This window comes from Dasypus novemcinctus, chromosome 11 (assembly GCF_030445035.2).
Source record: "Dasypus novemcinctus isolate mDasNov1 chromosome 11, mDasNov1.1.hap2, whole genome shotgun sequence".
NCBI classification, from domain to species: domain Eukaryota; kingdom Metazoa; phylum Chordata; class Mammalia; order Cingulata; family Dasypodidae; genus Dasypus; species Dasypus novemcinctus.
This window is the reverse complement of record NC_080683.1, coordinates 112,030,068-112,102,156: the sequence shown is the minus strand read 5'-3', so window position 1 is coordinate 112,102,156 and position 72,089 is coordinate 112,030,068. Positions and strand designations below refer to the sequence as shown.

Here is a 72,089-nt window from a genome sequence, read left to right as displayed (position 1 = left end):
TGCCTATAACTTCAAAATTATTTCATAGAACCTGTCCTCTGAACACTGGTTTTTAAAAATTCACCTATCTTGCACAAATCATAGAGCCTCAGCTTTGTGACTTTCTTTGCTGTCATATCTGTAGGAACAGTTACAAGAGCTCACTCATGTTATAAGAGAGTTGCTCATAGTCGAGAGTAATACAAAACTCGATGCCTCCAAGTGGACTACAGATTGGAGGAAGTAACCTCACATACATGCCACTGCAGGATTACAAGTTCTAGTTAACAAGGGATGAGAAATATTGTCAGAGTGAGGGACACAAGGTAGGGACAGAAGGAACATATTACTGTGTCAAGCTTCCTTTGACTGCCTTCAGCCCTGATCGGGGCACGTGGCTGCCAGTGCCATTCACTGACTATGGAAATATTCCAAAATAGTTTCTTCATCAGCAAGAGGTAGTAGATAGATGTGTTAAAAGTAAAAGGAACCAAATGACCCATGATTTACTCTTCTCCCCACCCCACCCCCCGCCCCAGGCCTCAAGAATCAGTATATGCAAATGAGAGAAGAATGAACTGTAACCTGATTTGGAATTGGGAGAAAGATTCCCCAGCACACAAAGGGAAGAATAACCTGGTGAATGCACCTCAGGAATGATGTCCTTTTGCCACAGTATCATTAACATTTCCTGTGTGAAAAGCAGCTGGTCCAATGAGCTCCGTGCTTCTCTCTACAGTTTGATGGTGCTAGTAATTCTGACCACGCTGGCTGGAAATCTGATCGTTATCATTTCCATATCACACTTCAAGCAACTCCATACCCCAACAAACTGGCTCATTCATTCCATGGCCACCGTGGACTTCCTGCTGGGGTGCCTGGTCATGCCTTACAGCATGGTGAGGTCTGTTGAGCACTGCTGGTATTTCGGAGAAGTCTTCTGTAAAATTCACACCAGCACTGATATTATGCTGAGCTCAGCATCCATCCTCCACTTGTCCTTCATTTCCATCGACCGCTACTGCGCGGTGTGTGATCCATTGAGATACAAAGCCAGGATCAGCGTCTTGGTCATCTTCGTGATGATCTTCATCAGCTGGAGCGTCCCTGCTCTTTTTGCCTTTGGCATGATCTTTCTGGAGCTCAACCTCAAAGGAGCTGAAGAGATGTACTACAAACACGTTCACTGCCTAGGGGGCTGCTCTGTCTTCTTTAGCAAAACATCCGGGGTGTTGGCCTTCATGACTTCTTTCTATGTGCCTGGATCTATTATGTTGTGTATCTATTTTAGAATATATCTCATAGCGCAAGGGCAGGCGAGGTCAATTCGTGATGCAAATCAGAACCCTCAGATCGGCTTGGAAGAGAAAAGCGGAATATCAGGAAGCAAGGAAAGGAAAGCTGCAAAGACGTTGGGGATTGTGATGGGGGTTTTCCTGGTCTGCTGGTGCCCTTTCTTCATCTGCACGGTCCTGGATCCTTTCTTGGACTACACAATCTCGCCTGCTTTGAGCGATGCGCTCATTTGGTTTGGCTACTTGAACTCTACTTTTAATCCAATGGTTTATGCTTTTTTCTATCCCTGGTTCAGAAGGGCACTGAAATTGATTCTATTTGGTAAAATTTTCCAAAAGGATTCATCCAGGTGCAATTTATTTTTAGAGTCAAATCCATAGAATTTTGTATTTAACTCTTTTGCAAAATGGTTGGTGAATATGAAGATGAAGACAACCTCACCAATCACGTCTACCCACAGTGAGGATCTTTGATCAGTTATTTGAGTCCAAGAATGGCTGGTGATTAAATTAGGATCTTTAGTTTGGACGTGTGATTTTTGCTAGTTGTACTATACAGGCTGAAGATTTGCAGATCCAGCATTTCAGGGCCTAAATTTTAAAGAACTTCTCTTGTCCTAGATGAACAGCCATGAGATGATAGTGGTCCCTTAGTTGTTTGGTGATAGAAATGACAGGCTATTATATTATTTAAGGATGAAAATTAGAACTACAAATGAGTCATTCATCCCCTTATAAATATTTTTAAATGAAAACATATGATTTTTGTAAAATCATCTGAAAGTATACATTAAATAGTATTACTACATGGTTGTCTACACGTAACTTATCACTAGTCCTTATTAATATATATGCCAATTCTTAAATAGTGTCCTATCTTTAATTTAATTTAATTCTTATTTTTAAGCTTTTAAAAATAGGTTTTCTGATTTTTATACTTGTAAGAGATATGGAAAATGAAGGGAAAAATATAAGAATAAAGTTAATATGAAACTAAAGTGAAAATAACATATCACTTATGGTTCACTTCCTCATAAGAATGTTATTAAAATTCTCAAAAACATTAGTTTTAGTGACTGTGTAATATTACATTTCCCTATTGTTGACACTTAAGTGGCTTCCTTTTTTTCACCTATGATGAAATTAAATGAAATTTTGTCTGTTACTATAGCCTGCTACTGCAGTTCATGAAAATGTTTGGAAGGATTTACCATATTTCTGGCACAGTAGAACCCAAAATATAGGCTCTGTGGAATCTAAAAAATTTACTTTGTTAACCTCCAGGGGACACTGAAAAAGACAGTCATCCATTACACCGGTTAAACATTAGGGATAACAAGAGGGACTGCCAGGGCAGACCAGCCATGCCATAAAGTTGGCATATGTAAAAAGGAAAAAGAGGAACAAATACTTGTTATAAATAAGAGCCCCTAGTGCGAAGTGAGAAAACATTTTAAATTATGAGCAGTAATTTGCAACTGAACTGTTTCTCATACAGACTCTTCCATAAAAATCTGTTCCACATTGAGTAGGACCGGGGATTTGCATTTTTTAAATCTAATTATCGGAACTTGTTTTCATCAATATGCTAGGGTAAGGCAGCTATTAAAATTATAATGTGTATTCCTACATTTAAATCTCTGTTCACAAATCTCATTATCTCCTGAAGATATGTTAAATTCTTTCATCTATTATAGCCTGTTTTAGGACTAAATATTTTCTTATTGATCTGTAAACTTATGTTCAAGTACATTAAAAATATTCTGGGTTACTTTTAAATTAATTTAGGCTATGCTAGGAAAAATTGCCCCCAATTTTCCAAAACTACAATGACTTTTTTCACCTGTGAGAACCATTTTGTCAAAAAGGCAATAAAAGCATTTAAAGAGCTATGCTTTGAAGTGAGTTTCTGTGATTTTCTTCATTTGTTTCCATACAGTCCTATTTTTTATATACTTTTAAATTTTTTAAAAAGATACCTAAATTATATAAGTGTTACATAAAAAATATAGGGGATTCCCATATGCCCCGATCCTGACCCCTCCCACATTTTCCACATTAACAACATTCTTCATTAGTTAGGTATATTTGTTACAATTGATGAACACATTTTGCCACTAAGTGTGGTGACTTTTCTGTAGACTAAAACTTCTTTGAAGACAAAATGAAAAAAATAAGACACTGGGAGAATAAATGGAAGAAAATGTCACTGTACATACAAGACAACAGATCTTACAGTGATGATGATGAAAAACAATGTCAAAAAATTTTTAAAAAGTACTTTGTCATTATTTTTTATTATTCCTATATCTTAAAATTTTTCATATTTTATTTCTTATTTTTAAAACTATCGTTATTTCATTTTCTTAATAATTGCATTTGTTTATTTTGTTGGCTTCATTTTTGAAGATTTGGATCACAGAAGGGTTACAACTATGACAGGGAAGCATCATTGGTGCAGGTGCCAGTGATGGGTGATGGATAGGAAGAGGTTCATCTGGAGCATACCTATAAGGCATATAAATGTGTTTAAATATTCAAGGGGCATTGTCACAGTGGGTGGAGATTTACATAAGTGAAAGAATATCTAATATCCTGGGGAGCTCTGCCACATTCTCTAATGGGACAGCAAGAATCCCTTGAGTACAGGGGCAATGACTAGTGAAGGAGAATTGTCTATTGATGGGCCCTTGATATTGATTACTGTACTTATGAACCTTTACTTTTATATATATATATTCATTTTTAAAATATATTACATTCAAAAAATATGAGGTCCCCATTCACCCCCACCGCCCCCACCCCACCACTCCCCCCACAGCAACACTCTCCCCCATCATCATGACACATCCATTGCATTTGGTGAGTACATCTCTGGGCACCGCTGTACCTCATGGTCAATGGTCCACATCATAGCCCATACTCTCCCACGTTCCATCCAGTGGGCCGTGGGAGGATCTACAATGTCCAGTAATTGTCCCTGCAGCACCACCCAGGACAACTCCAAGTCCCGAAAATGCCTCCACATCTCATTTCTTCTTCCCATTCCCTGCACCCAGCAGCCACCATGGCCACTTTTTCCACACCAATGTCACATTTTCTCTGTGGACCTTGGATTGGTTGTGTCCATTCCACATCTATGTCAGGAGGGGGCTTAGATTCCACATGGATACTGGATGCAATCCTCCTGCTTTCAGTTGTAGGCACTCTAGGCTCCACGGTGTGGTGGTTGACATTCTTCAAGGCCATGTTAGCTGAGTGGGTAAGTCCAATAAATCAGAGTGTAGGAGCTGAAGTCTGTTGAGGCTCAGGGCCTGGCTATCATATTGTCAGTCCAGAGATTCAAATCCCCTAGATATATCTTAAACCCCATTACCAACTACAATTCCAGTAAAGTAGCATGAAAGGCTTGTGAAAAGAGATCACATCTCAGTCCAGTTCCATCACGCAGAAACACCAGCTCCAAAGAAGGGCCAACTGACATGGCAGTGAACTCCATCTGCCTTGACCATAGAACCTGTGGGTCTCTTTAGCCCTCAAAAGAACCAATACCTGGGGTTGTATCTACTTTATCTCTCTCTGAGACTCTGCTCAGGTGTGCATAAGGGCAATCCTTCTGACAACCTCCAGACTCTTTTTTAGAGACTCATAGCCATATAAACTCATTTGTCCTTTCCATTTCCCCCTTACATTAGGTCAAACAGCATTTTTAACTCCTGTTATTATATGTAGACAGGGATATTCTGCTGAACTTTTAATTCAAGGTCCTTTTCTAGTTACGTCATCAGCTGGTACTTGGTAGTGATCCCTCGGTGCCAGGGAGGCTCAACCCCGGGTGTCATGTCCTACGCTGGGGGGAAGGCAGTGCATTTACATGCTGAGTTTGGCTTCAAGACTGGCCACATTTGAGTAACACAGAGGCTGTCAGGAGGGAACTCTTAGACACAGTGCTGCTGTAGGCCTTGTTCTTATTTCAGGTGTATAGGCTCACAAGCATAGTCATTAGTATCAGGGGCTCACTGTTGGACCCTCATTCCTTCCTGGTCCTTGCCGTTGCACCTGGGGGACTGCTGTTGCTCCCCTAGGGACCACGACAGAGCCCCCTCTCCCCACCCCGGCCAGGAACCCAGTATCCCCCCCCCCAGCTGTTGTTTCAAATTGTTTCCACTATGAGTATATCCAAACATTTCCATGCACCCTGGACACATGCCCTGTATAACTCCCTGTCAACCATATGTCCCCTGTCAATAACATCCCATACCAGTATTCCTCCGCTGCCATTGTTGAACCACTCTGTGATCCAAAACTTCCTGAAAAGTGAAGCCCAATATAATGTCAGGTTCCCTTACTAGTAAAATGGAATATAGTGATGAGTTTAAAGGTTAGATATAGAATACATATTGATTTGGAAAAATTCCACATCCTATCTTTTTCTTTTCTTTTTTCCTAATTATTGAGCTTCTCTTCACAAGAGCCCTAGATCACAGTGATTCATATCTACAATATAGGGTACTCCCACATATCCATTATAAAACCTTTTCCCTTCCACAGCAATAATCTTTTAACTTATTCATATCATATTTACTGAAACTGATGTACAGATATTGAGACAATAGCTTTCAAACAAGGTAACATTTGTGTTTACATTGTGGTTTATACTTTAGGCTATACAGTTTTCTAAATTTTTTAGTTATCCTATGTTTTACATTATGGTTTACATTATTAGTCTGTTGTCCCCTATATGTTCTTGGTGTAATATTACATGTTTTATATCCATCCTTGTGTACTCTTGTGAAACACTTCTTTTGCCCTCACATTTACTTTGGTTCCATCTATTCTATATCTATTTCCTCCTCCCCTTGGGGCCCACAGTGACAGTCAATCTTCATTTCTTGAGGAGCCATGTTCAGAGATACTTACAACAGTATTGAGGGCTTGACTTGCTCAACTGCCCTAATGTCCTGGGAGCCACCCTTTCTCTTGAGAGATACAGTTCCCTCTATTTGGTGGCATTAGGGCATTAGTCCTCCCCAGAATGTGGGTCTACCTTCGCTCTCATTATATGGGTCTCTACCCAATGGTATAACCCACTCTGGCAAAATGAGCATTCAGATATTCCCTAGGAGTCTGTCCTGCATCAGATTATCCCCTTTGAGTATCTTAAACAGGTAACTTTCCTAATTATATTTTGAAAAGGTTTTCTCAGCATTATACTCTCAACCAACACCTGACAATCTCCTATGTTTGTATGTTGCCCCACCCTCCCCCCAATTTTTTGGGCAATATTACCCATCCACCCATCCCTAGCCCCCCTCAAACCCACAAAGCCCCACCCAAAGGTAACCCTATGCCCCCATTTTATCTCTTCCTTGTGCACATACTTACCTCCAGCTTATCATAGATTTCACCCATGTAGATGTCAGCTTACATCCTTCCTCTACCCCCCAATTTCCTGTAAGCCTATCTTCCAGTCTCTAGCTCTCTGAGGCAGCTTGCTTATTTCATATCATTGAGGTCATGTAGTATTTGTCCTTCAATGCCTGGGTTGCTTCACTCAGCATAAGGTTCTCAAGATTCATCCATGTTATCACGTGTGTTTGTAGTGTATTTGTTCTTAAAGCCAAGTAGTATTCCATTGTATGTATATACCACATTTTATTGATCCATTCATCTGTTGATGGGCATTTGGGTTGATTCCAACTTTTGGCGACTGAACCTTTACTTTTGAAATTGAAACTTAGCCTCGTATTATAGATTGCCTAAGATTTACCTCCTGAGAGCCTCTTTGTTATTCAAATTTGGTCTCTCTCTAAGTTGAACTCGGCAAATAAATGGATTACCTTTCCCCCAGTGTGGAACATGACTCCCAGAGATTAGCCTCCCTGGCACCAAGGGATTACACAAAGTACCAACTAGAAATGCAACTAGAAAAAGATCTTGACCAAAAGGGGGAAAAGGCAAAGACAAATGAGTTTACATGGCTAAGAGATTTCAAAGTGGGTCGGAAGGTCATTCCAGAGGTTACACTTATTCATGTCTCAGCAGGATCTCACTGACTGCCCAAGTAAATATTACCTCAAATAACACAGTTCCTGAGTGCCCTGGAGATATCCAGACACTATAGGCAGGGCAGATAGCTCAGGAATTTGGTGCCCAGGCCAGTGGGTCCTACTTGGGAATTTATGCTCTCCAGTGTGACAAAGTTGGACAGTTGTGGTTTCCCTACATGTGGCTTTTCTTCCCCTTATATTTGAACCTATAGTTAGTACCAGAGTTGATAGATGTGTATCCAAGAGATTTAAATCTTGGGCTCCATGTGCCAGTTGGGCCCTGAATCTCAATAGATTTGCAACACCTTCTCTCAAGTTCAATGAACTGACCCAGGACAACTAACAAGGAGGTGATAAGGGACAACGCCCATTCCAAGGAACAGAGTGTCAGAACTTCAAGCAAGCAAAGATAGTCCCATCCATCTGCCCCATGGGATCTAAACCCCCTCTCAATTAGAGGTAGTTTGGGCATCACCATCCCAGAATCTTCAGGATTGGGGAATGAATGACGAACTAGAGTAGACTTACTGACATTCCGGTATAGATTTATTGTGATTCTAGCAACAGAAGAACTCATATTATTGACGTGGAGGCAGTGGCCTCTAGAAGTTTGAGGAGGAGTGTAATATGGGGACATTTTCAGTACTTGAGAATTGTCCTGAGCGACATTGCAATGACAGATACAGGCCATTATATATCTTGCCATAGTTTACAAAATTATGTGGGAATGTAAACTACAGTGTAAACTATACATTCCTCTTAAGGTTATTCCTAGTCATCTTGTATACTGGTGTGTGTTTGTATTTTCCTATTGTGAATACATATTTTTAAACCATTATATTTTCTGTATAGTCCTTATCATTGGCATACAGCAAAGTTTATTTTAGTGTTTCACTTGATTTGCTTGAGTTTTCATTTTACATAATCACACTATCCTCAGACATTGCTGTTTTTATCTCCTTTCCAAGAATTATAATTCCTATCTGTTAACATATTTCTTTCTGTATTTCATTAGTCAGAATTTCTAGAGCAATATTAATAATGGTGATGAGAGTTATCCTTGTTTTACATCTGATTTTTTTAATCTCCCCCCACCTCCATGGCTTTTTGTGTGTGCTGTCTGCTCTCTGTGTCCATTCGCTGCTCTTCTGTGTTTTTACCTGTCTCCCTTTTTTTTGGTTGTGTCATTTTGCTGAGTCGGCACTCCATGGTACTTGCGGTCTGGGCAGCACTCCGTGGCGCCCAGGCTGGTGGCTCTCTGCAGTGTGCGGGCGAGCCTGCCTTCACAAGGAGGCCCTGGTATGCGAACCCAGGTAGACGGAAGCCCAACTGATTGAGCCACACCTGCTTCCTTACATCTGATTTTAAATTACCATTCATGTCTAAATAATAATTATACATTATCTTGGGACATATGCATGACTCAAGTAATTCTACCTTTATCATTTAGTGCTAAAACCTGATAGGTTACCTTTATTTACAGGCACTGTTTTAAATTCCCATAGTAAGAAATAACCAACTGTCTCAGGAAAACTGAAAAAAAAAAAAAAGACTTATTTTGCCTTTCCGCATTTCCAGCTTCATTCTAGCTTTCATTCCCTCCTGCAGAAGGAATTTGTGTCTTTTTGTGGTCCAGAGTTTATTTCCCAACTAGAACTCTAACTTTTGAGAAATTCCCATTTCCCCACTGGATATAGTCGTTGGTACTATAAGGAAGAAACTTATCTCCTGTATCCTTCCTTCTAACTAAGAGATGAGCAGAGGACCCAAGCTAAAATTTCTAGAAGCTCTTTCTCTAGAATCTTTAGTAGAGGAAAGATAATAAAAGCCCTTGGGATTCCATTTCATCTAAGCAGTACGATCATGACCAGGCTGCTTTTGATAACGTAGGGCTTCTTTCTTCCCAGACCCCAGAGCTCTGCAACTATCTGTCCATTACATCACAGAATCCTCCAGCCCGTCATGGATTCTGGGCCCTGGACAGTCTTCTAAGAAACCTCTTTGAGAATAGCTCTTGGATGTATCCATGAAAATAAGTTGAACTTGATTTACAACATTTAAGTAAATACCAAGAAAGAGGTTATGAAGACTTGCCACTTCCGTCTCCAATTCAAGCCTACTTCTCATCAAAACAATATCATTTTCCACTCTTTCTTCTCAAAGAAGAATATAATACAAATTTCCACTCAGGATTAGATTTAAAATATGTGTTAGTAATGAAATTTGTTGCAACTGACTTATTAATAAATTCACAATAATAACACTAATACCACCTTACAGGATAAGTGAAAAGCTTGGTTTTTGTAGTAAATCATCCAATCTTTGGTAGTCATAGGTACTTGATAAAAAAGTAGGGAAAACAGGAAGAACTCCAATCCTTGTGAACTCTAGCTGTAGTTCCTGTTCAGTTGTATATTGTCAATAAGAGCTTGAACATTAACTTAAATGTGTAAAGATCTATGAAGAATGATTTGTGGTTTTTAATATAGCAGACTATATAGCCTATTAATTAAAATAACTGGTCAATAGTTGAGATACATACTCAATAAATAATCTAGATGATATGAGAATCAGATGGAGCTTCTGTTTGTTTTGTATGATGTTACATATGCACTTTCCAAAATGTTTCAACATAGCTCATTGAGTACATGGCCAGCTGTAAAAATTATTCAAAAAGAATTTCTTTTTGACAGGACCCCACTTCCTTTAATAAGTTGTCCTCCCTCCTAAAGCCTCTTTCAGCTTCCAGTGAATTTATGCTGCTCAAATATTCCAACCAGGTCACTCCACTGAGGCTGGTTCCATTGGGAAGTCATGACAACCTCAGCATCTAATTTGTTTCTGTCTTCCATTTTCCCAGGAGGAAGAAAACATTGACTCACACAAATAAAAAGTTCTCAGCGTATTTATAGATTATAGTGATGTAGGAGTTTAAAGTTAAACCCTCACACTAGTTTATCAATGACAATAATTAATTATTATAAATATAAAAGTCAGATAAGTAATTACCAAGATAAGCTCTAAAATTTGTATAGGTCAACATTTTCACAATATGATATATTAATGTAGCATTTCTCAATCCTGGCTGCTTCTGGAGACATTTGAAACAATAAGGAAACTGTAGTCCCAGGTGAAGAAGATGATCTGTGGCTAAGAAGGCAAGCTTGGGAGCCAGACTATGTTGGTTTTAAATTCTGACCCCCAAATATCTTTATCTATTTCTTGGATAAAGTTGCTTAATAAATCTGGGCCTTAGTTTACTCAACTACAAGATGGGGATAATTGTATTACCTCATTACTGATGGTGGATTATTAGATGTGAGATATTGCCAACATGGTGCCTGCACATAAAAAGACTCAATGAACTTAGATGACTAGTACTATTCCTTGTCATTTCCTTGGTATGTGCTATGGTGGTGCCCACCCAGAGGTGCTAAGGTGAAGTTGTCATAGCCAGATATTACAGGTTGATTATTTTTAGAAAAGAGCTAGTACAGAATTATATCATCTGCCTTCCTAATAAAAGGCACAGGTACAAATATGCAAAAGGAGAGTGTCTATGATGGGTCAGTGTTTGGTATATAGCATACTTGAGATGCTGTGGGGAATTTTATTTCTTCTTAAAAATAATTTATATAATATACACACTCATTGTCTCCAGCCCCTGCCCCACGGCCCAATAGCTGATCCATGAATGTTTGTTAAAGGAAGGGAGAGAGGAAAGATAACTGATTAGAATGCAACATTTTAAACCAGCAAGGGGAAAGTTATGTCTTGGAATTTAGACATTCTAATGTCACTCTTCCAATGTAAGGGTGCTGCGACAGTCTAACTTGGGTGTTTCAATAGCCCACGGAACTGAGGATTGGTGTTGACCATGACAAACTTACCATAGGTCAAAGTAAAGTGAGGAAATAAAAACAATGTAGTGAGTTTTTCATATTGTAAAATATACTCAATTTAATGGGTGGTCTTTTGTTTAAGAAAATTTTGTTAAAATTTTGCTAAATTTTCAGAATTTAAATGTTCTTTTCTTTGATGGCCATGTGGTAATAGCAGAAGGTTTTAAAAATGACTACTATACTGTGTTGAATAGTGTTCCCCAATATTTCATTTCCATCTAGAAGCTCAAATGTGACCTTACTTGGAAATAGGGTCTTTGCAGATGTTGTTACTTAAGAGGAGGTCATGATAGAATAGGGTGGGCCCTAAACCCACTGATGGTGTCCTTATAAGAAGGCCATGTGAGGACAAAGGGACACACAGGCACAAAAAGAAGACTATGAGGTGACGGAACCAGAGATGAATGGTGCCACTGCAGGTCAAGGAATGTCAAGGATTGCTGGCAACTACCAGAAGCTTGGAAGAAGCAAGAACGGATTTTTGCTTAGAGCCTTCTGAGAGCATGGCCCTGTTGATATGTTGGTTTGGATGTCTAACCTCCAGAACTGTGTGAGAAAACACTGCTGTTCTTTTATGGCATCCATTTGTGGCAGCCCTGGTAAAACAATATACCACCTTCTCCTTTTTATTTTTATATATGAAATCCAAAAATCTACTATTCTACACTGTTAGTAAGTCTAGTAGCAAGAAAGCCATTTTTGACAACCAGGTCTTATGGTGCCCTTGAAAAATACCAAGGAGGCATCTGATCAGCTGTAATTTTTAAAGAAAATAAACTATTAAGGACTGTTATCTGTGGAAATAGATGACTAAGACAACAACCAAACACAAAATAATTCTTGCTGCTAAGAAAAAGTTGGCGTTGATTTATATTATTCCCCCTTTCTTGAAAGAGAACCTAAATTTATTAACTATATATAATTTGCTTATAGTTTTCTAATTTGAAATTATTTATAAAAGGACAAACAAAATGTATATCTAATTGAAGTTTTCTTATATCATCTAACTAGGGCTGAGGTGTGATGTCAGCTGAATGACTTTCCTGAGACTTCTGAAATCTTCCATATAGGTGACTCCTTGTTTTTAGGCTCATAATGCCAGCTCCGTAGACATGTTTACAGCAAATAAGAAGGTAGACTAAGGCACTGTTTTGCTTCTCTGGCATCAGCTAAAGTTTTCTTTCTCAGACTTACACTTTGCCTTTGGTTAATAGGCTGAGAATTCCCCAAACATTTGGTTCCTCAAAGTTCTGTGCAAATGTTTTCCTATCTCCACTGAGTACAACTACTTCCCCAATGACTTGCAATGTGAAAAAATCATTTCCCATCATGACCAGAGCAGAAGAACAGATGTGCTAATGATGCCCTTTGGTCTCTATTTACTGGAAAGTTAGGTACATGAAAGTTAGAGAAATGCAGCTTTTACTTGTCCTTTCAGGTTATGGGCTCAATTTAACCAAATTACAGCTTCAAGGTGTAAAACTGCAAATGAAGCGTGTTGGGCATTGGTAAATATCCAATCAACACATTTAATTACTGTTATTAGCAGTTCTCTCAAGATTTTACTTTTAACAAACAGAAGCTTTTCCAGTGATATCATGTACTTGAAATGTGTTGATAATTATGTTTTTAAGTGACAAAGTTTTTATCTTGTATTAAATAAATAAAATATTTTCTCCTAAGCACAGAAATTAGAAAGAGTTTTGTCAGGAAAAACAGACTATTAATTGGTTTTCCTTCCATAATTTATATTATTAGATACACACAAAACATAACAAAACAAAACAGTAATATCTATTTTACTACTCTGTTATAGACTACAGATAAACTAACTTAGTGTATTACACAATGTTAAGTTAGAATAGGTGTAAGTATAGCTAAATCGCAACTTAGTTCAATGTAAAAAAAAAAGCAAGGTGAAAAACTGTGGTCATTACCAGGGTACTGAATCATTTAAATTCTCTTCTTCATTACTCTCCTTACCATCATCAAACAAGACCACAAACAAAAGAAGCCAGAATCCTTCCTTGTAATGTACGCTGGAAACATACTGGCCTGAGTTTGCATTCAAACTCTGACAACAATTAGCTATGTGACCTTTGACAATTTATTAAAACTCTTTAAGTTTCAATTTTTTCATTTGTAAAATGGATAATACATACCTTTCAGGGTTGTTGTGAAGATTCATTCGTGTATTAAACCATTTGTTCTTTCACACAAGTATTTACTGTGCATTTATTATATGCTAGTCATTGGGCTAACTAGATGCCAAAGATACATCTGGGAATAAGACCAACATGTTCCCCAGCCCTTGGAAATTTTCAAAAAAATAAAATGATATTTTCCAGAAATAAAATGAGATTATGTGTATATATATATGTAAAGTGTTAGCATGATGTATAGTATATAGTTCATAGTATATTGTAAAAAAATTAGAGTTCTTACTTTTATATATAATTCACTTTAGCATTGTAAACCTGGTCATTATTGCAGGGATAAAATTAAAGTATATGTCTGTTCTGAGCTAAGACCACAAAATTACATGATATCCTTTCTGTTCAACTGGTATAGCAAGCCCTAAAGGACATTGTTGAAATCATACTCTTGCTGCCTTCTCCTAGTTTCTTCTCTCATCTGGCTAACTCCTGTTCAGTACATCAGTATTTTTGTCTATATTTTAGATATCTCTTCTTCAGTAGGCATGTAAAATTCGACATGGGCCAAACTAAACTAAATCATCCCTTACCCAACTTTCTCCTCCTATGTTCTCTAGTGTTGGAAATCTGGAGTAATTCTTGACTTCCCTTTCCATATCCAGTCAAGTTGCGGTTAATGCATCCCAATTCAGGTCCAAGCACCCTGGGAAGATATCCCATACCTGATTTTATTCCTCATGTCTTGACCTCTCCAGTCAATTCTCCACATACAGCCATTGATTCACCTAAAATCCAAATCTGGCCATGTCTTTCTGCTGTTGAACATCCATAAGTATTTTGCCTTACTGACACCTTAAGACTTCATATCCAAATTCCTTGGCCACCATAAAAGGCCTTCTGTGACCTGACCTGTCTACTTTGCTCCTGTATCTCCTGCCCCTGTCTTACAAGCATATTATATTTCACCCATCCCAAGTTTCCCAAAGTCCCTGGAATTTCTGTACCTTTTCACAACTCCCAGGCTTTGAACACTCTACTCATACTTCTCAGACTGTTCATCTTCAAATTGTTTACTTATAAGGTTTTGAAGCCTTACCTCAAGCATAACTCTATTCTGAAGCTTGTCTGATACTGCTATCCCCTCCATTAGGCCGAGGTGGTGTCTCCTTCCCTGCTCTCTGAAAGCAATTCAGGGATTGTTCCATTATGTACATACATTGTACTGGGAGGTCTGTTCTCTCTCTCTCTCACACACACACACACACAAAATCAGTTTTAATAAATGAATATATACAAAAGAATATATACCTGAATACATGTAAGGTACAAATGTTAAATTTTAACATCATAATCAGCATCCTTATAGCCTATACTTGGTTTAGGGCAAAAATTCATAGATTTGAGGGTCTATTTCTTATGTCTCAATTTTACTCTATTGGTTCCTATGTCTCCTTGTGCTACTACCATGTTTTGATTACTGAGGCTTTGTAATGAGTTTTAAAATCAGGACGTATGAGTCCTTTAACTTTGTTCTCCTCTTCCATGATGAATTTGGCTATGCGGGGCCCCTTACCAGTCCATATGAATTTGATGGTTGGCTATTGCATTTCTGCAAAAAGGGCCATTGGAATTTATATTGGGATTGCACTGAATCTGTAAATCACTCTGGACAGAATTGACATGTTAACAATATCGAGTTTTCCAATCCATGAGCATGGAATGCCCTTCCATTTATTTAGGTCTTATTTGATTTCTTTTTGCAATGTTTTGTAGTTTTCATGTGTGAGTCCTTTACAACTGTGGTAAAATTTATTCCTAGATGTTTAACTCTTTTAATTATTTTTCTTGATTTCTTCTTCAGATTATTCATTATTAGTGTTTAAAAACACTACTGATCTTTGGACATTGTTCTTATACCTTGCCATTTTGCCAAATTCATTTATTAGATTTTTTACTTTTGTTATGGATTTTTTCATGATTTTCTGTATGCAGGATCATGTCATCTGTAAATAGTTTCATTTCTTCCTTTCTAATTTGAATTCCTTTTACTTATTTGTTTGTTTGTTTGTTGTTTATTTTTCCCTAATTGCTCTACCTAGAACTTACAGTGCAATGTTGAATAACAGTGGTGACAGTGAGGATCCTTGTATTATACCTGATTTTAGAAGGAAAGCTTTCAATCTTCACAATTATGACGTTTGCTGTGGGTTTTTCATATGTGCCCTTTATCATGTTGAGGAAGTTTTCTTCTATTCCTAGTTTTCCAAGTGTTTTTACCAAGAAGTGTTGCTTGATTTTGTTAAATACCTTTTCTGTGTCAATTGCGATAATAGCATGTTTTTTCCCCTTCATTCTGCTTATATAGCATATTACATTAATTGATTTTCTTATGCTGAACCTCCCTTGCATAATTAGAATAAATCCCACTTGATCATGATGTATAACTCTTATTTAACATGCTGTCGGATTTGGTTTGCTGGTATTTTATTGAGATTTTTGCCTTTATGTTCATTAGAGGTATTGGTCTATAATTTCATTTTCTGGTAGCATCTTTACCTGGGTTTTGTATAAACACGATGTTTGATCTTTTATTGTGATCTTCTATTTCTTCTCGAGTCAGTACAGGTAGCTTGTGTGTTTCTAGGAATTTGTCCATTTTACCTAGGTTATCCAAATTATTTATGTTCAGTTGATCATAGTATCCTCTTGTAATCCTTTTTATTTCTGTGTGTTTAGTAGCAATATCTCTATTTCATTTCTTCCTATTTGCATTTTATATCTTTTTTCTTCATTGTTCTAGCTAGAGTGTTTATTTTTAAAAATTCTTTTCAAATAATCAACTTTTGCTTTCATTGCTTTTCTCTATTGTTTTTTAAATAATTCTCTTTTTCAATCTTTGTTTGCTTTGAGTTTAATTTTCTCTTCTTTCTAGATTCTCCAGTTGTAAGGTTATGTCTCTGATCTGAAATCTTCCTTTTTCTTTAATGCGCGCATTTAGAACTATAGATTCCCTCTCCATATTGCCTTTGTTGCATCCCAGAAGTTTTTCTAATTTGTGTTTTCATTTGCCTCAAGATATTTCTTAACATTCTTTGTGATTTTTTTCTTTGGCCCATTGGTTATTTAAGAGTGCATAGTTTAATTTCCACATATTTGTGAAATTTTCAGCCTTAACCTATTGTGGTCAGAGAAGACATTGTATGATATCGATATTTTAAAATTATTTGGGACTTGTTTTGTAACCTAACCTATGGTTAGGTCTCACCACTTTATAGTCTCCCACTCCAGTTTCTGTTTGTTTCCTTTTTACAATTTCCATCTCTTTACTGATAATCTCTTATTGCTCGTTTGTTGTTTTCCTGATATCCTTTTGTTCTTCCTCTGTGTTTTCCTTTATCTCCTTGAGCATATTGAAGATCTTTTTTTTAAAAAAAAGGTTTGTCCACTATGCTCAAAGTCTGATTTTCTTCATTGCTGGCTTTGGGTTTTTATCGTATTCCACAAGCTAAAGCAAAAATCACTTTTCACTGTATTTACAGATTGGCTTTGCATCGTCTGGTGCTCTCCTTCAGAGTTCGGCCCTTCGGTCAAGAAGATCAGCCTGTGGTGAGTGCAAAGCGTAGGGTTTACTCTTCCCTTCTGAGGCTGGGTCTTGTCCTGGGCGCTAGGAATCCCCCAGGTTACAGGAATTGGAGCACCCCTCAACTCCCAGGAAATAGGCTTTCTCCTCTTCCTGGGTGCTCCATGGTATGCCTTAAAGCAGGTACTTCTTTGCCCCAGGCTGCTTTGACCGAATTGCCTCTTACACGGCTTTAGTTGTACAGCGCTGCTGCTTCCTGCAAGGCAGGTGCTAGGAGGGCAAGCCAGAGATCAGTTTCCTAACTCAGTGTTTCTGGTTGTCACTGGACAGACAGACTGTCATGGACATACGGGCACAGCAGTGTGTGTGTAGGAGTTCCTCTGCTCCCTCTGTATTTTAAATGTATCTTTTAAAACCAGGTTATAGCTGGATTTTTTCTGTCAAGTCTGGGTTTTGGTTTTTCTTTTAAAAAGGAGTCTTGTAGAGACGAGGTCTGATAGGCAGTCGGCCGGACCGTACAGCCCACTTAGGCCAGTAAGGGCGTGGCTCTTCCAGGAGGGAAGCCATCCAGGAGCTCTGAGCAGGGTCACGCTTCCTTCTCCCAGTCCTCTCTCACACCCTCCCTACCTTCTTCATTAATGTCCTGTCTTTTCTTGTTGCTTCTTAAAATCTGCTTAATTAGAGTGTATTTGGGGTTGGGAGGGATCAGTGTAAAAATACAGCATGAAACAGGATAAGTGGTAGAGTAGAAATGAAGAACCGCAACAGGAGCATCTGCTTGGTGAAGAGAGCTGCCACGACCAGGGCTTTCCTAACTAGGAGGAAAACGTCACTATCAGATTGGAGTGCCACTAGCCGCATTGACTTTTTCAGATTAAAATGGCTAATGAACATTGAAAAAGTATCCTTAATGTGGGTTGGATTTTCACATACAGTAAAAAATATTTCAAGCCAAGTCTCAGCAATTATTGGGCAATAAACTGTGGTGATTATTTTTCAAAAAATGGACATAAGCCCTAAATAAAAGGGACTTTTTTGTTTGAATTAAAAGCTGGCAGAAAACAGTTCTCAGAAGTCTTTAAACAAGGATATAATTTCTAAACGACATTTAAAAAAAAGATTTATTTATTTATTTCCCTTCCCTTCCCCCCCACCCTGGTTGTCTGTTCTCTGTGTCTATTTGCTGCATCTTCTTTGTCTGCTTCTGTTGTCGTCAGCGGCATGCTAATCTGTGTTTCTCTTTTTGCTGCGTCATCTTGTTGCATCATTTCTCCGTGGCTGCGGCGACATTCCTGGGCAGGCTGCACTTTCTTTCGCGCTGGGCGGCTCTCCTTACGGGGCGCACTCCTTGCACGTGGGGCTCCCCCACGCGGGGGACACCCCTGCGTGGCACGGCACTCCTTGCGCACATCAGCACTGCGCATGGGCCAGCTGCACACGGGTCAAGGAGGCCCGGGGTTTGAACCGCGGACCTCGCATGTGGTAGACCGACGCCCTAACCACTGGGCCAGGTCCACCGCCTCTAAAAGACTTTTTAACTGTCAAATTGCAGAACACTCATAAAAGATACAGGTGTTTTAAAATTATACCTCAATCAACATTATCCTATAGCATTTAGTAAATTATATTAACAGCAAAAAAATTGAAGGCTTAAGAATTGGAAAGGGGGAAATAAAAAACATAACTTTTTGCAAATGATATTATTGCCTACAAAAAAAACCTAAAAGAATTAAAGAAAAAATTAAAAATAATAGAGGAATTCAGCATGTTGGATGCAAGATGGAGTAACATGATACAAAATTCAGTTGAATGTTTGTAGCAGGACTAAACAAGTAGAAACTTTAATGAAGAGCATTAAAGGAGATGCATATTCATGAATAAGAAGTTTTAGTATTGAAGAGATGCTAATGCCAATCCAACATATGGAAACTGAAAAGCTAATTTATATAGATGCTTAAAAGAACAAAATGAGCCAGGATGCTTCTGAAGAAGTAGTAGACAAAGAAGAGAAAGAAGAGGGAGGAAAAGGAGGAGGAGGAGAAGGAGGGTGAAGAGGAGGAGGATTGGAAGACTTGTTCTATCAAATAGTTTCATTGTGAAATTATGGTAACTAAGGCAATGTGGTATCTGTGCAGCATTAAGCAATATGATGCATTGCAATTGGAGAGCAGAGCACAGAGATGTTTATGGACTTTGATATACGACATGTCTGTCTGACAGACCAATAGGGAAAGGAATGTCTATTCAATAAACAGAGATGGAAAAAAAAAATGGTTTATATGAAAACATTAAACTATATCCCTACCTCACACTACACCCATCCAAATGGACTAAAACCTTAAAGGTCAAAAGCAAAACTAAGTCTTCAATAGAAAATATGGTTGAATTTGCAGGGAAAAATTTCTAGATAAAATCACAATAACACAAAAGACTGATAAATTTAACTATATAAAAGAAATTTTGTCTATGAAAAAAGTTCCTGAAAAGTAAGCCATCTACTTGGAGAGTAAATTTGCTACATATATAACTGTTAAAAGATTATTATTAAGAATATAAAAATAGCTTCTATAGATGAATAAGAAAAGAAGTGATAGGATTTCACAGAAGGAGAAACAAATAAGGACAATAAATATATGTATTAATGCTCTATCTTTGGTAATCAAGAAAATGCAGATCAAAACTATCGTACGACTTTTCACTAAGTTGACAAAAATTTAATCCTGACAATTTGAAGTGTTAGATGTTGATCAATAGAATGTCTCCTTGTGGCAATGCAAATTGGTTCTGCTGTTTGGAATAAAATTTGTCTTGTCTTCTGAGGTTGAATATCTATATTCTTTCTACCTCTGCAATTACTTTCTCTTGTTTATTTCCAAGAAAATCTATTGAATATAAGCACCAGGAGACTTGTACTAGAATGTTCATAAAAGCACTGTTCATTATAGCAAAATAACGAAATAATTCGAGTAGCTGTTGACAGGAGAAAAGATAAACAGTTTATTATATGGCAGTGAAAATAAATAGCTTACAGCTGCATATAATAAAATGGATGAACTTGTAAAGTTGAGTGGAATAAATGAAAGCAAAACAAATTATAGAGATTTCTAAAAACATTAAACCAAACGATATTTTGATTAGTTGTACAAATAACACATAGTAAACTATTACAAGAATACAAAAGAATGATAAACACAAAATTCAAGCCAAGGGCTCCCTGGGGTAACCAGCAGACAGCAATGAAGAGGTCTATGCAAACTGTTGCCAATATAATTCTCAGTTAACAGTGGTCATTATGTTACAACCAAACAAATAAAGCCAACACAGTGTGCATGGCAAGGTTAATTGTGATTAATTCAAATTCTGTGCACCTGTGTTCCTTTAAATGTGATTACTTTATGTTAGTGATATATCGTCTCCAACCTGGAATACAAAATGAGATCCGTCTCTTTCTATCATTTAAATGAACTAGCGGGCATTCTCCTTTCTCTTTGGGGCTTCTGGTTGTAGTCTCTGTGGGCTAGTCCAAAAACCCCGTTCTCCCAAGTTGCCACAAGGTGTCGCTGTTGGAAATAGGTGGTCACCCAGCCCATGCAGCCTTCCAGCTGCAACCAGGTGGAGTCAGGGGGTCAGGAAGGGCTGCTATAGTGTCTACGGCCGTGGAACTAAGAGGATCTCATTACAGTTACATCCACCGACGGCTGTTACTCTCAGAACACTCTCAGGACCATAGAGGCAGGTTCAGAAGAGTTTCCACGGTTCAGCCAGATACTGTTTCCAGGGTCCCCCTGTGCACCTCATGGCGTTCCGCTCAGAAAGCCCTGCTGTCCTCTCCTGGCAGCTGGCCTGAAATGGGATGTTTTCGTTCACCAGAGATATTCTAATAACAGTGAACCTTAAAAGCATTTCCTTTGTCTCCTGTAGGCACCATAGCTCTTTAAAAACAAAATTAAGCCCTAACCTTCTCCCTTACTTGTCTTCTATCTCTACATAATTCAGTGAGAATGCTTGGGCGCTCGTCACAGAACCAAGAAGCTTTGTCCAGAAGGATTTGCCATCTCCTCAAGGAGAGACAGAAGTTGCTGGCAACCTTTAAGCAGGAATATCTTTGTTTATCTGTTTTTTAAGGAGGTACGGCGGGATTGATGTGCGTGGGAAGCAGGCACTCAGCTACTGAGCTTCCCCCGCTCCAAGCAGTCACACCTTTCGGTACCTTAAATTTAAATTCTACCTTCTGGACAAACGACTGTTCTAATATTTATGAAGCTTTCTTTAAAAGTACTTTCATATACATTTTCTCATTATTTCCTAATATAAATATGAATATGCTCTGAAATTAAAACCGATTTTTTGGTTCCTCTTTCTCGTCTTGAAGAACTACTGAGAGAGGTTAAGCCAGGACCAGCTACCTCATTTGCGCTGTCCAGGGCAAATAGAAAATACACTGTTCAAAACTGTTAAAAATTACTAAGAATTTCTAGATGGCAAAAGTGGAATACGAACCAAAGTGCAGGCCCTGCTGAGCATGTGGTCCTGTGCGTGTGAACAGGTAACACGTCCGTGAGGCGGTGCTGAGCTGAGCTGATAGAGAAGGCATAATTTTAGCCTATGTCTTCTAGCAGCCAGCTTTATGGTGCAGGTACATCTGGGGTTTATTGCCTTCTACAACTGTCCCGTTAGGACAAAACGAACTTTAATGTTGTAAAGGAAAACGAACAAAATTAGGCCCTTTGATACTTGATAGATTTAAACCATTAGCATCTGAGAGGATTTTTGAATAATCATATGAGTTCCTTAAAGATGTAATAATTATGCCCCATTTCTCCAGGCCTATGTAAGTTGATGAGCTTTGTTCTTTCAATCCCATTTATCCAAAAGAAAAAGGGGGGAAACTGAGTGTTAAGACATACTCTCGGTGACCGGAATGCCAGAGAAAATATGGACTGTGAGAGCCTCAAACCTTCCTAAAGAGCAGAAGGCACATATCCATTTCCCTACTTGAACTGCAGGCCCCATCCATGGGCGGGTGGGCTTAGGTTCCTTAGGCCCGCCCACTCTTCCCAGGTAGGATTTGCCTTTAGAACGCTTACATAAGAGTGCACTTATAGTACTTCAGAGCCGTAGGGGGTGAAAACCGAGAGACACCCATCACCAAGGATGGAGGAGTGGTTTAGGCTCATTTAGCTGCAAAATGCCAAAATAACAAGGTGTGTGTGTGTGTGTGTGTGTGTGTGTTAATTTTCAGATCCAAACCCCATGAGACTAATTGTTGTTATAAAACCACACAATTCAAATAGTTGGGTCCTGTAGTTCTAAATGAGCATTTGCAGTGGCTAGAAAAGCAACAAGAAAATAAACTTCCTTCCATGGACCTCAGCAATGGCATCTGCTGCAGTGCAGGTGGGTAGAGAGGCGCTAGGGCCAAATCCGCATTATCTTTCTCTGGAGGGGTAAATTGTTTCTCTAACAAGGCAGCAGCATTCTGTGCATTGCTCCTTCCTTTTTTGCATTTTGATTGTGTGCAGACGGACCGGGTAGGAATGTGGAAGACGTAGAAAGTGCAGGACTTAATTTGAACTTGTACTAAAAGGCAGAGGCATTTTCATATGTGAACAGGATTCTGTGCTGCCTCTTGGCTGCTTCCTGGGAACAGGCTTTAGAATCCTGGGAAGGGCTCTCTTTCCACAAGGGGCTGAGTGAATTAGGAATCACAGGTGTTCAGCTACGTGAAGCAGAGGGTTAGGGCAATCACCGGGGCTCATCGTGTGGAATATCTTTCCTTTACTTCCTTAGGAGAAATCTTTTCCAGTCAAATGTGGCTTTCCATGTGGTTTTCCCCCCTAACAAGGGAGGGAGGGAGGAGAGGAAAGGAAGAAAAGAGAGAAGAAGGAAGAAAGGAAAGATGAGAGGAAAGCAGCCTTTAATAGTGCAGACATTCATACATATTATTTCACATGTTAAGATTCATTAATATGAAAGATTTAATAAAAATGGATTAACTAAAAAGAATCAATAGCTTGGATAACTGCAAAATAATTAAAGGAAAAAAGAAAGGATTATTAGTAGGAAGAAGGGCTTTGTAAAATCACTAAGAAGTCTTTAAAAAATGGTTGTAAAGAAGAGGAACTATTTACGGGCAAGGAGCACTAGTCAAATTCAAAGACAAGGTAAAGACTAATGAGAGCACATTGGGAAAAGCAACTTGAGAAAATGTGTTTTCATTGTGGTCAAGGTCCTGCAGTTTAACACATTCTGAGGGAAGGTAGAAAGTGCTGGTACTTTAACAACTTAGCAGAATAAGCAAAGTTTCAGATGTGATGAAGAGGCAACAGATATGTTATGTTTCAAATCTTTAATTCTTATATTTGAGCTTCTTAGAGAAACATAACAGTGATGGAGGAAAGGACAGACTTACCATTTAATGCTGTTTCAATCCATGTATCAACATATGCTTATACTGATAAGGTCTAAACATAGAAAAACAGCACAAAGATTATAGCCCTGAAAATATTATTTTATGCATTTAGCTTTCCACAGGTAATCAGTCTGAAAGAAGTGAAAGAGGGCCATTGACAAGTTTAAACTGTATGATGGATGTCACATGCAAGAAACGTGGAAATACAGCATGTTTTTGCTTAAAGGCAATTTACTGAAAAATTCTGTCTGATGAACTCACTAAATACTAGTGTAATGCACTGATTCAGGTGAATGGTTAATACAAATGTGAACAATGCTAAAAGTGCAGGGATTTGACTTCTGTACCCTATTCATTGAGCCTTAGAAGCATTGAGCATGACTCCTACAAAAGTGGGACTGTAGGAGGATTAATATTAAAGTAACTGAACCAGGAACACAAAGAAATTTGCAGTCAAACCTTCAAATATACTATTGTCATAGAGTTGCCTTTAACACAAAAATAATGTATGTGTGTTTTGCCATTTTCATTTGGGCTTATGGGAATCCCCTATATATTTTAATGTAATCTAAAGCTTCTTTAAAAATTAAAATAAAAAAAATTAATAAGAAACAAAAAATGAAATCATTTATATTTGTCTCAGTATCACATTCTAAGAAGTACATGATTTAAAAATAAACCAACAAAATTTCCTGTGGATCTCCTCTACTTCTTAATGAGCATATGGAAGGCGTTTAGAGTCTTCTTTTCTATTTCATAGTGCTTCATTTTCTCCCCATATTTTCTTCTACAGTGATGCTTAACTGTTCAGCAGGTGGCTAGCAAATAACCAAAAATCTTGGTATCAAGAGAGTAGACAATCCATTTCTCCTCTTTCCCTCTTACCGTTTTTTTCCCCATAAGAATGTTAGAAGGAACCAGAGCAAAATGCCTCTAACAAAATGTCAGAAACCTCTGTATTTACCTGCTAAACAGGTACACAGTTTGAGATTCTGTCAAGCATTTTTAGAAGCTTTTATATGCAAAGTGAACGCATTGGCCTGACCCTCCGGGCTTGTTTTTCTTGAAGTGGAACTGGCTTGCTTTGCTCAAGCTCCTCAAGCTCTGTGTGACCCACACGTGGGAAGTCACTGGGCCGTCTTCATCACCTGTTGCATATGGCTCAGGGATCTGAGGAGAGGCACTGAGGAGGCGACTTGCCCCTCACAAAGAAGTGAGTGAGGGTAATCCAGCTGTGAGCTCTGCCCACCTCTGATTTGGCTGGGGTGGGGGCTCTCATGCTTCATGCTTGGCTGGAGAGGATGACTCTGCCAGATCATTAGGGGTCTTTAAATAATTCTCCCACTTCAATACTCTTAACATGAAAACAAAGCAAGGTGAAAAGAAGAGAACACATGGTTGGAACTATTTTTAGATAAAAACCTCCTGGGCCCACAAGGCAATTGATACCCATAAATTCAAATCTGATTATGTATTCTGAGCTCATGTGAGGAAGAAGTACACTCATTATCTAATAGATATCTGTTCTTTCTGTGGAGGATCCATTATAATTATTCCAATAATAAACTTTCTTCTTCCTTTTTTTATAATTTAAGGCCCTGGGATAGAGCTTACTAAACGTCAGTGGAATAATTTGAATGAACGAAAGTAAAAAATAATAAAATAATTAAAATAAAATTATAAAAATAAGTGATAATCATTTAGTAGTTGGTTAGAATTCTACAAAATTACAAATGAAGGTTAAGATAAATGGGAAGATAATAATATTCAGTAGAAATTAATCATCGTCCTTGAGTCTTCTAGGTCTTCCTTGAGTTTTTCTATGAATGCACATGTAATACAGAATTTGTGCCCATTATCTGACAAAATCCCATATGTTCTTGCTCTCTGAAGGAAACATTCAATTGCTCTGAATATGGAAACGGGTCTTGCCCAGAGAATGAAAGGTCGCCGGGCATCCGTGCCTCCATGTACACCTTCATGACAGGCGCCATATTTGTCACCGTGTTGGGCAATCTCACCATGATCATCTCCATTTCCTACTTTAAGCAGCTTCACACACCCACCAACCTCCTCATCTTCTCCATGGCAGTCACTGACTTCCTCCTGGGGTTCACCATCATGCCATACAGCATGGTCAGGTCGGTGGAGAACTGCTGGTATTTTGGGCTGACATTTTGCAAGATTCATTACAGTTTTGACCTGATGCTTAGCATCACATCCATTTTCCATCTCTGTTCGGTGGCCGTTGATAGGTTCTATGCCATCTGTTGCCCTTTACATTACTCCACCAAAATGACCATCCCCGTCATTAAGCGGTTGCTCCTCCTCTGCTGGTCAGTCCCCGGAGCGTTTGCCTTCGGGGTGGTCTTCTCCGAGGCCTATGCGGATGGAATAGAAGGTTATGACATCTTGGTGGCGTGTTCCAGTTCCTGCCCCGTCATGTTCAACAAGCTCTGGGGGACCACCTTGTTTATGGCCGGTTTCTTCACTCCGGGGTCTGTGATGGTGGGTATCTACAGCAAAATTTTTGCCGTCTCCAGAGAACACGCTCGTGCAATCCATAGCTTGCCAGAAAGTCAAAATCATCAAATGAAAAAAGACAGAAAAGCCGCCAAAACGTTAGGGATAGTGATGGGCGTTTTCCTACTCTGTTGGTTTCCCTGTTTCTTCACAATTTTGCTGGATCCCTATTTGAACTTCTCTACTCCTGTAGTTTTGTTTGATGCCTTGACATGGTTTGGCTATTTGAACTCCACTTGTAATCCCTTAATATATGGTTTCTTCTATTCCTGGTTTCGCAGAGCGCTTAAGTACATTTTGTTAGGCAAAATTTTCAGCTCACATTTCCACAATACTAATTTGTTCACTCAGGAAGAAACTCAGTAGACTTATTCCACGAGTGAATTGAAGCACAAAGACTGAAACTTAGAAGAATTAAATAATTTAAAGAGTGTGTGTATGGGAGATTTTGGTTAGCCGGAAAAGTTCCTAGTTTCTAAGGTGTAAGGAAAGGAGCAATTTTCCCTTTGGACCAAATACCCCTCCAGTTCGTGTCAGAATCCTTTATACATCCACTGCTTCCAGGTAGAAGGAAAAAGAAGAGCACGAGAAAAGTAAAGAGGAGATGGGTAACAATGGGGGAAAAAGCAGGGGGAATGAGGAGGATCCACAAAAACTTTTAGACTGAGCTTGAGGATTGCTCCCCGCTGCACCATCTCATACATTTTTTTGTGATATTTCCATTTACTTTTTATTCCTCAGTGTCCAATTAGTTGCATTTTAAAACACCAACAACTAAAAATGATCAGTAAGTAAATATGGAAATAAAAACTTCAAAAAACCATATTCTGTCAAAAATCAGTCATTTATTAGGTGGCAGTTAAGTCTATTCTAGATTTTACAATTGTGAGATTAGAAGGGATTTTTTGTTGTTGTTTGTTTTTAAGTTAAAGAAGAAATGGAAAACTTTGTAACTAAGGCCATAGCTCCATGCACGTTTTCATCAATGTCTCATCTTAATCTATTTTCTCTTTTACTAAACAGGAGAATCCTAGTCAAAGACTTCCCCTATGCCTCTAGCTCTTCCAATTTTTGTATTGCTTTTTTTTTAAGATTTATTTTATTTATTTCTCCCCCCTTCCCCCTTACTCCCCACTCCCTTTCCCCCCTCCCCCCTTTCCCACACCCTCCCCCGTTTTCTGTTCTCTGTGTCCATTTGCTGTGTGTTCTTTGTCCGCTTCTGTTGTTGTCAGTGGCACCGGCAATCTGTGTTTCTTTTTGTTGTGTCATCTTGTTGTGTCAGCTCTCCATGTGTGAGGTACCATTCCTGGGCAGGCTGCACTTTCTTTCGTGCTGGGCGGCTCTCCTTATGGGGCACACTCCTAGGCGTGGGGCACCCCTATGCAGGACACCCCTGCGTGGCACGGCACTCCTTGTGCGCATCAGCACTGCACGTGGGCCAGCTCCACACAAGTCAAGGAGGCCTGGGGTTTGAACTGCGGACCTCCCATGTGGTAGATAGACGCCCTAACCACTGGGCCAAGTCCGCTTCCCTGTATTGCCTTTTGATGTTCTGATTATTAATAAAGGTAAAGTATCTACTAAAAAAAACTTGTATTCTGAATTCATCATTCATTTCTGCTTAATATTTATATTTTCCAATAATAAAGTGGTGGAAGGAGGAAGCAATGAAGAAAACTAATGTTTATGAGGGGGCCTCTGAAAAAAAGAAACTTTATATTAATTTTGGGCCATTTTAACCAAGTTGAGACCCACTGATAACTTCTGAAATCAGTGTAGAGAGCTGTAGTCGGTGGTGTGCTGCTAAATGTTTAACCCCTGGTTCTCAAGAGCAAAACTCCTAATTTGTAGAGTCTGGCAGTGTCTATGGAAAAAAAATATTGCACCAAAGCCAGTTTCAAGCTACCAATATAATGTCATCCTGTTTTCAGAATTTCTGAAAATTTAGCAGTTGAATCTTATGAGTGGATATGAATGCCTCCAGTATGCTACTGGCTGCAACAATATTTTTAACAAAAAACAAGCTAGAAGAGAAGAAAATAGAGAATAGTGGAGTACAACACTTACAGTGATTATAAATACTTTGAAATTTTCCTTTCAGTTGTTTTTGTGTGTGTTTATATATGTAAGTGCACTGTGTTTCACTGCAATATTTTTTATTCAATTTCTTCACTTACATGTCAATAAACATAACTTTTTTTTAGTTATAGACAATTGTGCATAATTGCTTACAAATATACCATAAGCATACACTTAAACAGTGACAAGTTATCAGTCAGCTTCAGTGACATCTTGGGCCCAACACATGTTCTTAGACCCTCTAGTGCCACCCTAGCATCTATAGGGTGCAGATGGAAATGGTTGGTTTGGAGCTTCTTTAAATGGTCTAACAGACTGCAAGGACAAAATAAGAAATGAGAAAAGTGATTTTCTTGAGACGGGAGTAACTAAAGCCCTGTGCTGTTACGAGAGCTGAACTGGTATGTTGGGTCCTATTGTCTATTTGGTCATTTCTCTTAATGAAGGAATGATGTTTACACTGGTTTTGGTATTTCAAAACACACACAGAAAAAAATACTACCTGTCTTTGTTTGAAACCCAATTGCTAAAAAGTGAGTAAAATATGTTTTACCCTTACTGTAAAGCAGAAACATTTTCACAATCAATATTTATTGAGTTTACCTCACAATTCATTAATATATGACTTTAGAAAATTAAATCTCAGCGAAGGTCACCCCTTGTCATTTGCAGGAAAGGAGTTTATGACCATCCTACTTTTTACAGAACGATGACATTTTTTATTTTTATTTTTTAAAGCAGGTGCTTACAGACAACGTAAAAATTTGACAGCCTCATGTGGACCCTTAAATTTCTTATGAATCTCTTTCTAGTAAAATCCTATTCATATTTAAAAGCATCATTCACATAGTCCCTCTGTAGCATTCCACTCAGTCATTCCTCTCTGATTGAAACTGTTACATGTTCTGTACCTTTCCAGGGCTCTTTTTAGTTTCCAAATCCCCCTGCTTTGCTGTTCCAACTTCCTCTTTACTTACTGCTTCCATTGCTCAACCTGCTTTCACTTCCCTGGGTCCATAAAGAAATCTCTCTCCTCTTACACTCAGAATTTCATAATTGGTTACAGATGAGGAAACTAAGGTAGAAAGATGAAATGATTTGCCCTGGATTATACAAATAATTGTGGAAGCAGGACTAGACTGTGGTATCCTGACTTCGCATTTGGTGTCCTTTGTTTACTGGGTCAGTGTTTCAAGATTTATGACGTAACTGGCTTTTTTACCCCCTACAGATTTTAGTCAAAATGCTGCAAATCACTGAAGCAGAAATAAATTCTTCCCTCCCATCCATCTTGTTATATTCAGGAATCAAAATATAAAGAAGGGAAGCGGCTGTGGCTCAATCAGTTGGGCTCCTGTCTACCATATGGGGGGCCCTGGGTTTGTGTCCTGGGGCCTCCTTGTGAAGGCAGGCTCGCCCACACGCTGCCGAGCGCCACTGGCCTGCAGACGCCATGGAGTGTCACTTGGCCTGCAAGTGCCGCGTAGAGCAAACTCAGCAAGGTGACGCAACAAAACAAGGGAGACAAGCCCCAAAAAAACAAACACAGAAGAGAGAGCAGTAAATGGACTCAGAGTAGATAGCAAGCAAGTTGCAAGGGGGAAGGGGAAATAAATAAATACAGACACAGAAGAACACTTAGCGAATGGACACACAGAGCAGACAGCATGGAAAAAAAAATGGCACTTCTTGCGCACGGTAGCACTGCATGTGGGCCAGCTTACCACACAGGCCAGGAGGCCCTGGGTTTGAACCCTGGACCTCCTGTATGGTAGTGGACACTCTATCAATTGAGGCACATCTGTTTCCCCTATGTATTTTTAATATTCAGAAGTTTCACTGCCTTCCCAGAATAAAGCCCAAATTGCCATGGTGTCAAATATGAAATTGCTGTCCTTCATTTGGAAAAGAAAAAACTGAAAATTATTTTGGATATTAAAAATACATAGAGTATTTCAATATACTCCTTAAAAGAGCAATTCCACTGGGGTTCTACAGTTAATTCCCCCTCTTGGAACCTCTGTATCTAAGTTCTCTTCTCCAGTTCTCTTGAGAGCAGAAGGAAAGCTATATGAATCAGATATGTTGATCCTCTACATTAAACTTTCCAGAATTTCCTGACCTTAAACCTACAACGCACAAGAAGAGGCTCATTGATTCACTACTAACTTTTCAGGAGAGGGAAGGTACTGGGTCAAGAAAAAGAATCAGAAATATAATATTCTATTTTGTTATTGCTTTTATTCTCTTCAGATAACTGAACAGCAATAATTAAATTTTACAGAGAAGAAATTGGTACAAACAGGTTGAAACAGAGAAAGTAGGTGGTGTCCCTGACTAAAAAATACAATATTCAGGTGAAAGAAAAAAATGTAATTTCTCCATAAAAATGTGTGTAGCATTTCTACATGGCATGTAAAAATGTTTTTTACAAATATGAGAACTATGCAAGACATGATTCAGTAATTATAAAGAATCTATGCATTTCAATTATGCTTAAATATACTTTCCTCTTTGGTATTGTATCTTGATAACAAAACACTTGTTCTAAACTGCTTAATCTACCTCCAGATACTTCACACTTTGTTTTTGGTACTTTTTCTCTCAAGCAGCAGTTACTTAAGATACTCTCTTGCTCTTTGCTCCTCAAAACTATTCACTGATTTGAGATTTGGATGAGTATCTGAATTAAAAATGAAGTTTCTCTGCTGTCTAGAAGAGTCCTTCTCAAATTCAGTGGGCAGACAAATAACATGGGTATCTTGCTAAAATGTCGATTTGGGAATGGGTCTGAGATTCATCATCTCAGAAAATGTCCCAGGAGATGACAAGATGTGTGATCTAACATATTTAGTTTAGCAAGGGCTCGATGAGGGATGCTATAAGCAGCTGAAGCCGTGCATTTCTTGCAGCCCAAATAAATCATAAATGAACTGTTGTCTATTCCAAGAGGTGGCAAGGCGTGGTAGGGTGCTTACTGGGGCAAGAGCCAGGGGCCTGGGCTTTAAAGCTGGTTCTAGAATTTAGTTGCAGTGGCTGCCTCAAGACCATTGTTTCATAGACATAGAGTACCTGGGAGGAAAAAGTGAAAGGGTGCTTGGCAAGCAACATAGAAACTTCTAGACACCCAGAGTTTTTACTAACTGGGTTTTGTTTGTTTGGGAGTGGGGTGATTAGCTGCTTTCTAAATAGCATTTGCTGTTTTCCTAACATTTTAATCGTCCCAATCGAATTCTCTCATATCCAGAGATGAAGTGGACTAGGTTTTCGTGATGTGCTGGGATTAACTTCTTTCCATTTACTTCAACAAGCCGTTACAGTGCCCCTGCCATGGCTAAGGCGCTGTGCTAAGGGGTGCAAGGTTCAAAGATTAATGGGACGTTATCTTCATTCTTGAGAAATTTACAATCAAAGGAAAGCCATTTTGAAAAGGGCCCTGCTCCGAGTACAAAACAAACAGAAAAGGTATTTGAATCATAGCTGTAAGATGAGGAAGTGGAACTCCTTATCGCTAAGATTGTTGGGCTCCTCTAATAGTCTATAATTTTATGAGATTAACTCCAACTGGGAGAGTCAAGAAAGACTTTTGGAAGGAAGTGATATTTGAGTTGAGCCCCAAAGCCGACAGAGATGAGGGGATGGCAACTGGGTGGGAGAAAGTGGGTTTGCCAAGCCATGGAGGGGCATTTTCAGGGCAATCTAGAGACCCACCGTGGCCCCAGGTGGGGAGGACTGTCTGCTGAGGGGAGGAAAAGGTCCAAGCAGGGGATTCATGGAATCTGATGCTGAAAAGACACACGAGGCTGCTTGGCGCAGTGCTTACAGCAGGCAAACGTGTGCTTGGGCTTCCTAGCCCGGGCGTCTCTTCCCCACCCTTTCCCTTGTACCCACCCAAAAGTGTAAAGGGCAAAAGATTGATTTAGAGCCATTCCTCTTGGCCTCCCCGCCTCTAACACATTCCCTGATACTTAGTTTCAATAGAGCTTTTCGCTTCTTCTAGGTTTCAAATAATAATGCTACTCTTTGTAGCTACTATAATAAAGATGCTTTAGTTTTAATTTTCACTCTCCTTTTTCCCTGATCTGTATGCATGTACTATCATTTAAAGTGATTTTCCTGTTCCCAGCTGTTTTTTAGAAGACAAGATTTACCAATTGCCAACAGCTGTGTGCTTTTGCAAGGCTTATGATTTGTGAGCTGTTTAGGATAAATCTTTCACATGCATGTCTGATATTATTATTTTTTAAATACTGTTATGTATAAACTACTAAAGATAGTTATAAATTAGATTTGCAGCAGAAATATTTTCCTTCTGTTTATTTTAGCTTTTAATGCTATATTTGAATATGGTCAATTTGTTGTCAACCCTGTAGAGGTTTCCAAGTAGTTTTTTTTACTGCAGTCTTCAAATATCCATTAGGGTCTATATTAGAAAATAAAAATTGAACCAAAAAAAAAAAAATCACGAATTTACATGAATACAAAAGCTTTCGTTTTTTTTTTCTATCATACTGCATTTATCATTTACACATTTGTAATAAGATGCTATTCCCAATTGTGACATTGCTCCTGAAATTGTCCTGTCACCTTGTTGCCTTTATTTTAACAAGTTTAACTGATATTTAATATAAATCTGCTCTTTGGATGGAATTTGCATTTAAATTGAGAATGATTTCACAGCTTTAAAAACAGACTTTATGTTTGAGACTTTGCAGTTTCAGATAAATTTGTTATGGATAATATCAAATTTGATACTGTTTTCTGACCTGTGGTAAAAGGTTGGAACAATCATCGTTAGTGTTTTTCCAGGTATTGAAAATAGGCGCTAGTTTAGATAAGAGACACTTTCTCCCAGGAGGCCTTCAGGAGAATCTAAGGCTCCTAGAGGCTATGAAATTCCCTGTGGTTCCCTTGAGCAGTCACCTAATCAGCTGAAATCTCTAGACCTAAGTCTAAAATACCAGGAAGCATGAGGTAATAATCAGAATTTAATGGGCGGGGAGGGGAAGCACATTATTTATGGATATTAGCCAAATGTGTGCTCAAATGGGAAAACTTTATAACTGGATTTTTAGTACATTTAATTTGGGGCAGTATATTAGGGAACTATAATACTAATTGTTCATACCTTCCTTTGCTAATTCTTCTTGTCTGATGTTTTTTCAACTAATAAAAATAAGAGAAATAATTAGGCTTGCTTCATGTATTTGTACACACACACATAAATGAAAATGGCAATTGCGTGTGTTTTTACCTGAAAGGCTTTGTCCTAGAAGACAGCGATCACGTTTCATAGCAATGCTAACTCTTGAATTATTTGCTGCTTTATACATAGTATGTGTAAATGCTTGCTTCCTTCTGTTAGAATCATCAATCATAGGTTCCCATTTTATACCTATAGCTGATAATGACCTTCACAATGTATGGCTATGAAAATTAGATTCTGGACTTTCAATTTGCAGTTGGGCCACCTCTGACTCTTACTGAAATGAATGTGTCCAGTCGAATTTTCTCTTTGATAGGTGTTAACTCTGTGATATAATCTAGCATTGCAAATCGGACTGCTTGCAAATGCATGTGGCTGGAGATAAGCCAATTTTATTATCAGTGTTCAAAACATATATAAATATAAGTGTACACAGGAGCAGATTTGATCTCCTATTGAAACACTTCCTAGAATTCCCCCAGACCTTGCAAAATGAGACAGTTACTTGTATGTAATGCCTATCTAAGGTTGTTTCAAATGTCATGTCTGTGATCCTTAAGATAATATGGACATTGGAATGAGCAGGGTCTACTAGGTAATCATGTTTTTGAATGAATCCATATTCAGCATAGATACTGTAGAAGTTTAATTGTAAGCCTGTGCTTTTCAGCACAGTTGTTTCTTTCGTTTTTGAAGAAATGTTAGTTGCAACTGGAGGAAATGTCCCCAATTGCCCTACATGGTAGATGAGGTTGCTAAGCTTTGTATAAGGGACAGAAGAGAACCAATATAAGTCATCTTAGCATGTGCGTGGACACTGCGAGGTCTTGGACCTACAGCTTCCACCTCCCACAGGCGTTTAGCTGAAACCCTCGCAGCTTAGCTCTCTTACACTAGCAATGTGTTATCTGTCCAACTCCTTTTTTGCTCTCTTCTCACCAGCCTGAGGCATCAGTAAAATGGTCTGTAGCGAATCTCTCAGCTCTGCCTACCTAAGTCTGGACAAAGCTGCTCTGAGAGGGATTATTTTATAGCACCATTAGAAGCAATTTAATCTCAGGATATACTTGCCTTCACTGTGATTTACTGTGTCCATTCTCTTAGAAAGAAGTTTCCAGAACATTGAGTCACTTGTTGTTGTTGGAATAAAGAAAACGACCATAATTTGTCATTTATTTGTATATTTATTTATTCACTCAAAAATACATATTGAGTGTCTACTATAAGCACAACCCAGGTACAGAGACTCCAAGGGTCAAGTTTCTTGTCTCACTGTAGTATATCAAAAAGTCCTGCCTGGTAAGATGTAGCTACTACTCAGAGTTTATTGTAGCAGATAAAGGCAAGAAAAGACAAGATGTAAGAAAGTGGGCATTTTAACACAGATATTCCATTCAACAATTTATTATCACTTACGTGACAAAACCAGGACCCTGGCTAAGTGCTCACAACCTGTCCTTGGTGAAAACCAAAGAAGAAAGGGAGGCCAAGAGTGGAGGAGTATCTCTAAAGGGGAGAGGCCGCCATTGCTGTTGACCACATATGCCCCGACTGAAAGTCCACCTCAATGACTCTCCTCTTGAACCACATCTTGGATTCCATCTCTCTCTTTCATCTTGTTTTTCTTTTCTGTTTTTTAGATGTTTTTTTGGCTGAAAAATTCTTTCTGTTTACCAGAAAATGATTTAAAACTAATATTTTCCTGTTACCAATAATTCCCAGCCTTTCCAAGCTGAAGGGCCTTATAAGGCTGCAGTAGGCCACTGCACCTCACTTTCCCAGACAGCTCCCAGCTGGCTACAGCAGACCTTGGGTGAGGAGAGGAGCTCCCCATTCCAGGCTCTTTTGCTGCAGCCCTGGTTGGAAGTGAGTGACAGAACCCCCTAACCTAGTGCACACAAGGGAGTGCTCTCCCAAAAGGGGTCAACTAAGGCTTTCCAGAGAGGACCTCCCAGTGATGTGGGATTAAGAAAGAGGGTCCCCTAGCTAACAGCATAGAGGCTCCTTTGTCACATGACCCTTTTGTTTTTCCTCAGTTAGGAAAGAGTGAAAGCACAAAAGGAATCAAATGCCTCTGGCAACTTGTGACCTGGAAGGTCTTCCTTGTGTCCTTAGGGCTCAAAGTCAAATCTGCCAGAATAGATGGCCTTGCCTTGTAAAAGGTTACACTAAGGTCAGATCTCTCTGGCATGGGAGAATCTGACCTCAGCCTAAAATGTTTCAAAATGTCTGATTCTTCCAGGATTGGGTAGCCCACTGAGCAGACTCCAGGCTTTGTCACAGGCACAGGGTCAAGCTTCTCCAAAGTCTCCCTTCTCAGTGAGCTGTTTTTCAGGGTGGTGATAGCCCAAAGTAGTTAGTAAAGCACATGCAATGTGTTATTGAGTGCTTGGATTTATGTCAGTTGGCCACCCTTGCTTTTTCAACCCACTGTGACCAACAGGAGTCACGTGAGATTCGACTTGGCAGGGCCTGTAGGCATAGATTTTATGGTCTTTATGGGTCACTCAGGGATGGAGCTTGTTACATGGTGTCGCTAGTCAAAATCTCAGATATGCAAGAAGACTCAAGAAATCCAGAGAAGGAAAAGGAAAAAGAGGGGATGGGAGAGGAAGAATGGGGAAAGGAGAGGAAAACAGAAGAGAGTAGAAACAATGAAACTCATTGACCAAGGTGCATGGGTTTCTGTATATTTTAATAGTGATATGCCATTGATAACTCTTAAAACACCTGCATATATATATATATTTTTACCAATAAAGATTTCAAGTTATTGAAAGAATGCATAAAGAAAAAGATTACTAATTTACTTAGGTTCTGTGTGTTAAGTATTTTTATGGTGAAAGAGATTTTAGTTTGTTGTAGTCCAAAGAGTTTCTAGGGAAGTGGCTGCTTAAGGTGAAAGTCAACCATAAACTCCTGAAAAGCTTCCAGTATGTTGCCAAAAATAGAACAGTTGGCAGAGGCATCCCTGATGAGTGGATGGATGGATGGAAGGATGGGTCGATGGAAGAGGATAAAATAGAAGAGGAAAATATAAGCAGTTTATTAGCAGTTGAGCCTTTTCCTTTTTTCTCTAATCGGGTAAATAATTCTGAAAGCAAAGACAGTAGTTATAATTTAAAATATTTAAATAAAGTATAGTTGAAGTGAATTCACAACATGTGCTTTGAATTTTATTGTGATATTAGGAGCTGAAATTTACTGGACTCATTTTAAGAAGAGAAGAAATGCTGACATCCTCTTCCTAGAAAGGAATTTCAAGCAGTCAAGCATCATGGATCTGACTAATATTCCTGAAGACTTATCCAGTTGTCCAAAATTTGGAAATAGATCCTGTCCTCCCACCAACCGCACGTTTCATGTCCGGGTGCTCATGTATTTGCTTATGACTGGTGCCATGATCGTCACTGTCTTCGGAAACTTGGTTATAATGATTTCCATTTCTCATTTCAAGCAGCTTCACTCTCCCACCAACCTTCTGATCCTCTCCATGGCCACCACAGACTTCCTGCTGGGCTGTGTCATCATGCCCTACAGCATGGTGCGATCGGTGGAGAGCTGCTGGTATTTTGGGGATGGCTTCTGTAAATTCCATGCAAGCTTTGACATGATGCTAAGCCTGGCTTCCATTTTCCATCTCTGTTCCATTGCGATCGACCGATTTTACGCTGTCTGTTACCCTCTGCGCTACACCGCCACCATGACGACCTCCATGATAAAGCGGCTGCTGGCCTTTTGCTGGTCGGCCCCTGCTCTTTTTTCTTTTGGTTTAGTTCTCTCCGAGGCCAATGTTTCGGGTATGCAGAGCTATGAGGTTCTTGTTGCTTGCTTCCATTTTTGTGCGCTTACTTTTAACAAGTTTTGGGGGACAATATTGTTCACTACGTGTTTCTTTACTCCTGGCTCTCTCATGATTGGTATTTATGGCAAAATCTTTATCGTTTCCAGACGACATGCTCGAGTCATCAGCAACATGCCTGAAAACACTAAGGGGGATGTGAAGAAAGCTCTATCCAAGAAAAAGGACAGGAAAGCAGCTAAGACCCTGGGCATCGTGATGGGAGTGTTTCTAGCCTGCTGGTTGCCTTGTTTCCTTGCTGTTTTGATTGACCCCTATTTAGACTACTCCACTCCCATGCTAGTGCTTGATCTCTTAGTGTGACTTGGGTATTTCAACTCCACTTGCAACCCCCTCATTCATGGGTTTTTTTATCCATGGTTTCGGAAAGCTCTTAAGTACATAGTGTCAGGAAAAATATTTAGCTCCCATTCAGAAACTGCAAATCTGTTTCCTGAAGCACATTAATAAGAAGTCCCTATACAAGTGAATAGGGTATTCAAAGTGAGACTCAGGTCTCAACAAATATTAATAAAATTCAATAATCTGGTTAACGGTTTTATAGCCTGTACCAGACCTACATTCTATATCTTTGACTAATTGAGTGTGAACTCTGTATCCAATTGATACTCGCCTCTGAGTGGTGGGAAAATGTACAAAAGAAATAAAAAGCATAGCATAGTATAGGATGGATTAGACTTACATAGATAAGACTATTAAAGACCAATATAAAAATAGAGAATATGAAGTGTTTATGATTTTGGTTCCTCTCTGATTCCAGGCAAGGAATTCAGAAAAAAGGAAATAATTTTTGACTTGGCGATCCATAGAAGAAATGGGACTCAAAGTTGGCCTTTTTGACCTGCTATCAGCCTGTTCATTTGGCATGGGAAAATGGTTAATCATCATGATACGAATCTATTAGTCATTTTCTGACACCCTGGAGCTCACTACAGAGAGTTGCCCATGTGATAAGCAGGTTGATTGCAAAGTATCACATGGAATTTAAACCTTCACCCTTGTGATTTTTCCCTTTGTGGGTTGCATTGGAATGGACTTCTTATTTCCTCAGTCTCTAGATCTTAATCTGCATGCTATGTCTATGCAATGGCTGGAAATCACAAGGCTTCTCCTCAGACCCATTTCAACCCCTTTCTCTGAATACTCCCCTAAGGCCTTGCCAAATAAATTTCATCCACACCACAATACCTATGATTTAATTTAGTTTATTAACATTTGGTGAATGTCCCTCCCATGATTTTTCTGTGATGCATTAAGAGACAACCAGAACTTTCTTAATTTTCCTTTTATTGCCACAGATCAAGAAGTATATGAGCACCTAGAACAAATCACATACCCTCATACCTGGAAATATGGGGTGGGATGGAGAAGACGGAACAGAAGGAGGCTAGGCTGTCCCATTTTTCCTACATCCAAATTCAGTCTAGAGCCAAACTTTCAAACAGGAAAATTTCTTTTTGACTTTTCCCCATCTCTCTCCTGATCTCTTTTCTCCAAATACCCAGATACGCCTGGACTTCGCTCCAGCTATGAAAAGTGACCCAGGCTCAGCCTATCTCCTGAAGGGCAATACGGTTCAGTAAGGGCCACTTCTCCTTCAACATCAGTAAATGTGCATAGTAAATGCATAATTGAGAGTCCCAAAGTATTTTCTTGTTCACCAAAGAATACATTCGAATCCTGCCTCACTGCTGCTCCCAAGGTGTACAATTAGGGTAGTGTCCAGGAGGAGATATTAGAGAGAAGCTGGCACTGCCAGGTCCATCTTCCTGAGACTCTCACAGGTCTACAGACACGGCCCAGACCCGCCTCTCCCTTCACAGGTGAGAACATGAAACTCGACTTTTCCCATTTCCTTAGTACCACACAATCATGTTTCCTCTCTGCTCCTGCCTTTACAATTCTCATCTGTTTCCCTACTTCTGAACCATTTCTCTGCTTGAAAAGCTTCTTCAGGGTGTGCGTGTATCTGTGTACGCAGGTTTCTAATGGTCCAATGGTAGTAGCAGGAAGGGTATTCAAAGGGAGGAGGGAGCTTTGCAGGAACAAGCAGCTTTAGCACGTGGCACAACGACGTGGAGTCTCTGCATGGAACCGTCTATTAGGATAGACTAGCTGTTCGAAATGTACAACTACAAACTCTATGGAACCTGTGCGTATGCATAGTGATAGGTATTGAGCACCGGGTAAGAGATACAAATATTTATTTAGAGCTTCCCCCTCCCACCTAATCACACTAGTCCATCCAGACCCTCGTCTTGTTTCTTGCCCCTAGTCCTGCAGCTTTCCAAGCTACTCTGCCCGGGACCATTCCTTCCCGCTGGGCGGGGCAGCCTAGCCCTGGGCCTTTGGGGCATTCAGCCCTGGGAAGGCGGGGTGGGAGATCAGAGGGTGAAAGGGGGTGAAGCCAGAGGACTTATTGCTGACCCCCTCTCCGCCACACTGCCCCGGGGCTGGCCAGTTGTTCCAGGGCAGGCCATGTGCAATCCTTCTCCTTGGAATTCCTATTACAGCTCCCAGGCCTCTGGCCCAAGGTGGGGGGGAGGGCGGCGGGAGGGGGGGTTGCCTGCTGTTGCTGCCCCAAGCCCTGTTTCTTGTGGCTTCCTAAGCCCCCTACCCACACCTTTGCAGATAGTTCCTTTCTTAAGCTCTCCTCCATCCTAGGTTGTTTTCACCATGTGTTTCCTGCCATTTCCAAGGCCTAAGGCAGCAAGTCCTGTACCAGCCCCAAGTGACTTTTCTTCGAATTTCCACATTGAATCCTGCAGCCTCCCGGCTCCGCTGAGGGATCGCTGGCTCCCAAAAAGCATTCACCCTTTCTCCCTCTGCCTGGGGCCTCCTCCCCAGACTGCTATCCTTTTTTTTTTTTTTTTCCACTGTCAGTCTGTCACTATGAATCTATGTCTTCTGTTCTTGGAGAATGACCTTGCATATGGGAAAGGTTTTTTGAGGTCATTTTGCCTTTTAAAATTAATCTAAGATTTAGAAAACATTAAAAAACCTGGTTATTCCTTAAAAGTTTGGTTCAACTTAACTTTTGTTATTCTAAAGTCATTTAGCAACTTTAAACAACACCTGGTAAAGGGGCAGTTAAAGCCTAGTTTATGGAATTTTCTTGATGTTTTATTTGGATTCCTCAAATTAAAATACTCAGTATACTTTTTCATGATATTTAATTGTTGGGCTAATACATAAAATCATCCCCTATACTTAAATAATTTGTAAACTTAATGAATTATTTACAAATATGGTGAATTTTAAGCCTCTCAAAAATTATGCTACCATTTATAACCAGTGATGCTTCTCTTCTGCTTTTCAACTTAAAAATCACATCTACATCAGTTGTTTAACCCATTTTACATGGGAAGCACAGAGCTCTTGTGGCAAATGCACTAATGTGGCAGACTCTCTTAAACATTACAAATACTAAAAATGGCAAATATACACAGAAAATTACTAAACTGAACACAAACTATGTTAATCCTAAGGGTTTGATTTGCTCTACTATTTCTATATCTAATTCAGAGCTTACATAAACATAAAGATAAGTGTTCTCTAACCTCTCCTTATAGCTAAACTAAAGTGATGATTTGATTTCTTTGATTAAAATAAATAAAAATATGTGATAAATATGTGCAAAAAACTTGTGGTCTTTTCCCACTCTTTTTTTTTTTTTTAAGGTAACACATGCACATTGAAAATTTTCAAAAGAAGCCAAAGTATATATACTAAAAAGAAATTCTCCCTCCAATCCTCGTCCTTTGGTCCTCCAGACATCTTCCCCAGAGGCAATTGGATTCTTATGTATCTTTCCAGAGATGCACCTGCATATCATAAACATGCATCGATTTATGGACTGCTCCCAGCACACTTAAAATGAAACAAATAACAACATATAACACATTGTGTTTTACACCTGGGTTGCTTCACTTGGTTTATGTCTAAGAGATTCATTCCACATCAGTAAACAGATCTGCATAATTTTTTGAAAATTCTGCAGCATGTTGCATTGTTTGGAAATATCCTAATTTATTTACCTAGACCTTTTTGGTAACTATTTCTGATCTTTGGCTATAGCAAATAATATTGCAATAGACATGTAAGTATTTATTATATCAGTAAATATAGTCATTGTTTGATGTTTGAAATTTATTTTACTTAATTTTAATGATTACATGATACCAGTAACACCTTCCATGATTTAATACAATGCGTATTCAAGGATACCTACCAAGGGAGATATAGCCTGAAACAAAATGGTAAATTAGAATTAAGCCTTACCCTCTAGAAATTTGCATTTTTGAGAAGAAAAATAAAACGTGGGCAGATGAACACATATTTTGGAAGGCTTTTGACCAGTGAAATATAAAAGAATCTGACTTGAACTGCTTGAGTTTTGCATTTAATTCAGATTTATTTGTGTTTAGTGTTTGAGAAAAATTCTATTAAAAATTCAAGGACTTGGTTTATGAGTAACTATTGGTTTGGTGTCTGTGTTTTTTCTTTTTCTTTTACTTTATTCCTTAGTTGTCTTTATTTATTCTGTATCACCTTGTTCTTTTATTTTACTTTATCCTTTATTTATCTTTACTTATTTTATATTACTTTATTCTCAGTTCTTTTTTTTTTATTCTTATTTATACTTTATTCTTTTGGGGGGATGAGCAGTCGAGAGTGTTTTACTGGCTACATAAGCCAAGGAAAGAAAATATCATTTTAATGTCAAAAGCACATCGTAATTGTTTTACCTTTGGCAAATTATCCTTTGCCTCTCCCACTTTTAGAAATAGTAAAGTCTTGGGGCCCCAAAAAGTCCTGAGAGTCTTTGGCCCTCACTGGAGGCAGTGCCTGGGCAGCAGCCCCTGAGGTGTGGGGTGGCAGTTGTGGGGCACAGCCCACTGGCAGCCTAAGGCCTGCTGCTGAGTTGAGTTGGTAGTCATCGAGGAGGTGTCTTCAAGCTGTGCAATTTCCTTTAGCCAAAAGCCATTGAACTAGTTCAGGTATTTCCTAGGCCAGGGCCTGAACAAACCCCTAAAGACACTGATAGGAAGCAAGGAAGATGTGTAAATGAGTGTATTTGCCAACATTAATCAAGTGACTCTCCAGTCAAGTAATTTACTCCCCCTCTCCCCCATAAAAAAAAAAAAATCCCCTCCTTAAGAGAACTCTTTTCCAAGGCACTGGGAAGCCAGCAGTAGCCAGGAGCACCTTGCCCCTGGTAGGAGCACTGGCTTGTGGGGCCCCTGTTAACCCTCTGCTGTCCTGTCCCTAGCCCTGAGGGTGGAAGTAGATGCTTCCTGCAGCTACCAGCTACATCACCCCTTCCTGCCTATGCCTCTTCAAACAATTTCTTAAGTGACAGTCTCTCTGTTAAAATAACTATTTTCCTGACTGGGTCCTGACTGATACAATCAATACTTATAAAACTACACTGTAAAGATATTAGTTCGCTATCTGGGAAGAAGTTTGGAAAGAGAAGTTGTGTAAACCCTGATAAGCATAGAAGGAGAACCAAATCCCACAGCCAGGCCCTCTCAGCAAGGTGTTTTTTTTTTTAAAGATTTACTTTTTATTTATTTCTCTTCTTCCCACCCCCCACCCCAGCCCCAGTTGTCTGCTCTGTGTCCATTCGCTGTGTGTTCTTCTGTGACCGTTTCTATCCTTATCAGCAGCACAGGGAATCTGTGTTTCTTGTTGCATCATCTTGTCGTGTCAGCTCTCCGTGTGGGCGGCGCCAGTCCTGGGCAGGCTGCACTTTCTTTCGCGCTGGGCTCTCCTTACGGGGCGCACTCCTTGCGCATGGGGCTCCCCTACAGGGGGACACCCCTGCGTGGCGCAGCACTCCTTGCGCGTATCAGCACTGCGCATGGGCCAGCTCCACACGGGTCAAGGAGGCCCGGGGTTTGAACCTTGAACCGCAGACCTCCCATGTGGTAGGCGGACGCTCTATCCATTGAGTCAAATCCACTTCCCCTTCCATTCTTTCTTTTCCTGCTTTACCCTTGTCTGAGGCCAGTCTGTGTCAGACCCCGCCCCCCCCCCCCCCATCATTAGGATGATGGCACAAAACTGATTCACCTTCCAGGCCCAAGTCCCTGGTGACTTGCGGACTCTGCTGTCTGCACATTGAGATTATTAAAGGACACACTGTCAAAAGCAGGGCACAGGTAAAGCATCCCTTTGGAGGCATATTTTGTATATAAATGCTGATGACAACACAGCCTGCCAGGAGCCTACCGGCAAGGGTGTGAGAAGAGCCTTTTCTAGAGGGAAATCAGCAAGGAGGAGAGAGATGGAGCACAAGGCTCATTTCAATGGTAAGAAATCTTAGCATAGCAGATAATCCACCTTTATACTGTATTAGCTCCAAATCCTCTAATTAACCAAACAAATTCTGGTAAACCAAAGAAGACTATGTTAGGATACTAGAAGAGGAAAAAGATCCGAGAGATTTCTCTTTTTTTTCCCTGCATGTTGAAAGGAACCACACTTTAAACAGTAATCTATAAAAATAAATCTAGATCATTTTTAAAAAATTGCTGTAATTCTAAAAAAATAATAATAATAGGAAGACCCATAGCAGGTATTTCTTAAACTTAATTCACAAGTCATCTCCCTTGCCTATGAATATACCTAACAATAAGTTAATCAGAGTAAGATAAAATAAGATAAAATGATTTTAGCATATTAGAGTGAGTGTAATTAGCAGCACCAATATTTGGGTATGATTGTGGTTCTGTATGTCACTAGAAGAAAAACTGAAGGATGAACCATGGGACTGTATTGCATAGTGAACCCTGTTGCAGATGATGTGTGTCTAATAGTATACATTTAGAATGTTCTTCAATGAAGCAGAATAAGGGTACGATAATATTACAAGATGTTAACAATAGGGTGGTATCTGAGCTAAAATGCATTGAGAGCAAACTATGGACTCTAGTGAATAGTAATGTATTAATATTTTTCATCAATTGTGAAAAAAAGAAAGAATTATCATAAGGGACAGAAACCAGATCCAAAGTACTGCATATTGTTTGGCTCCATCTGCATAAAATGTAAATATAAATAAATTTCTAGAGATGGAATTAGATTAGCAGGTATGCATGGCAGGGGATGGATAGAGGGATTGAAAAGTAACTGCTAAGGGGTACAGGGCTTTCTTTTGGAGTGCTGAAAATGCTTTAATATGGACTATGGTAATGAATGCACAACTCTGTGATGATAGCAAAACCCACTGAATGTACACTTTGGATGGAATGTATAATATGTGAATATATCTCAATAAAATTGCTTAAAAATATAACTTAACTTTATTTTCAGTAGAAACAGTCCGAGAGGAAGTGTGTTGAGCTATCTGTGTAAACAGAAAAGAAGAATCATACCTGTAAGCAGGTATGATGTGTCCTTTCTTAATTTTTCCCACTTAATTTGCAATAAATTATTAAGCCTTGGTGACTATTTTCTCTTCTTATTTGAACGAAATAAATATACAACCCTTAATATAATGTTAGGCACTTAATGTTTGAGGAAAATATTATTACATAACTCCTTTTTCATTTTTTCCTTGAAATTCTTAATGTTTACATTTTCAAGTAATTATTTCAGAGTCCTTGTGTCTTCTTGATTTGTATTTTTTTCTTGTCTTTCTCTATTCTGTATTCTTAAGAAATATATATTTTACAACTTTTGCTCCTCTCTAGAATTGCTAACATTTCTTTACCCCCTGGCAGAAATAACTGCCAATTTCTACACTTTTGTTAGTTGAATTTTTTGCAATCCTGCCATTAATTTGGTCCTTTGTTGCTGTTTGGGAAAACGCTATTGATAAAGAGCCTAAAGGCAGAACGGCAAAGTCCCAGGATTAACGGTGAGATGCCACAGGGGGTCCGGTTTGGTGCCAGATTTCTAGCTTTGCCCATATACCTCTCCCCTTCCTATTGACTGACTACAAATATGTTTAACTTTAATTCATAAAAAAAAAATCAGTGTGTATCTTTTTTGGAGGTGAAGTTAAGCTCTGTCTATTCTTCTAAGTTTAAAATGACAAAAAAATCCTCCACATCCATTAAATTTCATAACACCTTCCTTTTTTTTTTAACCAAGCCAGTAGACCAGCAGTCATATTTGCATTTTGTTTTCTTGTTTTTCTGTTAATATTGGGCCAAGTGCTCAAGCTAGGAATGGAAGATTATTACCCTTGATAGTACCTTTATAATTCACCCATGGAAACATTTTTAAATGGATGTTGTTCATCCTGCTCTAGCTTCTTGTCTTAATCTAGTGCTTAAATGTTTAAGTATTTTCCTAATATCTGTAACCAGGCAACAGGAACATGCAAGAATGCTCTTAGTTTCTAGCAGCTGTTCCATATCATGCTTTCCAAAACAAAAATTCACTTTATAAACCTAGGAAGTTAAATGATATCATTCCATTCAGGATTCCAGGATCCAGTTTTCAAAATGAAACTTACAACTTCAAAAATTACACAATGAAATACCGAAGAGTGTACTATTTTGTATAGGAAACAATATGTCTATACACTTAAGTAGTTTTGTGGTAGTTGTTAGTTACATTAAAAATTAATTTAAAAAGCAGAATATTCGTGAAAACAAAGAGGGTAGGGGTAGGATAAAAGTAATTTATTAAAGAAAGTGGGACAGTATTTAAGATTTCATTATAGTCAGCATCTTAGAGCTTGGGAAGCAAAGGTAAATAATAAAATCATTTGTGCTATGTGTTCTAAAACAGATAGTCTGCAGTTTACAAAGGAGCTGAATAAGTCTTTGTACTTCTTGCCTTTTACCTCTTTTACTCTCTTTTTTTTTTTTTTTTTTTTTGAGGTACGGGGCACTGGGGATTGAACCCAGGGGCTCATATGTGGGAGGCTGGTGCTCAACTACCGAGCCACACCTGCTTCTGTGTGTTGGTTTTATCATTTGTTTTGCTTGTTGTTTGTTTCTCTTTTTTCAGGAGACACAGGAAACCAAACCCTGGACCTCCCATGTGCCAAGCCATATCACCTCCCCTTCCCTATATTTTGGTTTCATAAGTTCAACACAATCATATAATACTTGGTTGAATTTAAAAATATCTAAAGAAAAGTTCTAATCTGAGAAGTTAAATTACTATGTCCAGAGCAAATAAAATTTGTCTTAATTTTAAGATTTCAAATAATATATAGGCATTGGAAATAGTTGCTGAACTATCTATAGCAGCAAATAGAGGAAATGTTGTTTTCACAGGGGCTTGTGTTCCCGTTAATGTCTTTTCCCCTTAAATCTGTGGGTGACCTGGCTGTGGGTTCATTTTCCTGATGGGCCAGTGAGATTTAGTCTCTTCTCAGACCAAAGCCCATTTCTCCAGCCTGGTTTTCGGTCTCGCAAATGCTCACCATTAGTCATCAGGGCCACACATCCAGACACCGCAGTGGAAAAACAAACCAAACCCATGTCATATTCTGTGTGAGTCAGTCCTATTATTTTACCATTATAAGGGCAACAGCATAAATTATATCAAATGACAGATTAAACAAGGAGCACTTCTATGTGCCAAGGTTGCTACCAAAGCTTGACTTCTGAAGATGAGAGCGTATCAACCTACATTTGAATGCATTAAGGCAGCTGCTAAATGACAGGAGAGAATTCTCAAGACTTGGAGAGTCTATCATTTGAGGTATTTTCCCCTTGTTTTGAGATTATTCACTTATAAACTTGCAATGTTTGGCGTATTTTAGTTTACCATAATATTGCTCTAAATCCTAAAAACTGTGTTGTTCACACGGGGAAGAGAAATGTTTCCTGAATTGGATAGTATGAAACAAATGTAGTATTAAAAGCATTTGCAAATGTCCACAGGAGAAATTTTTTAAAAGAAGTGTAATCTTCATATCATAAATATTGTTTAAGCTAAACACCAAAGAATAGCTCTGGAGTCCCTGATAATTCTTGAGTTGCAATTTGGTTAATATGAGTGGTACAGGAACCTTTCCTAATCTGCCTTTGGATTTGGAATGGAAACCTCCTGGCATCTACCTGGGTGGGTTTTATCTGCATTAATAAGATCTTGGGTGACTGAATATGAATTGGGTTTTTCTTTGCCCCTTGCCACTCAAGGAGTGATCTTTGGGTTAGTTGCATTCGTGTCCCTAAATCTTGTTAAGAATGCAGACACTTGGTGGCCTCCACCTCAGCATCAGAATCTGGGTTTTAAAAAGATCCCCAGGTGGGAAGCCCTGCTCCTGGCTGGGAGTGTGTTCAAACCTGAACTTGGAAATGCAGGGTAGCTGGACCTCTGGGGAAGGTTGCTCTGCCAGCGATTTTTATTGTTTTCCCTCTTCTTTCACAGTAAAAAGAGGAAAACAGTATTTTTGGAAAAGAACCATAGTCCCCTTGGGCCAAAGACAATGAATCCACTTGACCTTGGGATCCCTCCAGAAGCCCAACCTTGCTTTGCTTTTGTGAATAATTCATGCCCCAGGAAGGTGAGGTCTGTGCTGAGCGTGGGCGCCATGTACACGGTCATGGCTGGTGCCATAGTGGTCACCGTGCTGGGCAACGCCGTTGTCATCATTTCCATCGCCCACTTCAAGCAGCTCCACTCCCCGACCAACTTCCTCATCCTCTCCATGGCCACCACCGACTTTTTGCTGAGCTGTGTGGTCATGCCCTTCAGTATGATCAGGTCCGTCGAGTCCTGCTGGTACTTCGGTAACCTCTTTTGCAAAGTCCACAGCTGCTGTGACATCATGCTCTGCACCACCTCCATTTTTCATCTCTGCTTCATCTCAGTGGACCGCTACTACGCTGTGTGTGACCCTTTGCACTATGTCCTCAAGATCACCGTGCCTGTCATACAGGTGTTTCTACTCATCAGCTGGTCCATTCCCATCTTTTTTGCCTTTGGCCTGGTATTCTCAGAATTAAACCTAATCGGTGTAGAAGATTTCGTTGCAGCCATTGACTGCGCAGGTTTGTGTGTGCTGATATTTAACAAACTCTGGGGCGTGCTGGCCTCCTTTATAGCTTTCTTCCTCCCTGGGTCAGTAATGGTGGGGATTTACGTACACATCTTCACAGTAGCCAGGAAGCACGCGAAGCAAATTGACCCAGGTCCTGAGATGAAACGGGTTGGGTCGGAAAGCAAAAGGAAGGCCTCCGCCAAAAGTGAAAGCAAGGCCACCAGGACCCTGAGCATGGTCATGGGCATGTTCGTGCTGTGCTGGCTGCCCTTCTTTGTCTTGACGATCACAGACCCTTTCATCAATTTTTCAACCGCTGAAGACTTGTACAATGCCTGCCTCTGGCTGGGTTATTTCAACTCCACTTTCAATCCCATTATATATGGCATGTTTTATCCTTGGTTTCGCAAGGCGCTGAGGGTGATGGTCTCGGGAGCCATCTTCCACCCGGACTCTTCCACCCTAAACCTGTTTTCGGCACACGCTTAGTTGTCCTTCCCCCGCCTCTCAGAGTCTTCATGGGTAGGGGATCTTGGAGGCTCTTCCTCTCTAAAGCAGGGGTCCAGTCTGACCAGATAGGAGGGTGGTGGAACCCTCCTAAGCAGGGCCCAGACATCTAAACCTTCCAGTTATACCTAAACTACCTAAGTGGCCAGTCTCTGGGGCCCTGGGGAAGGCAACTCTAAGGGAAGAAATTCTCTCCCCAGACTTGCTAATTCCCACAAGTAGACATTCAGTCTCATTCCTTTTTCTTAAATGGAATCGAGTTTTCCTCCCTTTAACGTAGAAAGAATGTCAGAAGAGGGGGTCCAGTCGGTCTATCCAATCATTGACAGCATGTATAACTGATTTTATCTAAATCTTTCTGGAGATTCTTATTGCTCATTAGGAGGGGGAGAAGAGGGTTTGGGAATATTGGAAGCCTGGGTTATGGAATATGTTTGTTACATGGAAGGGGAAAAAGAAGCAGGGACTTACAGTCCTTTCAATTTTATTGGTTCTGACTTAAGCACCTTTCAGGGAGAATTTGATGTAAGATTTGCAGAATTTTGATACAATTGGATGTGTTATTAAATGAGAAGAATGAATAAAGAAAAGAGTTTAGGAAACTATTGTCTTTCTCCCACATGTGCTTTTGATCTCTGTGTATGTACACAGGCAGTGTGCCTGTGTCTTTGGATTGTGTGTGCACATAGGAACTCTCCACCAAGATTGACTTCATTCACAAAACTAAAGTCACCGTCCCTCCCCCAGGGTTTTAGGATAATATTTACTCCCTCAATGAACATCTTTTAGCTTTCTCCTTTTTTTCCTTTTTCTTCTTTCTCCTACCCATCAACACATTTCACCAAATTTCACCCTTAGCAATCTTTAGCCTTCACAATACCTCTCTGTCTCTCTAGTCCAGTAGTTTTAGTCGGGGGGCAGTTTTGTCCCTTGGGGACATTTGGCAGTGTCCTGAGACATTTTTGGTTGTCACAAAGGAATAGGTAGAGGTTGATTCTGTAGTCATCCTCATTCCTTGCCTTAGTGTAGGACTTACAGTTTACAGAGGGTGTCCATGAACATCAGCACAATTGTTTCTCCAAACAGCTCCATGTACTCTTCCTAACTAGTCCCAGGAGAGAAGGCACATCCCTTCATCATTCTTAATCCAATCTCCTCTTCCCATGACTCACCTCAGTTAAGCAGCATGGTCATTAACTCAGGAGAGTGGTGACTGTTGGGAGACCTGAAATGCATTTATTGAGCACCTAATATGTGCCAACCTAAAATGCATTTACTGAGCACCTAATATGTGCCAAGTGCTACTCTAAGTGAATAAGACTCAGGCCCTGGCCTCAAGGGGCTTAGGGTCTTAAAGTAGAGATAGGCAAACAGCCATTCAAGTACCTGGAGTGTAATTTGTATTACGATGGAGCCAACTGCAGAAGCTTTGAGGGTATAGAGGAGAAAAATTTAACCTGGCTTGGCATTTGGGGAAGGCTGCCTGCATTTTGGACCAAAGAGATGAATCATCAGGGCTCAGGAAGGGAACTAGAACCTCTCTGAGAGTTGTGAGAGGAGCTGGGGCAGTGAAAGTTTGGAAGGGGAGATGAAGCCTGCGAGATGGGGTCACTAAGCCAACCTCGAGAAGACTAGCACAAGAGAACAAGTTGGAGCTTTCTGGGAAATTGGGGCAGTCAAGTACATCCAACCACCCAAGTAGACTGTGCAGAGGTCTATGGAGAACTGTTGCCTCCGTGAGTCCTTAGCCATGAATTTGGTAGTAGACCTGGAGCCACTGTTCATCAGCAGAGTCAGCTGTTGGGAAGAAGAGACAAGCACAGAGCAGAGAAGGGTGAGGCCAACTTGGGACCCGCTGGCTGCCTCGGTGGCTGTTGGCCCCATGTCTGCCTGCAAGCTCCATCAGAGATCAGATGTCAGCTTCGCTTCTGCTTTCAGATCTCACATGGACTCTTCTAACCTGGAATCATTCACTGAAGGAGATTCTGGAAAATGCAGTTTCCAGGTTAATCAAGTTGACCCAACACAGTTCATCACAGGAAATTAGCAAGCAAATGAAAGAGCAGGATGTTTGAATGGAAATAGAATCAGTTCAGCCATGAAATATGCAGCGATGGAGCTACAGAGGATGCTGGGAGCAGGTTGGAGAGCATCTTAGGTTACCCCTAAAAAGCTTGGCTTCACCCATCAGGTGAGAGAGAGGCACTGAGACAAACTGAAATTTCCGATTTCAGATTTTAGCTGTTTTCTCCCCATGAAATTATAATGTTTCATACACATAGACGTGTAAAAAATGAAGAGATGAAAGCCAAATAACTCCATATAAATGTAAATGTAAACATGACCACATTGTTGTCTCTTCTTCAAATATAACCTTCCAGGACTATTGCCTCACTAGGGAGTGGCTCCCTATAATCCAAGTTGGGGCATCAGTGTCACTACATACTGACAAGAGTGAGGACAGAGAATTGAAGAAATGGCATAGGAGTGGAAACTGGCATTCCTGGGTAGTCTGCCTGCTGGCCCCATTTCAGGGGAAATCGTGCGGTCTACTTCATGGTAGCTGCCCAGTATTGCCCATCAGCCTGTGCTGTTTACACTGGTCTGGAAAAGCTTATTTTTTATCCCATCGTTTCGTAGACTATAGTTTACAGAGAAGATATCTGAACCTTCAGTTCTCAACGCAAACTGATCACATAACTTCTTGTGTTTGTCTTTTACTCCTCAGACCGTCACCTCAAAGTCATGCTTTCAAAACTGATTCAGCTTCTTCTCACTGCCCTTTCCTCTTTAACCTGGGACCTGCGGCACTCAGAAGAAACTATTTGTGGGAATGAAAGTGTTGCAGTTGGAAAGGCAGTTATGCAAGAATTGAGCCTTTTTAAGGCACAATGTAATGGAGTGTGCACAGGCTTTGGAGTACGGCAGGCTCAAGTCCCAGCCTACCAAATGAACGAGTGAGTGCTCTTGGACAAGTCACTTTGCTTTGAGAAGCCTTCACTTCTTAACCTAAAAAAACATGACTAATAATACCTTCTATGTATGAGCCTTGCAAACAAGAGACATTCAATAAATTCTTACTATTTTTTTCTTAAATATTTTTAAAAGCCATTTTTTTAAGAGGAGAGATTTTTCCCCACAGATCCTTTTAAAAGTGGAATAAAAATTGTGAAGACTTACTAGCTCTTCTAGTAATTATGCTAACATGCTTACAGGTGAGAGTTTTGTTAAAATTAATTTTCATTTTCATCCAGAAAGTTTGTTAAGAGCTATTGTCAGGGTTAAATATTATTTATTCCTCTAGTTGGAAATGTGGAATGTGTGACAGTGACTCAAAAGACAGATTTTGAGGGCTTGAGTTAGACAAACTACTCTGGCCTAACTGTTCTCAGTTGAAAAGGCTGTCTGTACACAAACCAAGACACAAAACAAGAACATGTCCACACTGGGGTAGGCAATTCTCTTCACCACGGGGGATGACGGTTTGAGCCTTTACTGATGACACTTTCATCTGGCTTCACAGATTCAGGTTATCCTAATTAATGCAGTCTCATGATAATTGATTTTGTTAATGTGGGAGCTAATAGGCAAATAAATTTGACTCCTAAGATTTGATAGTAGCCCTTCTGATCAAGAATGGTAACAACCCCTTATATCTTATGAAATCCTTTCAAATGAAAATAAAAGGACTTCAAATGAGACAGAAAGGAATCATTCTAAATGAAAATAAAAATTACCCCAATATATACAGGTATGTTCAAAATTAGGAAGAAACTTGGAAATTTTAAAGAAAAGCATCACATGGACTTGTGTTTTAGTCACTAGTCTGGGTACACTTTTGGTGGGTTTTATTCCCAGCTAGCAACACAAAGTGCATCCCTCTAACTGGCTGCGGGAACTGGGGCAAGGCTTAATATCTGAGCACACAGGACCATCCCTTCTTTCTTGGAATATAAAATAAGGGCAGGTTTTTTCTTTGGTAAAAATACAGGCTTATTTTAAAGTACAAAACAAAACCTCGAGTCCTACAGGAAAGTACACTGCTAAACCAACTTGAGAGGTCCATGGTTAACCATCTCTCCTTGTATCTCTCCTCGTATACATAGAGATATACACATAAATTTCATTATACCTGTTTTCTTGATATCCGTCTCTTTTACCAAGTAATACATCTTGAGCATGCTTGTCTATAGCTATAAAACTATATCATCCATTTTAAGGGCTGAAAACAATTATATTGCATAAATTGTTCTATAATTTGTTTGATCCATTCCCAATTCAGGTTATTTTGAATGTTCAGCAATAAGAGCAGTGCTCCATAGACTATGTTTTAACACACATAGTTTGTCTAGCGGCATCACCTCCCTGGGATGTATTTCCTGAAATGGTCCTGCTGGTTCTGAGGATTCACAAGGATTCCTTATAACTACAAAACATGAATTAATTCCACCTTCCCACCCCTAGTTCCAGAAAAGATTTAAGAATGGCTTAGGTAAATACATATAAGACAAAGAAATATACTATATATGTATTTTAGGTAAAAGAAAATAAATGGACAAAGAGGACATGAGCTGGACCATAAATCAACCTCTGCAGGAGATGCTTCCCGGCATCTCACTGCCTTCCTCTCTGGCTCCCCTGACTCCTGCTGCTTTGGTGGCCGTAGTCCCCGACAGATGACAAATCTCTTCTGGAACAGCAGCAGACTTCCAAACTGGGTCCCTCCCATCCTGCATCTGTCTCATAAGAGATTCAGTGTCTGATGGGTGAGAGAAGAGCTGCTGATTAAACTCACACCATGGAGTGCTTTACCCTGGCATTCTTACAATGCTAGCTTGCCCAGGGTATCCGCAGTGCATTCAGTACAGGTTTCTTGGGTGAGTCGTATATGCCAGGCACAGTGATAGACACCAGGTTATAATGGGAAATAAGACACAGTCCCTCATCTTGTGAAGATGGTACTTAGTGGGGGACACAAGAAATAAAGGGACACTCCATCTGGGGTCTCAAGGGCTACTATAAAAGAAGGAAACACAGAGGGGTGTACTTATGGGTGGGACCCAGTCCAGTCTTTGGGAATCAGGGACTAATAATTTCAATGTTCAAGAACAGTGCAGAGGAGATTAGGCAAGATGCATGAAGAGATTTGAAAGAGATAAAAAGTTCCTGTGTTCAAGATGTTTATCAGCACAATAGGGAGAAAACATAAATTCCTTAAGAATCATTTAAAAAGCAACATGAAAAAAGAAATTTAAAATAAGCAAATGCCCAAAATAGGCTATAAATTCAGATGTTAAAACAGGATATCAAAGAAATTAATATTTAGTGAGTCTATTATGCTCCAGCTGAGTGGTGGAAGTTTTTTATTTAATCCTCTTAAAGGCCTCTATGACCTCTAGATTAGAACTTCTAATGCTCAGAGAGGTTAGGCAACTTTTCAAAGATCACACAGCTAATGTCTTAGAAGCAAAATTCAAAACCAGGTCTAACTCTCAGTAAGCCCATGCTCTTTGAATTGTCTAATGCAAACCAAAGTTTCTTCCTTCATACTCATTTGTTTTTTTTGGATTGTATAACTTCTTAAACAAGTGGTGGAATTCATATTTATTTGTATCTTCAAGAGAGTTGTTTTTTACTAATTTTTTCCTGTTTTTAAAAAACTCAGGAAAAAAAAGACCTTCACCTTATCGGCCCTTTGTCATCAGTGGTGACTGCTGCTTCAGATGGCAAATATGAGTCAAGGTCGCTCCTGAGACCTTTATTTGCTGCTGTCCCAAGTACTGCTGAGCAAATAGGAGCCCCTTGAGGTCCTCAGCTAGAAAATTTCCCCAAGAATGTCTCCTATCAGCCTTTTTCTCCTCTTCATTAACACTTAGAGCTTATTTTAGGAGAGTCTGACACTTCCGTTCTTTGGGAAAACATTAATATTCCCGTACTGCAACCTAGCCTAGTGGTTATAGTCTTATTAAACAGCAAGACTAAATTTAAAAAGAAAAGTCATAATCTAAACAACACTTTCGTCTCCCTTGTAGAACTCTCTTTTCCCCTCACTTTCCATTTCTAAAATGCATAGTCACTTTGATGAAAGCTGGCTTTCACTGGAGCATCAGGGAATTCCCAGATAAGGAGGAAACATCTTAGAAGATCCAGAATCAAATTACTTTTGCTTTTACTCTCATGTAACTGGGATGTATTTCTAAACATCAGAGGAAGATTTGGGCTGGCTGCTACAGGAAATGATGAATCTGGACTGGATATTCATTTATAGTACTGCCTGCCAACTCAGCTTACTACGCATCAGGAACTCTTCTTAGCACTTTATGAATTTTTGCTCATTAATCTTCATAACAAAATCATGAGGTAGGTATTAGGATGGTATTCAATTAACAGATGAGCAAATTGGTCACAAAGGGGTTAAGAAACTTCTGACATAGATATGACTTAACTCAAAATAGTCTTTTTAAAATTCTGCATTCAAAACATGTTTGTAATTATAGACCAGGTTTGAGGAGGTTTGATGTAATCTATCCCAGAACCAACAACCTTTTCTCGGCGTTTCCTTCTTCAGGCCTTATTCCAGCTGTAGCATATCTGTCCCCATTTTTCTCTCCTTGACCAGGTTCTTGGTCAGGTTAAACTTAGGATCTCCTGGCTGGTCGTGTGTGGACTGGTGCTTAAAAGCTAAGAGGTGCCATGGTACATCAGGTGATGCAGGGCCTTCCCTTGCCTTAAGCTGTGGACTCAGAAATCCATTTCTTCACACATGGCGTTGGCTCAAGCAAGTTTTCCAGTGGACCCGAGGCTCCTGGGTGCTCTGTATTTAAAACACCCAGCTGAGCGGGGTCTTTGCAGAGAAGAGGGTCTCTGCTAACTCCCTTCCTTCTTTCTGACCTGCCCCAATTCTTAGGAGCCCCAGTGGCAGGTGTTATCCATCTGTTGTCACCTTTCGAGTGCTTTTACTTTCACAGTATCAGTTGGATCTAGAAGAATGATGTTCCTATGACCATGAAGGGCCATCTCAGCTTCTGGATTAGGACGTGGAGAGGGTAGGCTACGACTCAGCATCGTGATACTATCCCTGTGAGGTAGAGGCATATAGGTATAATTCTGTGTACTTTGCCAATGGGGAAACAGAGAGGGGGAGAGCTTCTTTGATTGGCCCAGAAAGTGGCAGAACAGGGATTTAAGTCTTCCTCTCCAGGTGAACTGTTTCAGCTACTTATGCTCTCTTTAACAGCACAAAACACAGATTTTAATCCTAAACTTCGCCTTCACAAACCAAAGGGCTAGGATCACTTGCTCTCAACTATTTCTCATGTTGAGAGAAATGTACATTAAAAAACGCATAAGGGATAGATGGAACTCACTGAAAATGAAATTAAAGATGTATAAATCCAGTGTCTTTAAATTTCATGTCTAATTAATTGTCAAGATAAATTATCCCATACTGAGATCATCTTCCTTAAACAACAGAAACTTGTGAATAGCGCAAACTAGGTCCCTTGATGCTCTGCCTGTACCTGTTTGACAACACGTCCCACATGGAGGAGTAGAGTATAAAAGCTTTAACTGTTTGCGCAGCTGTCATCTTTGTTAATGAAAGAGGATCTTATGCCTTAGGTCCACCTGTAACCAGAAGGACTGCTTCCCATGAAGGGATTACAAATCCTACTTCTGTAAGTGCCTTAAAAACTCTGAATTCGGTTTACTGGACCTGTTTAAAATGTCAATAACTGGTATTAAAATAGATTAAAATTTTTCCTATCAGATAGTTCTCCCAAGATATGTAAAGACTTTCATTTTTAGAAAATATGTGTCATGCAAAACTAGTATTGGGCAATTCCCTATTTTTAAAAATTATTTGGGAAGAATCTGCCGATTCTAGACTCAAATTATTAATATTTAGTTCTTAAGAGGAGGAGCTAGAATTACTCCTTTTCCAAATAATGATTAGGTTAACAAGAATGAATTCTTCACTTGGTTCAGAGACATGACTTTAAGTCTCATTTTACATTTAACAATAGGTACCTTATCAAACTCAAATAGACACCACACCCTCTGAGTAATTCTATGCTGCCTTCTAGGACATAGCTAGATTTTTTTCTTTATGGATATTGTCTGCCTTCAAAAGTGCCTCATCAACTGAAGCTAGGTTAGTAGAGGTAACTCTTAGGAGACTTTGAATCTCATGTTGCATTTGAATTTCAGAACACATTTCATTCAGTACCCAGAGATATTTAACTGGGTTTCAAATTTCCTCTGCTCTAACTTTCTGGTTGTTTGGCAGAAAATGAATTTTTTTTCCCTTTGGGACAGGTGGTCAGTTTCCAGATAGAGGAAGGGTTGAAACTCTAAATGAACGCTGTCCTCCACCCAGGGGCCGAAAAGCATCCTGTGGCATTCTGCTACCAGGTGAATGGCTCCTGTCCCCGGATGGTCCATCCTTTGGGCCTCCAGCTGGCCATCTACCTGGCCTGTGCGACGGGCGTGCTGATCACGGTCCTCGGGAACCTGTTTGTGGTGTTCGCTGTGTCCTACTTCAAAGCGCTTCACACGCCCACCAACTTCCTGCTGCTGTCCCTGGCGCTGGCCGACATGTTTCTGGGTCTGCTCGTGCTGCCCCTCAGCACGGTGCGCTCCGTGGAGAGCTGCTGGTTCTTCGGGGACTTCCTGTGCCGCCTGCATACCTACCTGGACACCCTCTTCTGCCTCACCTCCATATTCCACCTCTGCTTCATTTCCATTGACCGCCACTGTGCCATCTGTGAGCCCCTGCTTTATCCCTCCAAGTTCACCGTTAGGGTGGCCCTCAGGTACATCCTGGCGGGATGGGGGGTGCCAGCGGCATACACTGCCTTCTTCCTCTACACAGGTGTGGTCGAGAGAGGGCTCAGCCAGTGGCTGGAAGAGCTGCCTTGCATCGGCAGCTGCCAGCTGCTGTTCAATAAGTTTTGGGGCTGGTTAAACTTCCCTGTGTTCTTTTTACCCTGCCTCATCATGATCAGCTTGTATGTGAAGATCTTCCTGGTTGCCACCAGGCAGGCTCAGCAAATCAGCAACTTGAGCAGGAAGCTGGCTGGGGCCGCTAAACGTGAGAGGAAAGCTGCCAAGACCCTCGGCTTCGCCATGGGCATATACCTCCTGTGCTGGCTTCCCTTCACCATCGACACGCTGGTCGACAGCCTCCTTAACTTCATCACCCCACCGCTGGTCTTTGACATCTTCATCTGGTTTGCTTACTTCAATTCAGCTTGCAACCCCATCATCTATGTCTTTTCCTACCGGTGGTTCAGGAAGGCACTGAAACTCATCCTGAGTCGGGAAATCTTCTCTCTGCGAACACCCACTATTGATTTGTACCAAGAATGACTCCTTCTCCTGGGAGCAGAGAGAGTAAGGATGCTAAAGGGAGGGTCATGTTGAGATAAGCTATAGGCAGTCATGAGTTTGTGGGGAATCAGGGAGGCATGGTTTAAGTAGAGGAGAAAAAATAAACTTCTTAATTTGGAATGAGGTACAGTATGCCCCTCATTCAGTGCTTCTAGAGTCAAATGTAAGAAAAGGAGAGTGAAGCATCTAAATATTTATTGGATAACCCAAAATGCTGTGCAAATATTTAGCCTTATTCTTGCTTCCCTAAGACAACTAATGCAGAAGGGAGTAGAAAGAGCATTGAGGCCAGATTTCTGAGTTCTTTCGGTGCTGCACCTTGTCAGCAGCCAGGGGTGACCTGGGCGGTCTTTGAACCTTCCTCCTGCCACCACAAGAGTTTCCACATATGTAAAGTTAGGGGGTTATAATATTTGCTCTCTAAGGTATTTATAAGCTCAAATACTATATAATATTACTTGAAGGAACATTTTATAAATCATAATTTTACTTCTCATTGTATTATCCTAGTCAAGTTGGAATATCTCTTTTTCAAAATGTTCCTTTTAGGGAAACGGACTTGGCCCAGTGGTTAGGGCGTCCGTCTACCACATGGGAGGTCCGCGGTTCAAGCCCCGGGCCTCCTTGACCCGTGTGGAGCTGGCCCATGCGCAGTGCTGATGCGCACAAGGAGTGCCACGTCACACAAGGGTGTCCCCCGCGTGGGGCAGCCCCACGCGCAAGGAGTGCGCCTGTGAGGAGAGCCGCCCAGCGCGAAAGGAAGTGCAGCCTGCCCAGGAATGGCGCCGCCCCCACTTCCCGTGCCGCTGACGACAACAGAAGCGGACAAAGAAACAAGACGCAGCAAAAAGACACAGAAAACAGACAACCGGGGAGGGGAGGGGAATTAAATAAAAATCAAAAATTAAAAAAAAAAAATGTTCCTTTTAGAATCCCTGTCTCCTTAGAACCCAACCACTAAGCAGGTGTGTAAGCCAGGTGTGTCCATTTCAATAACTTTGAGTAAATGTGTTTTTTCTTAAAAAACTTCAACATTTGTTAAATCATTGATACTTGTGGACTATTTTGTAAAGAGATTATAATACATGTATTACCATATTAATATTTTCTCCTTTAAATTTGAATCGTACAAATTGGGCCTACCATCTTTCCAAGAGCAACAGCACGTGATTTTCTTTGAAAAAACACGTATTTGTGCCACATGCTTGCTTGGAATTGAACCAAGAGTTTCTCAGGAGCTGTTATTACCAGCTTACGCAAATCTTGCTTCTGTCTTTTTCATGAATCTTTTTCTAAAGTCTCTAGTCAACCTACTTCCACATTTCTTACTGCACTTTTTTCTCAAATTAATAATTGCTTAATTGGAAAACTTATTTGTAAATTAGTTTGAGGCCTCTGGATTATAGTTTCATTTATGTATTTATGTATTTATACAGATGTAAATAAACTTAGACAATGGTGCATGCATTCAAAAACATTTCATATGTCAATTGCAGAGAGAATTAGCCATTAAATGAATTGCTTTAAACAACAATTAACATGTCAATAATAGTCTTTAAAGGAGTAAAAGTTTTATTTTTTAAATTAAGTTAACTGAACTTGTTTTGTTTCATTTATTCCTATCATATATGTGTGTGTGTATATGTATATGTACATATGTAGTGTACATATGTAGTGTGTGTATGTGTGTTTATTTTAGAGAAGTTGTGGGTTTACAGAAAAAACATACATAAAATACTGAGTTTCCATATAACAAACTATTACTAACACCTTACATTGGTGTGGTACATGTGTTACAATTGATGAAAGCACATTTTTATAATTGCACTATTGCCTAAAGTCCATGGTTAACTTAGGGTTCACTGTTGGTGTTGTGCAGTTCCATGGACTTTTTTTTAAAAAAAGTTTTTTTCTAGTATGATACATACAACCTAAAATTTCCCCATTTTAACTACACTCAAATATATAATTCAATGCTGTTAGTTATGTTCACAATGTTGTGCATCACCATCATCCGTTACCAAAACATTTTCATCATTCCAAATACAAGTTCTGTACATTTTAAGTATTAACTCCCACTCTCTATCCACACCCCTTCCTGTGGTTAACTTATAGTCTGGATTCTGACTCTATGAGTTTTCTATTATAAATATTTTATATCGGTGAACTCATTCAATATGTATCCTTTCATGTCTGGTTTATTTAACTCAACATGATGTTTTCAAGGTTCATCCACGTTGTCACGTGTCAGAATTTCATTCCTTTTTATAACTGAATAATATTCCAAGGTGCATTTATACCACATTTAGTTTATCCCTTCATCAGCAGAGAGACAGTTGAGCTGTTTCCTCCTTTTGGCATTTGTGAATAATGCTGCTATGAAGATCAGAGTGCAAATATCTGTTTGAGGCCTGGCTTTCAATTCCTTTGAGTATGCACCTATGAGTGGGATTGTCAGGTCATATGGTAATCCTACAGTCAATTTCCTGAGAAACTGCCGAACTGTTTTTCATATTGGCTGCACCATTTTACATTACCACTAACGATGAATGAGAGTTCCTATTTCTTCACATCCTATCCAATGCTTGTAATTTTCCATCTTTTTTTATAGCAGCCATTTTAGTGGATGTAAAATTGAGTCTCACTGTGGATTTTTAAAAAAGATTTATTTATTTATTTATTTATTTATTTATTTATTTATTTATTTATTTATTTCTCCCCATTCCCTCCATTGTCTGCTCTCTCTGTCCATTTGCTGTGTGTTCTTCTGTGTCTGCTTGTATTCTTGTAGGGTGGCTCCGGGAATGGATCCTGAGACCTTCCAGAGCAGGAGAAAGGTGATCATTCTCTTGTGCCACCTCAGCTCCCTGGTCTGCTGTATCTCTTACCATCTCTCCTCTGTGTCTCTTTTTGTTGCGTCATGTTGCTGTGCCAACTCTCCGCATGGGCCAGCTCTCCTCATGGGACAGCACTCCTGTGCAGGGCAGCACTCTGCATGGGCCAGCTCACCACATGGGCCAGCTTACCTTCACCAGGAGTCCCTGGGTATCAAACTGGACCTCCTATATGGTAGACAGGAGCCCAATTGGTTGAGCCACATCCCCTTCCCTCATTGTGGTTTTGATTTGCATTTCCCTAATAACTAATAATGTTGAACATCTTAGCCATTGAGGAAGTGTGCATTTTGGCCATTTATGTATCTTCTTTGGAGAAATGTCTATCCAAGTTTTTTGCCTAATTTTTAATCGAGTTGCCTTTTTGTTGTTCAGCTGAAGAATTTCTTTATATATTTTGAATATTAAACCCTTATTGAATATGTGGTTTCCAAATCTTTTCTCCCCTTGTGTAGGTTATGATTTTACTTTCAAGAAAAAGTCCTTTGATGCATAAACATGTTAAATTTTTTTTAGGTCCCTTGTATCTATATTTTTCTTTCATTGCTTATGCTTTGGGCATAAAATCTAAGAAGCCAGTGCCTAATACAAGTCCTGAAGATGTTTCTCTACATTTTCTTCTAGAAGTTTTATAGCTCTGGTTCTTGTATTTAGGTCTTTGCTTCATTTTGAGTTGATTTTTGTACATTCTATGAGGTAGGGTCTACTGTCATTCTTTTGCAAATAAAGATTCTGTTTTTATAGCACCATTTGTTGAAGAGACTGTTATTTCCCAAATGAGTGGTCTTTACCCTCTTGTCAAAAATCCGTTTACCATAAATGTGAGAATTAATTTCTGAGTTCTAAATTTTATTCCATTAGTTCATGTATCTGTCCTTGTAACAGTATCATGCTATTTTGATTACTGTGGCTTTGTAATAGGTTTAAGATGGGTGTGGGTTCTCCTACTTTGTTCTTTTTTTTTTAAAGATGGCTTTGACTTGATTTATTTTCCCGCAGAGAAGATTGTTGGGATTTTATTTTTCAGGAGGTACTGGGAATTAAACGCAGGACACCACACATGGGAAACAGGTACTCAACCTCTGAATTACATCTGCTCCCCAATGACAGCTGGGTTTTTTGTTTATCTGTTTGTTTTGTTTTTAGGAGGTACCAGAGATTGAACCCAGGATCTCGTACATGGGAAGCAGGTGCTCAACCACTTGAGATATATCCACTCCCTGGTTGTTGAGGTTTTGATTGGGGTTATGTTTAATCTGTAAATCTCTGGGTAGAACTGACATCTGAACTATTAATCTTTCAATCTATGAACAGGGACTGTCCTTCCCTTTATTTAGGTCTTTGATTTCTTTTAGCAATGTTTTGTAGTTTTTTTAAGTCCTTTACATCCTTGTTTAGATTTATTCCTAGATATTTATTTCTTTTACTTGCTATGATTTCTTCTTCTGATTGTTCATTGCTATTGTACAGAAATACTACTGGTTTTGTGGGGTTGATTGTGTACCCTGCCACTTCGCTGAATTTGTTTATCAGCTTCAGAAGCTTTGCTGTGGATTTTTCAGGGTTTCTATATATAGGATCTTGCAACCTGAAAATGTAATAGCTTTTATCATGTTGAGGAAGTATCCTTCTATTCTTAGATTTCTATGTGTTTTTATCAAGAAGGGCTACTAGATTTTGTCAAATACCTTTCCTGTATCAAAAGAATATGTGGATTTTTAAAAAAATGAGAGTACCAGTGCTCCACATCTTTAACAGACTTAGTATTATCAGTTGAAATAATTTTAGTCATTTTAGTAGGTGTGTAATGGTATTATATTGTGGTTTTAATTTGAAATTCTCTAATTCTTATATTGTGTGTTTTCATGTGTTTATTGGCCATCTATAAACCTTCTTTGGTGAAGTGTCTGTCCAAATGCTTTCCCCTCTTTTAATTGGGATATTTGTTGTAGGATATTTTTATGTTTTTATTCTAAATACAAGTTTGTTATCAGATACATATTTTTCAAATATTTTCTCCCAACCTGTGACTTATCTTTTTATTTCCTTAACAGTGAATTTTGGAGAATATTTGCATTTTAAACAAACAAAAGGACAAATATAAATAAGCAAAGCGCAAGTACAATTTAGTGATATGCAAGTACAAATAGGTTCATGTGATAGAAGTGAATGGGTGGCTACATCAGATTGAATGGACAGAGCAAGCCAGTCTGTGGAAGCGATACTTACATGAGATCTTTATCAGGGAAAGAGTATTCCAGGTGATGGTAATAGAGGATCCTAGGATGGGTATAAGCTTAATGTGTTTGGGTACAGTAAAAAGATGAGTATAGCTGAAGCTTAGATTTCAAGAGGACAGTGGAAGAGGATGAAGTCGGAGAGAATATTGGGGAATTGATCATATAGGACTTGTAGGCTGTGGTAAGGGGCTTAAGTGTTATTTTGAATCACTATTTGAGAAACAGCATACTAAGAACTAGCAACTCTGAATAATAGTAGTAAAAAATATAGCAGTCTGAAAGTTGGCAGAGATGCAAGAAACTGGAAATTTCTTTTTATATTTTAATAACTTCTGAGAACATCAAACATAGCAGTCCAAGATGATAATTGATGAGAGCAATGACTTTCTTTCTCTTTATTCTATGCTTGTTTCTCCTTCTCTGTTAATGCTCTAATCATTGGATACTCCAGGATATATAAGGCTCCTTCTCTACTAGGCATGTCCAGTCTCGTGGCTTTAGTTTGTAAGCCTAAAACTCACAAATCTATTTCTCCAGGTCTGATTTCTCTTTGAGACTCCCAACTTGCATATTGAATTAACTGACATATTTGTTGCACATTAAACGAGTGTCATTTAATTCCACTTACCTCTTCATGACCTCAGAAAATGTCTTCCTTACCCATCCAGCTAAAAATTTTTAGAAGTCTGGGAGTTATTCTTAATTCCTGACTTTTTCTGACCTCCCACTCTAATATAATAACAAATCAGACTGACTGTACCTTCAAAACCAAGAACGGCACTGTCAATCTCACTTCCTCGAGACTAACCATCTTAGGCCAAGTGACCATCATCACTAACCTGGACAGTTCACCTCCATGCTGGAATTCTGGCTTCCGCGCTGGATCGTCTATGATCCTTTCCACCCAAGAAACCCCATGTTTCCTTAAAATATAAATCAAAACAAGCCACTTCCCTGCTTAAAACTCTCCAGTGATTTCTCATTGTAATCAAAATTAAAATGAAAGACTTCTTTCCTTAATCTGTTAATGTGGCAGATTACGTTAATCGATTTTCTTATGTTGAACCACCGTACATATCTGGGATCAATCCCAACTGATCATGGTGTATAATTTTTTTATTGTGTTGGATTCTGTTTGCTAGTATTTCTCAAGGATTTTGTATCTAACTTCATAAGAGATATTGTTCTGTAATTTTCTTTTCTTTTGTATCTGTATCTGACTTTAGTATCAAGATGATGTTGGCATTATAGAATTAATTAGGGAATGCTCCATCCTCTTCAATTTTTTGGAATAGTTTGAGCAGGGTTGGTGTAAATCTTCTGATCCTGGACTTTTCTTTGGTGGGAGGTTTTTGGTTACTGATTCAATATCTTTACTTGGTTTCCTGAGATTTTCTATTTCTTCTTATTCTGGACAGGGAGTTTGTGTGTTTCTAGGAATTTATCCATTTCATCTATGCTGTCTAATTTATTGGCATACAGTTGTTCATACTATCTTCTCATAGTTCTTTTACTTTCAGTGGGGTAGTTGGTAATGGCATTTCAATTGGTAATGCCAACCTTTTCATTTTCTGATTTTAGTTAATTGCATCCTCTCTATTTTTTCTTTAATGAATTTAGGTAAAGAGTTGCCAATTTTATTGATCTTTTCAGAGAACAAATTTTGTTTTTATTAACTCTCATTATTGTTTCTTTTTCTAAATTCTCTGTTTCATTTTTCTCTGCTCTAATTTTTGTTATTTCCTTCCTTCTGCTGGTTTTGGGTTTAGTTTCCTCTCTTTTTCTAGATTAGTTTTAGATTAGTTCTCTGATTTGCAATCTTTCTTCCTTTTAGTTTGCTCTCTTTTTCTAGTTCTTCCAGTTTTTAGGTTAGGTCTCTGATTTGTAATCTTCCTTCTTCCTATAACAATTAAAGTTATAAATTTCCTACTCAGCGCTGCCTTTGCTGCATCTTATATATTCTGAGTGTTGTATTATCTTTTTCATTGGCTTCAAGATATTCCCTAATTTCCCTTGTGACTTCCTCTTTAACCCATTTGTTGTTTAAGAATACATTGTTTAGTTTACACATTTGAAAATTTTCCATTTCTCCATCTGTTATTGATTCTAGCTTCATTCCATTGTGGCTGGAGAAGATCATTGAGTGATTTCAATATTTCTTAGTTTATTGAGGCTTGTTTTATGGCCTAGCATATGTTCTATCCTGGTGAATGATCCATGTGAACTTGAAAAGAATGCATATTCTGCTGTTGTTGCATTAACTGTTTTGCATATCTGTTAGGTGTAGTTCATTTAGGGTATTGTTCAATTCTTGCATTTCCTTATTGCTCTTCTGTCTAGATGTTCTACTTATTATTACAAGTGCTGTATTAAAGTCTCCTACTTTAATGTAAAACCATCTATTTCTCCATTGAAATCCATCAGTATTTGCTTCATATATTTTGGGGTTTTGCTTTTGGAGGCAAATATATTTACAATGTTACATCTTGTTGAATTGATCCCTCTATCAGTATATAATGGCCTTCTTTGTCCCTTTTAAGTGTTTTTTACTTAAAGTTCTATTTTATCTAATATTAGTATAATTACTCCAGTTCTCTTTGGGTCACTATGTGCGTGTTTTTTTTTACTTCAAGTATATTTTATCTGATATTAGTATAGCCAGCTCTCTCTTGGTCACTATTTGCACAGTATATATTTTTCATCCTTTCACTTTCAACCTACTTATTTCTTTGAATTTAAAGTAAGGGCTTTATAACTAGCATATAGTTCAGTCATGCTTCTTTATCCATTATGCCCATCTGTGTCTTTTGACTGGAGAGTTCAATCTATATCCATTTAAATTCACTACTGATAATGCAGGACTTTCCTCTTCTGCCATTTTGAGATTTAGTCTTTAGAAGTCTTATACCTTTTATGTACCTCACTTCTTCCATTAATTTCTACTTTCATATTTATTTGAATTTTTGCATTTTTCCATATTGACTCCCTTCTCGTTTCTATATACTTATGTTTTTCATATATTATCCTCGTAGTTACTATGGGGTTAAAATCTAATATATTAAATATATAGCACTCAATTTTTATCTGATACCAGTTTGACTTCAATAGCATATACACACACTATTCCTATACCCCATCTTTCCCACCACCCTTTTTGTACTTGTTAATGAACTATATCTTTGCATGTTGTATGCTCAAAATCATAGATTTTGATTCCTTTTTATGATTAGCATTTTAGCACCTGTGGGGAATAAGAATAAAAGTTACATACCAAAAATACAATACAAGAGTACTGGCATTTATAATTACCCAAATGGTTATTTTTACCTAAGGTCTTTATTTCTTTATACTGCTTTGAACCTCTGTCTAGTGTCCTTTCTTTCAGTCTGAAGAACTCCTGTTAGCATTATCTGTAGTGCAGGTTTAGTGGTAATGAACTCCCTCAGCTTTTGTTTATCTGGGAGTGTCCTAATCTCACCCACATTTTTGAAAGAAAGTCTTACCGGATATGAAATTCTTGGTTAGAAATTGTTTTCTTTCAGCACTTTAAGTATTTCAACCTACTGCCTTTTTGTCTCTATGATTTCTGACAAGAAATTGACACTCAATCTAATTGGGACTGTCTTGTATATAACACATTGCTTTTCTTTCGCAGTTTTTAGAACTCTCTCCTTGTCCTTTGCATTTGAAAGTTTGATCAATATGTGATGGGTTGTAATTTTCTTTGAACTTTCCTTCTTCCCCTTTCTCTCTTTCTTGTCCTTCTGGGACTCCCATAGTGCATATATTGGTTCACTTAATGGTGTCCTAGAGGTCTCTTAGGCTATCTTTGTTAGCTATAATTCTTTTTTCTTTCTGATCTACACTCTGATTCATTTCAATTGTTCTGCCTTCAAGTTCTCTGCTTCTTTCTCCAGACATTTCAAATCTGCTGTTGAAACCCTCCTGAGCATTCTTATTTCAGTTATTGTGGTCTTCAACTCCAGTAGTTCTGTTTGGTGCCTTTTCAAAATTTCTATCTATTTGCTAAGATTCTCATATTGGTCTTTCATTGTTTTCCTGAAATCTTTTAGTTCTTTCCCTGTATTTTCCCTCATCTCCTTAACCACATTGAAGATCTTTTTTTTTTTTTAATGTCTTTGTCTGGTATGTTCACAGTTTTGTCTTCTTCTTTGGTGTTTTCTGTTTTTTTATCCTCTTCTGTTGGATGGACCATCCTTTCCTGTTTCTTTGTCCTGTAATCTTTTGTGCACACTGTACCTTTCAATGTTTTAAAATGTTAACTCTGGGGTTCATTCTCTGAGATATCTGTTTCTTGAGTTTGTAGCCAGCTGGTGTTTTGGAAGATATTCTTAAGTATCAGGTGCTAAGAAAACCTAGATAATCTAAGCAAAAAGTACCTTCACAGTCTTTGCAAATTGGCTTTGCATTGGCTAGCACTCTCCATCAGAGTTCAGCCCTCCTATCAGGCAGGTCTGCCCAAGGTCAATGTAAAGTACAAGGTCCTTTCTATATTTTCTGTGTCTGTGCCTTGTCCTGGGTTTGTGCTTGCTTGTGGTGTTAGCTCCCTGTTTGCTGTTTGAATGCCCCCTCTACTTCTCAGGAAACAGATCTTCTCCCTCTCCCAGGTCTACCATCCCAGGACTTAAAGGAGATAAGCCTTTGCCCCAGGATACCCTCTTCAGCTGTTTCCTGCACTGTTTCTTTTTCTCAGATGCCTTTGCCTGGAAGACCAATTCTGGAAGGAGGGACAAACTGAAGAGGAGTTCCCCAAGTCAGTTTTTTCCAGCTGGACCAAGTCCAAGGACCCACAAAGGAAGCACTTGCTGGCTCCAAACTGCCCTGGTGAGTGATGAAGTAGAGGCCAGGAAGGGTGCCAGGAGCTTCTCCCTTGGATCCCGAAAGCTGTACTTTCTTGATTCAGATGCAGCTTTTCAACTGTCCTCTGCAGCTCTGAGGAAACATAGTCTTTAAAAAAAAAAAAAAAAAAAGAATTATTTTATTATTTATTTCTTTCCCCTTTCCCCCAACTTCCCCCACCATTGTCTGCTTTCTGTGTCCATTCGCTGTGTGTTTTTCTGTGTCTGCTTGCATTCTTGGCACCGAGAATCTGTGTCTCTTTTTGTTGCATCATCTTGCTGCATCAGCTTTCCGTGTGTGTGGCACCACTCCTGGGCGGGCTGCACTTTTTTTCACATGGGGCTGCTCAATGTGGGGTGCACTCCTTGCACATGGGGCTCCCCTATGTAGGAACACTTCTACATGGCACAGCACTCCTTGTGCATGGCAGCGCTGTGCATGAGCCGGCTCACCACACGGGCCAGGAGGCCCTGGGTTTGAACCCTGGACCTCTCATATGGTAGGCGGATGCTCTATCAGTTGAGCCACATCTGCTTCCCACATATTGTCTTTAATTCTTCTCTGTTCCCTCTGCCTGATGGGGGTTGGAACAATGGCCAACCTCAGAGCCAGGACTCCAGTGATTGAAAATGGCTAATCAAAAGCTATGATCAGCAATTGGCCATGTGTATCACCCTCCCCACTGATCTTGGGGAACTTGATATTTATGTCCTCTGGTGTTAGCAAGCTGTGCCAGAGGTCTGACCTTAGTGCCATCTGCTGTGAGAGTGGGAGATGGGTATCTGTAACTGCCAAATGGAGAGAGCAATTTACTGGTATTTTTTTGTAACTTACCATTCTCTTCCTTCCACTCTTCCCTGGATGCTATATAATGATCTACTGGGTTCTGGAGTTTTGAAATCATTGATTCAGACAGTTCCTACCTGTTTAATAGTTGTTCTGGTAGAAAGACTGATTCCTGGACTTCCTATTTTACCATCTTCCCACAATTCCCCTTATGTATTTTTAATATAATTTTTATAACAGATGTTGTAGGTTTACAAATAAAATTGTGTGGAAAATACAAAGTTCCTATATACCCCCATATTATTAAACCTTGCATTAGCATGGTATTTTGTTAAAATTGTTGAAAGAATATTATTATAATTGTATTATTAGCTACAGTTGGTAGTTTATATTAGTGCTCACTCTTTGTGTTGTACAGTCCTAAGGGTTTTTTAACATTTGTTTTGATAACATATATAACATTTAAAAATTTCCCGTTTTAACTACATTCAAATGTATAAGTCACTGCTGTTAATTATGTTTGTTTACAGTGCTGTGCTATGGTCACCACCACCCATTACCAGAACTTTTCCATCTTCCTAATCAGAGATTTTGTACCTATTAAGCATTAACTCCCCATTCTTATCCCCATCCCAGCCCCGGTAACCTGTATTCTAGTTTCTGACTCTATGAATCCGCTTATTCTAATTATTTCGTATCAGTGAGATCATGCAATGTTCTTCCTTTTGTATATGGATTATTTCACTTTTTGCTAAAGGGATCATCTCCATTGACTCCACACTTTTATCCTTATTGTTTTAAAAATATTTTCTGTAGAAATAAATTCTCTGTGTATTTTTTGATGCTTAATTTTCCTTTGGAAACAAATATTCCTTCTTTTCCATTGAACTCAAACATTATTAGATAATTAAATTTTAGATTAATCATAAATTAAATTGCATCATTGCATCTAGAGTTTCAAGAAGCTAGGAACACTGTAACTTAGACATGACATAATAAATAAATATAATTTGTAAAGTATAAGGAAGGCATTACTTTAAAAATAAATTCCCTCTTACCTTTCCAAAAATAAATCACCTCTGTTCCCATTCCACTGGACTTGGTATTTTCTGTCCTGGATGTGAGAACATCCAGCTGCTTCACAAGTACACATACTCTGTGTTTTAGTTTCCTTGCTGCTAAAACAAATACCATATAATGGGTTGGGTTAAGCAATGGGGATTTACTGACTCATGGTTTTGAGGCTGGGAGAAGTCCAAAATCGAGGCGTCAGCAAGGTGATGCTTTCTTTCAGAAGACTGCAGTCTTACGTTTACATCCTTATAAATGGATTAAGAACATGTATTGCTGGGGTACCTAACTCCAAGCCACCACAGTCTGTTATCAGTCAGTTTTATACAAGGAGGAAATGCTTCTGCTGCTCTCACATCTGCTTGTTTTCTTCCAGGTGAAGATGGTTGCATTAGTCAAGACAGAACGATATGATAAGGAGAAGGGAAGGATGGACAGGGAAGGTAATATTGTTGATGGAGCGCCTTCAACGTTTTGCATCTCACTAAAATGCTCACAAACCTTGCAAGGTGGACATTGTTAACCTTACTTTACAGGTGAGGAACTAGAAGATCTGGTAATTTACCCAAGTCTCCCTTATTTACAAGCCTTTCACTTATCTACTGTAACTCTGAGTTATTACTGGAAACTGGACAGCTAATAAACCTACATGTGGGACTAAAATTGAAGAGCAGAATTAGTGGCAGGAGAATTTGAATCCTAGTGAATCATAGAAACACAATGACCTGTTCCCAAGAAACCAGGGAAGAATGAGAACAAGTATCCATCTGTGGTGGACACTACAAAAGGGCAAGAGCTGACGGGTGAAAAGCTTGGGATCTGAAGCCCAGCTCCAACACCATCTTCATATGACAACAGGCTGTAAGACGCAAACCTGTTGCACCAGAAAGTCTGCTGGGGACCTCAGACAAATGCAAACATGCTGTCGATGATGTTTTCCTGAGATCAGGATAGATATCCTAGGATAGTGACCTTTCTTCGCTATCTCTTGCAGAGTGGGGGTTAACTCAACCTAAGAGAAATGCTCTTAATTTTTTGAGTCATGGATGTCTTTGGCACTTTAGTGAAGACCATGGACTTCTTTCAGAATACCAGTGTTCAGTGGATAAATTTTAAAAAACCCCACCAGAATAATAAAAGAAGGCAACTCTATTGAAATACAATTATCAGAATATCTTTTAAATAACCAAATTATCATACAATCATGTATGTGCTTCTCTTTGGAAGCATTAAATAATAAGATCTGCTGGCAAGTGTAATAAGAATTTCAAATTAGTGATGTGCATAAATGAAATTTCAAGATATCTGTGAAAACTGAGAAGTGATACAAAAATATTGATTTCTATCAGTGACAAAAGTCAGAGGTGCCGCTAATATTACTGTAGTTTGTTTCCCTCTATTCAAACCTGAAGGGAATACTAAATTTCTATTAGAGTTTCATGAATATAGAGATATATTTTCCCCATACAAGTCGATAGGACCCTGGTTAAAGAATCTCTTTTAAGTATCTGCACCAAGGGGCTCTAAGGACAACACCTGTGTGATCAGCTGTGCGCATAGGGCAGCGTCAGGCAAGCCTCACTTTTAACTGAGGATAGGCTCCAGTCTGAGCAAGGTTCATCCTCATTAAGCAACATTCCACTGTAAGTACCTCAATAAGTAAAATCATTTCTTGGTATATTTGCATGGGCTTAGAATTTTTTGATCTTTCAAAATATTTTTCCTGTTCCACAGCATGGTATCAAATTTCAAGATGAATATTTTCCTCTTGCATGAACCTATCATTATTTCTTCTCCAAACATCTCTGAACCTGATTATCTTGCTTTCTCCTAACTTAGCCAAACCAGGTTACAAACCACCTCAGCTCACTGCAGGTGTATATGTAATATACACAAGCATATATGTGTATGTGCATATTAGAATATATATATATGTATGAGTGTAAATGTGTTCGACTATAATTCTATGACCTATATGCCATGCATAGGTACAAGGGTTCTGAGTAGGGAAATCTGCATGGAAGAGCCCATTCGTGTTGCTTCTGAACAGGTCTGCTCTATAATGTTAGTTCTGTAGGAAGCATCAAAAATTGCGAGATCACACTTATAGTAACCTACTAAGCGTGTGACAAAATCAGGCCCCCTCTCCTACACAGAGTTGCACAATTTGCATCGTTTCTTCTGACTTCTCATGGTTGCGAAGGTAGGTCTACAGAAGATGCTTTTGATAATCAACGAGAAGGGATGTACCATCCTCAGAGCTGGCCCCTGGCAACTCTCAGATTTCTCCACTGGGAGGTTTGTCTTCTGCACCCCCCGCCTTGATGTAGTGCTCCTCTC

The 72,089-nt window shown here is 39.3% G+C and overlaps 5 protein-coding genes across 6 annotated transcripts in view; all 5 read left to right on the top strand.

Annotated features, from left to right (window-relative positions):
- TAAR1 (trace amine associated receptor 1) overlaps positions 1 to 2,235 on the top strand; it is an 8,887-nt gene extending 6,652 nt beyond the window's left edge. For both annotated transcript variants that reach the window (XM_004483647.4, XM_004483646.5), the window contains exon 2: positions 519 to 2,235. In XM_004483647.4, the coding sequence (XP_004483704.1) occupies positions 636 to 1,655 (1,020 nt within the window). In that variant the 5' untranslated portion in view covers positions 519 to 635 and the 3' untranslated portion in view covers positions 1,656 to 2,235. The remainder of the gene's footprint in view (positions 1 to 518) is intronic.
- A 23,107-nt stretch (positions 2,236 to 25,342) lies between these two features.
- On the top strand, positions 25,343 to 26,263 carry LOC101417476 (trace amine-associated receptor 2). Its single transcript, XM_012520666.3, has one exon. The coding sequence runs from the start codon at positions 25,343 to 25,345 to the stop codon at positions 26,261 to 26,263; it is 921 nt and encodes a 306-aa protein (XP_012376120.1).
- A 10,196-nt stretch (positions 26,264 to 36,459) lies between these two features.
- Positions 36,460 to 37,491, top strand: LOC101414866 (trace amine-associated receptor 3). The gene is given in 1 exon segment (XM_004481083.2): positions 36,460 to 37,491. A coding segment is annotated over 1 exon segment (1,032 nt).
- Positions 37,492 to 47,446: 9,955 nt separating this feature from the next.
- Positions 47,447 to 48,490, top strand: LOC101417029 (trace amine-associated receptor 4-like). The gene has a single exon (XM_012520667.2). It carries the CDS (start codon positions 47,447 to 47,449, stop codon positions 48,488 to 48,490), a length of 1,044 nt encoding a protein of 347 aa, XP_012376121.2.
- Positions 48,491 to 56,863: 8,373 nt separating this feature from the next.
- Positions 56,864 to 57,877, top strand: TAAR5 (trace amine associated receptor 5). Its single transcript, XM_004481082.2, has one exon. It carries the CDS (start codon positions 56,864 to 56,866, stop codon positions 57,875 to 57,877), a length of 1,014 nt encoding a protein of 337 aa, XP_004481139.2.
- Positions 57,878 to 72,089: the final 14,212 nt, after the last annotated feature.

Bases quoted from the DNA above. Each gene is read 5' to 3' on its own strand.
- TAAR5 (XM_004481082.2), top strand. From the start codon at position 56,864: ATGAACGCTGTCCTCCACCCAGGGGCCGAAAAGCATCCTGTGGCATTC.
- LOC101417029 (XM_012520667.2), top strand. From the start codon at position 47,447: ATGAATCCACTTGACCTTGGGATCCCTCCAGAAGCCCAACCTTGCTTT.
- LOC101417476 (XM_012520666.3), top strand. From the start codon at position 25,343: ATGTACACCTTCATGACAGGCGCCATATTTGTCACCGTGTTGGGCAAT.